Consider the following 72089-nt stretch of genomic DNA (forward strand, 5'->3'; position numbering starts at 1 on the left):
TTCGGCCCAAAGACCATATCCCCATGAGTTTATGGCCGTAAACTCATGGGTGGTGTGTTCTTGGATGTTTAAAGGTCTTACAACACTTGTGGAATTAGGCAAGGTTCAATTCTAGGGCATAGGAAGGAGTTAAGGCTCCAAATGAACCATTTAAGGGAGTTCACGGCTGTAAACATAGAGTTTACAGCCGTAAACTCTCACTTGGTCCTTCATTTCATGATTTAAGGTCTTAAATGAAAGAATACAAGGTTCTATGCATTATTCCAAGCCATAGGGGGAAGTTAGGGCATCATTTGGCCTCCTTAAGGGAGTTTACGGCCCATGGACCAATCCTTGGGGGGTTTACAGCCGTAAACTCATAATTTCATAGTTTCTTTGATGTTAATGCCCCTACTTAAACGGTGGTTGATTCTAGACATTTACCCAAGCCATAGGAGGTGTTTAAGGGCAAATTTAACACCTTAAATGGTGTTCACGGCCCATGAAGAGGGGTTTACAGTCCAAGAGTTTTCTTGGGCCGTAAACTCATGTTTACTCCTCAAAAGACAAGGTTTTGGTGTTCTAAGCTCATACATGCAAGTCCCCAAGTCATACCTAAGCCCTAGGAGTGATTTGGAAGGGTTTTGGGGCTTCAAAACCCCATTTATGAGTGTTTGCGGTCCAAGAGTGTTCTTGGGCCGTAAACACATGATTTTGAGGGTTTTGGGTGATTTAAACATGAATTTGCATGTATATTAAGCTAAACAACAAGCTAGGATAGATTACTTACGATTATTGAGCTCGAAATGGGCGTTTTTGGATCGAAAGCAACTTGTAGAGAGAGAGAGAGAGAGTAGAGAGAGAGTGAAAAAGGTGCAAATGAGGTTCACTCACCCTTATATAGGGTTTGAGTTTGTGGCTCGGTGGAAATCTATCCGATACTGATGTGGAACGGGGCTTTTGGTCGTACCCGATTGGATGGTCGTAACTCGATGGGGTCGTGAATTAGAAACTTTTAAAAAAAGAATATCTAGGGCTTTTCACGTGTTTCTGATGCATTTGGACACTCATGAAGTTATAGTAAAAGTCCCAATTTAATTAACCTAATCCAAAAAGGTTAACGGAACAATTTAATAAAACGAGTTTTATTAGCGGAAAAAGGGTTTACTGTGACGGGATAAATTTCGGGTTGTCACAATCAGCTACCACATTCGCTTTTCCTGGGTGATAACAAATTTCACATTCGTAGTCATTCAACAGTTCAACCCATCGTCTTTGCCTCATGTTGAGTTCCTTTTGATTAAGAATGTGTTGAAGGCTCTTGTGATCGGTAAAGATTGTGCATTTAGTGCCGTAGAGATAGTGTCTCCAGATCTTTAGTGCGAAAAAACCTGCTCCTAGTTCAAGATCGTGTGTAGTGTAGTTAACCTCGTGCGTCTTGAGTTGTCTTGAGGCGTAGGCGATGACCTTTCCTCGTTGCATTAGAATACATCCAAGACCTTGACTAGATGCATCATAGTAGACCACGAAGTCTTCCGTTCCTTCTGGTAAGGACAATATAGGTGCGCTGCATAGAGCTTGCTTCAGTGTTTGGAATGCAGCGTCTTGTCTTTCTTCCCAAATGAAAGTAACACCCTTTTGGGTCAGGGTGATAAGTAGTTTTTTCAATCTTCGAGAAGTTTTGTATAAACCTTCAATAGTAGCCAGCAAGGCCCAAGAATTTCGGATTTCCGTTGGGGTTTTGGGAGCTGATCAGTTCTCGATTGCCTTGATTTTGGAGGGGTCCACGTGTATCCCGTCTTTGCTAACCACGTGCCTAGGAAATCTACATTCCGAATCCAAATTCGCACTTTGAGAATTTTGCATATAGCTTCTCTTTTCTTAGAGTTTCCAAGATTTGTCGGAGGTGTTGACCATGTTCTTCTTTATTCTTTGAATAAATGAGTATATCGTCTATGAACATGATCACAAATTTGTCCAAGAATGAACGACACACTCGGTTCATTAAGTTCATGAACACCTCCGATGCATTTGTTAATCCAAAGGGCATCACTACAAACTCGTAGTGACCATAACGAGTTCGAAAGGCTGTTTTGGGGACATCTCCTTCCAAGACTCATAGCTGATGATACCCGAATCTCAAATCGATCTTCGAGAAATAACTCGCTCGTTGGAGTTGGTCGAACAAATCGTCGATGTGCGGTAAGGGATATCGGTTCTTGATAGTGAGCTTGTTAAGTTCTCGGTAGTCGATGCACATACGGAAAGATCCATCCTTCTTCTTTACGAACAGGACTGGCGCTCCCCAAGGTGAGAAGCTCAATCTGATGAACCCTTTGTTGAGTAGTTCGTTTAACTGACTGGATAACTCGTAGTGACCTAAAAATAGGGTCGGGTCCAGCTCGAGCCGGTTCCAACCGATTCGGTTCCTTTGCTCATCCTTCTTTTTAACCGGCCCGAGCCGATTCCAACCGGATCGAATCCTTTGCTCGTCCCTATTTTTAATATTTTGGTTGCTCAGAGCTTTTACATGATATATGGGTGACATATATATGGGCCACATGTCACCCATGATGCACATAAAATATTATCACAAATTTTAGGTCAAACTTCAAACATAACCATCATTATTTATTTTTTTATTTTTTCTTTGAGACATCAAATTTTAATATCGACAGCATAAATATAATATTCACTATACACCTTTTGCAACCAATTAAGTATCACTTAAAATAAACAAATATGACCTAACACGAAATACGTAAATGAAACTCAAAATTTTCCGAATAAGAAAACAATATTCTCTATCGATTTAAAACTCAAAAGTCAAAGCTAACACCCACCCATGAACCCCCGAGGGTATAACTACCGACTACCGTATCAAACATTATTTAAAATTTTAATATCGATTTTATATTATTTAAAACTATACATACCAGAGGCATTTTACTTATATTTAAATACACAAAACTTCCTTTATTGTTTTGTTAAAATGAATAATTCATAATCATAAAAAAATATCATTGTTGCAATCATCTTTGATACATTAATAATTTTTTATTTTAATAAAAATCTTTATAGATAAAGTCCATCAATCTTTTGACTTGTACTAAAATTAGTAAACTTGATCACGTCCCTACATAATAGCAAGCACCCAAACACTCGTTAGGCTATGCAGAGTGGGGATCGACAAAGCTAAGTCAACTCTGCAAACACCGCATCATCAACACGGAGTCATGAGCGTGCACTAACTTGACAATTGCGTGAAGATGAGAAAGACACCCGCTCTTCTCCCACCAGCTACTATCACTTTCTTTTTCCTCTCTTTTTTCCCACTTCCTAACCATGACAAAAGTTTTCTCCGTTATAGGTAGGTTGAGATGGAGCTTAGTGAGCTTAACACTACTCTGGTCCCCAGTCTTAAATAACATTGTAGTCTTCGATTCTATAGTCTCTAAAATTTTGTGTTTTTAATGTAAAATGAGTAATAGTATGACTTCAAATTTAAATTGGAAGGGTACTACGCAAAATTAGTAAGTATTTTGCAACATTTGGACTCCATTTGGCCGGCAGGCGGCAACCCACTAGTTGCCGAGCTCTAAAAGCACATCCAAGTGAAAAAAAATAAAAAATAAATAAATAAAATAAAAATAGAAAAAAAGAGCACATCCAAGTGAAACAAACAATTTGATTGTTTTTTGTATGTGAGTTGTTTATGTATACAAGAAAGCAGATCCAAGTAAATTAAAATTCTTTGAAAAATTCTTTGATTATATAAATATAAAATGAGTTTGATTATAATTCATATAATATATAATTTACATTTATATCAACTTCCACTCTCATGAGTCATGCTGCTAATATTTAAGAAACACAACATAGTAAAACGAAAAATGGTATAATTCTTTTCTCATTGATATCATCGGATGTCTTACATATCAATACTTAATTTTCGGATATTCCCACATTTCACAAAATCCTATAAGTACTACTATATATTTATGAGAGTATTCAAAATACACCATCTGGTGTGTGCTCTTTTCTTGAGAGAAATGATATCTTATAGGTGTTATTCGATTGCAATTTTATGGTTTTTAGCATTGAATAATGGAGGTTTGTTGCTCTCTAATGGAGGAACTACAAGTTCTTTTGTTAGAAATGAAGAAAAAAGCATAGACATGCCTTTTGATAGTGATGTCTTTCAAGCTCCTTCCGGCTATAATGCACCTCAGCAGGTATTTTTGTCAACACCAAATATCGTTGAACTATAATTCTTATGCCATTTTTTTTCAGAACTAGTCCCTTACTTTTAAAATTTTTACATATTAGACCTAAAACTAAAAAAATTGAGTGTGGCCCCCCTCTTCTCCACTTTTTATACATATTTTACTTTTGACCTCCGAACTAAAATGTTCAAGCTCCGTTACTGCAGCTTAATATGCTACTTTTCACACATGATATTTATGCAAAACACATAACTTTATAGAGTTTCTTTTTTTAATATAGCTTATGTTAAAATTACAAAAAATCTGTTTATTTTTGTGTTTTGAAAGGTTCATATAACACAAGGTGATCATGTGGGAAAAGCTATGATAGTGTCATGGGTAACCATGGATGAACCGGGTTCAAGTACGGTTTTTTATTGGTCCCAAGATAGCACCCAAAAAAAACAAACCAAAGGTCAAATGTACACTTACAAGTACTATAACTACACTTCTGGTTACATCCATCATTGCACCCTCAAAAACTTAGAGGTACGGTTTAAAGTTTAAACCCTTCCATTAAGATCATACTGTTTTTTAAAGTTCTAATTGAATAAATATATAATAATCAAAGGATTTCTAGCCTAACAGAATTCAGTATTATCTTCACCCCTTAAGGTTGAGGGTTCTGTAATCAATAAAAAAAAAATCGTAAAAAAAAAAAAGATTTTTGATCACTAAATAAAGTAAAAATGCAAAAACAAATAAAATAGGTCAGACTTTTGATTTAGATGGTAATAAAAATACATCCAAGTCTTAAATGGAAAATTGCAACAAATACATCTAAGTTTTATGACATCGCACACACTACGTTTTTTTTTTTCCATTGGTTGTTTTAAGTAACTATCTTGCAAAATGGTAGTCAATATTCAATAGAATGGTCAGAAAGCGATTTTAGTTATTATTAAAGTTATTTCCTAAAAGTCTATATTATAAAATAAGTTATTGTTTGTAATTTTTCTTAAGAAAAGGTAATTATTTTGTGATATGACATCTAACATTTTGGTCATTTTAACCTTGTATTTTATTTTATTCGTATTCTATTTATATTATTCATCCCTCGTCTTATATTAATAAAAATCTTGCATGACAGTTTAACACCAAATACTATTATGAGGTCGGCGTCGGGCACACGACAAGAACATTTTGGTTTGTGACACCTCCGGAAGTCGGTCTCGATGTGCCCTACACTTTTGGAATCATTGGTATGTTTTAGAGTTATTTTTCATTCTTTGTGATGTTATAACTTAAGACATTGCGTGTTTAAATAAGTTGAATGACTGTTTGTAGGGGATCTTGGTCAAACATACGATTCAAATCGCACACTTACACATTATGAAATGAACCCTGTGAAAGGGGAGACGGTGTTGTATGTTGGCGATTTGTCTTATGCTGATCATTATGAGTTCCATGATAATCGAAGATGGGATAGTTGGGGAAGGTTTGTTGAAAGAAGCGTAGCATATCAGCCTTGGATTTGGACAGCTGGAAACCATGAGCTTGATTATAGTCCCCCCATAGTAAGTAATACATGAAAATAATATAAATTGTCACAATTTTAAAAACAATTGATATTTTGATCATTTTTTTTAGTATTTGTTGCTAAACTTCATGTTTATGACTTCAAAAAAAAAAAAAAAAAAAAAAAAAAAAAAGTAAAACTACAATGAAGCAATTAAGGTGCTAAATGTTTACATAACGAGGATAACATTTGTATATCTATGTTTCCCTTTTGACTTAATTAATACACCAAGCAGAGAATACGTTGCCTTATCCAACAAATTATAAGTTTTTACAAATTTTCCTTCCTTTTTTTCTTTTTTTCCCAAGTTGTGTCATCATTTTCTCAAATAGGTTTTTGAAATTATATATCCAAATAACATTTTGTCCCTAAAAGAAACAAGGCAATCATTTCTTATATATTAAATTACCACACAAGAGGTATATGACGATACACTTTGGACTTTTGAGTAATTAGATGAACCGACATAATTTGGTACTATACAACTTAAAGTTTCATTGTTTCTATACAGGGTGAAAAGAAGCCATTTAAGCCTTTTCTCCATCGATATCATGTCCCCTTTGAAGCATCTGGGAGCACAGAACCCCTTTGGTACTCAATCAAGAGAGCTTCAGCATATATCATTGTATTATCTTCATATTCAGCATATGGTAAAACTTCTAACTTCATTATTTTGGTAAAAAAATCCGACACAAGAACAAACATAATAGTAAAAAAAATAATAAAGTGCACCATCTGAGTGACTTACATACATAACAATATATAACATAATTAGACCTGATTCATGTGGTGTATATAGGTACATACACTCCACAGTACATGTGGCTCATGGACGAACTACCGAAGGTTAATAGAAGTGAAACTCCATGGTTGATTGTTCTTATGCATTCTCCATGGTACAATAGCAACACCTACCATTACATGGAAGGCGAAACCATGCGAGTTATGTTTGAATCATGGTTTGTTAAATACAAGGTTGATGTTGTATTTGCTGGTCATGTTCATGCATACGAACGTTCGGTAAGTTGGATACCATTTAAACATAAATTACATAGATCACATGATGTTCTTCGTGTTTGCCCTAGTTGTAAGGATTTAAGAATGTGTAAGTGAGGTTTTAGTTTCAGGTTTAAGCATTACTTTCCTTAATGTAGGGACTTTGTGACTTTCTTATTTTTTTTTTTATGTGACACCTTAGTGGAGTCGGACTAAGGGTGATATTTACTCTTTAATGTAGTTCCAATGTTATTAGAGCATCCACAATATATGATTTAATGGAAGTTGAATTAGATGGACTTCATAATTCATATTCAAGGAATTAAACTCAATTAAAATGGGATGTCACATTGGTATTTAATGAATATGAAGTTCAATGGGAAAAACCAAACTTTTTTAATGAACAAATAGATGATTTAAAAAAAATTAAATTTTATTAAAATTTATAGACTTTAATGTATTGTAGAAAAAAAAATTAAAATTATATGAAAATAAAATGATGATGTTAATCAATTAAATTGTGTAGAGCTCATACATTATAGATATTTTGTGTATGAACTATCTATTTAATATAATTAGTTGAACTTAGTCCGAAATCCATTAGTAAGGCGAGGTTTGCAAATCCATTATTATATTTGGTTTTTTAGGAAGATTTTTTTTTTTCAAAATTTAAGTTTATTTTATTAAAACTATTAGAAAGCTCTATTAACAATAAGATACAAGATGTGTTTTTGCATTCCTTTAGTAAAACAACATTTTTGGATTGACTAGAATTTTATTCTTTATTGCTTGTATTAACCTTAGGACACTAGGATTAGGGATAACATTGGAATTTCTCACATTTCCTTGTCAAATTATTTCACACAGGAACGCATATCCAACGTTGCTTATAACATTGTGAATGGGGAATGCACTCCTGTCCACGACCAAAATGCCCCTGTGTACATCACAATCGGGGATGGAGGAAACATCGAAGGACTAGCAACCTAGTAAGAATAATTCTTTTTTATTTTTGATCCCTTCTCTTATTTTAAAAAAAAGGATCCAAAAAAAAAAAAGATAACTGACATCAAACATTGATTCTAATGTATTTTTTTGCACCCACAGTATGATGGAGCCACAACCAAAATATTCAGCATTTAGAGAAGCTAGTTTTGGTCATGCAACATTCGAGATTAAAAATCGAACACATGCTTATTACAGTTGGCATCGCAATGTTGACGGGTATGCTGTTAAATCGGATTCCATGGTGTTTTTCAATAGACATTGGTATCCAAAGAATGAATCTATATTTCAAACGTAAAGCGAAGTGATGGTTCCTTTTTGATTTATCGGTACATAAACAATAAGTTTGGGTGTTTGAATTATGAATTGATATACATATGTGACTTTGTTATAATGCTTTGATGAAATAGTTTTTTTTTTTTTCTTTCTCGTTTTATCTTTAATTAAAGACTTGTTTTAAATTCAAATTCGACAAAATTAATCTTGTTTTACGAAATTGAAAAAATAAAAATATTGATCTTGTAAGTATTGTAACTGAAATCGGCGGTTTACTCCTAAATTGTAACATCCAAACTTTTATCACCATTTTAAAAACAATATTTGTTTATGATTGGGTTTCAAAACATTTCAATTTGGTCCCAATTAGGCTACCCAGAGCGGGAAGGTGGAAGACACGTGGAGGCTAATGCCTCCAAGACGCACAAACACCACCCCCAACTCCGGTGGGTTGGGTTTTGCATCTCACGGTGATGAGAGAGGACGAGCGATGTGATTGGTTATTCCATATTTGATCGTTGCATTGTTTGTAATAATAATAATAATAATAATAATAATAATAAATTAATTAATTACCACACCTTCTATATATATATATATATATATATATATATATATATATATATATATATATATATATATATATATATATATATATATATATATATATATATATATATATATATAAAAGTCCATTTCAAACACACAGTACATTTTCAACACAATTATTATTTGGATGTAGGGATTAATATAAGTCAAGTAGTAGGGATGGCAAAAGAAACCGAACCCGATGGTGAAAACCGAAAACCGACATATTAGGGTCGGGTTTGGGGTCGGTTAATTGGGGTTGGGATCGGGTTTGGTATGCTTTTAGAAAATTTTCACGGGTTTGGTTACGGGGACGGTAAACAAAATATCCGTCCCGATTACCCGAAACCAAAACCAAAACCGAAACCCGTTACCTGAAACCATTAATATGATTATATATATATATATATATATATATATATATATATATATATATATATATATATATATTATGTTCTTTGAGTTATCTTCTTTGTTGTGAACGATTTAAAGATAATTTCTTGAGATAGCTTCGTGTTTATTTGTAATGTTAGTGTTTTGACATTTTTTTATTCATATTACTTAGAGTAATAGTGATATTATGGTTTATGAATGTTAGTGTCTTTATTGTTTTTGTTGCCACTAGTAACCACTTATGTATCAGAACAAATATGTATGCTCTTAGTAGTTTTGTAAATTATCAAAATTATTTTGGATATGAATTTATGTTTGCATCACTAAGTCTAATGGTTTGTATTCTCATTTCATCAAAATTATTTTTAATTTGAATGTTAAACAGGGATCCCCGTTACCCCGTTGGGACACCCGCAGACCCGATAGTGTTTGGTAAACAGATACCCGTTGGGAATCGAACCGGTGATGGGATCAATTTTCATATTCGGGGACGGGGGCGGGATTACCAAAACCCGTCCCAAACCCGCCCCGTTGCCATCCCTATCAAGTAGTATTTAATTTTATTAAATAATTATTTAAATCATCTATTAATTATTTATGGTAAATTGTTAATTCAATTAATAACCATTTAAATAGAAAAATCATTTTTAATTTACACCTAATTTATCTTCTTAACCACTAGAATAGACATAAAACATGAAAACCATTCTTTAAGAACACAAAAAACATTCTTTAAGAACACCATTTGCATAGAATTTAACATTTTTAAGAACAAAAAAAAAATGAATATTCTTTAAGAATCTCTTGTTCTTCGTTCAACACCGTTCGTAAAATCATGATTGTTCTTGGTACATTATCTTTGATTGTTTAAAATCATAAACATATTTAAATGTCGATTTTGAAGGTTTGGTGGTGTGCGATAATTAAGTGATACTTATTAAAAATGAAATATATACTTTTAAACTTAATGACGTGAATAATAGTTTTTCTTTTTTTTTTAATAACATTTAATGATTTAAACCACAACCTTATACGGGGCTGTGGGGTGTTATTTTATTTGTAACCCATACAAATGGGTTTCATTTAATCACAATCATATATATTTTAATTTTAATTAAAAATATAAATGACATTTTTAAATAAATTAAGATATTGGTTCATTCTAATCACTATGTCCACATAATATTTATCATCCATATTATAACCTAACCCTATATATATATATATATATATATATATATATATATATATATATATATATATATATATATATATATTCACAAAACAAACATTTTTTTCTTATGGATCCAAACCAAAATACTACACCCGCCCCCAACACCCCAAACACTCCAAATGATCCGTTAGCGAATATTGACTATATGCAATTGTTATCATCTCTCATTCAACAACAACCACTATTTATCAATCTTTCATACCACCCATACCACCACCAACAACAACCACCACAACTCATTCAATCCCAATTTTAAGCCTTTCAACAACAACCTTCTCTACAATTTCAACCCCAAACTTTCCAACGTCAACAACTTCACAAACATCTCAAGTTCCATTATCTCAATCTTAACCCGTAAACCTCGACAATGACGACAACGACGAACGGGTTGAAGAAACACAACCAAGTTGTAGAAGGCAAAAAAATAAAAGATCCAAGGAAAAAGAAAAATACACAATGGACCGAGGAGGAGGAGGAAACATTAGCTAAAGCTTGAATTTTTATATCACAAGACGGGGATGTCGGCAACGTGCAATCGGGTCAAAGCTTTTGGAATCGTGTTTTAGACCATTTCCACGCGTTATTAAGAAGGCAAACGAGTTGGACATATGACGCGGCCAATGTTAAATTGCGTGACCTTCGAACAGCTTGCACCAAATTTAACGGCGTATTTGATAATCTTAAAAATATGCATCGATGTGGTAGCAACGATTTCAACATTTTATCAACCGTATTGTACCAATACAAAATTACCAACAATGGTAAACCGTTTGCCAACCAAAAAGCATGGGAAGTTTGTTGATACCAACCATAACCTGGTTCCCTCTTCCGGGAGCTACCCTCTCTCTCCTCATCCTTACTCCCTAACAGGGAAATAAGAGATAAGAGTGAAAATTGGCTCACTAGCGAATAAACCACATTCTTCCTTTCTTTGTTCACTCTTTTAGATTAGGGTATTCGTGAACAATACATAAAACAAGTAATACATACATAATAAGAGGGTTAGTGTAACTTACCTCTCTTGAACTTGAAAACTTATCTAGAGGGAGCTAGATGGATCTTTTCATTTCGAAGAACCTACACAATAATTAAAACATTACTTAGCATGTACTTTATTGCATTTCTCTTAAAATACTTATGTTTATATTTCTTTCTCTTCTTTTTAATTGAAGTGTTTTGTTTGGCATTGGATTACTTAACTTTCAACCCATTATTAAATTCTCATAAAATTATATTCATATAGTTCCCTCTCTTTACTTTTTAGAAATATAAATACTTCATTCTAACAATTTTTGGTTGATTTATATTAATTTTACAAATTTGCAACTCAGAGCTGTCACTTTCTGGACACACTTGTAAAGCTGGTAGCTTTTACTCTAGTAAGATTAATATTTAAGCATTAGGAAAAATTTATGGTATAATAGACATTATTCCCTAACCATAGCCTCTTACTTTTCATGAATTGGGTTTTTGTAGAATTAGTTTTACATGTCACGGGTTGACGTATAATTTTAGGTGCACTCATCACTATTTGAATAAATTGTACAAATCTACTAATAATTACATCAAACCCTTTATATGGGAGGAACTAGACATCCATATCAAACTATAGGCCCTAGAATTTTGGAATTTTGAGCCTTGATTAATTTATTATGATTTTTAGAAGACAATGCATGAAATATGTGACAACATAGACCAGCCTATGAAGATTGCCAATTATAGCCCTCAAAGAGTTGGAGTTACGAAAGGTGATTCAAATTTTCGAGAAACGAGAGACGATATAATTTCTAGAAAACTAAATTTCATGATTTTTAGGTTTTCTGATTGCGTTGCACGAATTATAGAAGTTGAAGAACAGATTCTGAGATTTAGGTCATATTAACTTTTAAGTCACTTTTGGTGCTCTATTAAGGACTTATTAATTAAGCTTTAATTTAACACTTTTAACATAATTAATGGTTACTTATTAGGCTACTAAGATGTGTAATTCAATTTAACCCAAAGGTCTTAACGCTTGGCTTAATAAGAGTACAAATTTGTGATTTCACATAAAATATCATTTTTACGAATACTAGGGTTAAGTTACAAACCTAACCCATTAAGCTCCTTTAGGCATCATATGGCTGGAAAATCAAGTCCTTAATAACACCACCACCTTATGGTGGTTTAAAGGTGGTGTTGTGTGATGGGTTTTATAGCTTACAAAAACTATGTGCTTACGTAATCTTACTTAATACTAAAAGACACATGCAACCTAAAGGATCTTTGTCATAGCAATTTGAATGTAACATACTATGAACAAAAAAAATCTAGATGATCCCTAACTGAAACCCTAGTATAATCAAAACACAAGAATTAGGGTTACACACCTTTCATTTGTTGTAGTAAACAAATTACTTCAATCCTTCCTTGGGGGTGGGGGGGTATTTGCGATTTGCTAATTTCCATCTACTATTTGTTCCATTCTATAAAAACATTTTTTAGAAAATTTAACCAATTCACAGATGGGTGTGCCTCACCTACGATTTGCTCTACACTCATCTGCAACTTGGCGATGAATTTTTTGTTTCCCAAAAAAAAAAATACTTATGTTTGATTATAAATTTCTTAAGATTGACTACGAAATCTGACTGTGTTGACTATGAATTCGTACAAATTACTAAATTATAAATAAAAGTTTGCTAAAAAAAACTAAGATTATCAGTTATTTCTTTTGAATTATCGTTTTTTATGTTTGCACTAAAATGAGTTTTAGTGAATATTCGTTTTGCCTTATAACTGACAGGAGGTGGGAGATAGTAGAAAAAAACCTAGAGTATGTTTGCCCACAGGAAGGGATTTTTGAATCCGCTTACATGTTTTCAAAGTATATTACTTTTAATGAGTTTTTATATTTGGTGAAAATGAAAACTTGGTTATTAGATAAATATAAAACTAGTCTTCATTTCCATTATCCTGAATTGCATCGTTACATAGTCATAGTTGATGATATTGATGTTAAAATGTTGATCAACGTAATTAAATCGATTGGAGGAAAAACTGAGAAATTTTTGTAACTGGTTCTTTCCATAGACATATCGCCCTCGCATGGAATACCAGAGATGAATTCGCTTTGATACGTGTTTACATTATCATTGTAGAGAAGGATTTTCCACTCGGTACCCCATAAATTCATGTTGAAGCTTTTTGGAATCACGTCTTTTATTTGTGTCACTATGAAATGGTTTGCAATCAATATCACACAAAAGGAGATGTAAAAGTCAAGTTTTTGGATTTAGTGCCCGATCCTTTTGCATTAACAACCGCGATTCTAATGGCTATCTTACGAAAATTGCTATTTTTTAAAAAGTTATTAATGTTTTTATCTATTTTTAAAAATTTCTCCAATTATTATATGATGCTTAATAAGAAATTGAAAATTGAACTTTACTCAAAGGCTATTCACCAACCCTTCAAAACACCTAACTATCCAAACTCTGCCACAATTCAAAAAAAATAATACTACTCACATCAGCGATTAGATAAGTTTGTGTATTGGGTTAAAATCACATTTCGAGAATTGAATAGGTAGTTGATTCTTTGAATACAATAAACAACCCAATTGATTTAGCCAATTTCTAATCCAATTTGATTTATTATTCTTTAATTTTAGATTTACTTTCAGAACAATGTTTTATATATTTAAACCATTTGTAAATAAAATTTGGATAGAAAAAATGATATGTAGAAAATGATAAAGAGGGCAATCTCAATAATTGTAATTATTATTTGATAGATTTAATTGGGGTGTTAAATTTATATATTTATCATCATCATAAAAGTAAAAATTAAAAATTAAAAAAAAAAAATTAATTTCCCTATTTGTTATAAGAGAATTAGTATTTGTAAAAAGATAAGAAGAAAAACACATTTCATGTTTTCTTGCACTTTGAACGGCGATTTTTTTTACTGGTTACAAAATGTACACTTTATTTTATTAACATTTCATCCATGCATGAAAGCTTAAAAAACCTTTGTGGTTTTTTGCGATCATTACAAATACAATAGTGGAAAATCGAGTTTAGCCGTAACAAAAACAAAAGATAATTGTTGAAACTATTTATTATCTTTTTTGTTGTAGACAAATCAACAACTTCTTGAAAATAATAAAAACATTGTCCCATGCATATTTTTCATATTTAGTCGGCTTATAGTACGATACACTCTATCAATGTCCCCGATGTTGTTGGGCCAGACGTTTTGGTAAATAAAATCATGGAGAAATTACTTGTCTCGTGATGTGTTGGTATGTGGCACTAAATGTACCAACGATGTCAAGTACAAATACTTTCAATTTCAAAATGGACGAATTATAAAAGTTTCAATTTTTAATATTAGGCTGGAAGGAGTGGTATCACACTCGCTCATTTTGTTACACTCCAATACCACACACAAAGAATGATATACATTTAAAAGAGGAAAGAGAAAGAAGAGAGAGAGAGAGAGAGAGAGAGAGAGAGAGAGAGAGGGAGGAAGAGTGAGAGAGGTAGGAGAACTCCATTTAGTGGTAGCATAACCCAAACCACACTCCCCAAAAAGCGTAGGAGGGGAGATATTCACTGCCGTTTCACATGCCACATAGTCTCAAACCACACTCCATTCCGTCGTGTTACAACTACTACCTACTAAATCCGGATTCAAAATTATGTTTGTAATTACAAGCATTATTTTGAATCTTATTTGGAAAGTACCTACTTTCATAGTTTCATGACAAGTATAATATTTTGAGTGGATGTAACCTTCGTCATTCTATTCTGAAAGTTATAAAATAATGTTTGTAATATCAATTTTCAATTGATATGACACCCACTCGGCATATTAGTTGAAATAGTTCTTAATTTGAGAATACATTGATAACATGCTCCCGTTGACTTACAACACTATCAATAATTTTTTGCAAAATGCGGAGGGTGGTGGTATAATATCGTTGGTTTTATTTGTTGTCATATGATCTCCTTTAATATCATATTAGGGATTAGAAACATGGAAGGTGTTTAGCATTGATTTAGTTTTGCGTTCTGGGTAGAGTGATCATTCTTGATGATAACAACACATAAATAAGAATGATGAATTGGCAATATAAAGAAAGGAGTTTCGGGTACGAGTAAGGAGTGAATAGATGTGGATGGAAAAAGTAAAATTTACAGAAACCCTATGGGTATTGTTCAAACATTGTCACTGATTCTTTTGTGTGACAACTAAAGTGTCACTCATCTAGCTCGTAATGATGTCTTTCATGAACGCACAAAATACATTGAAATTGAGTTTGTCAACATGTTCTTGGTAATATTGTCTTTCTATTTTCGATTTCCACTACTAATCAAACAACTAATATCTTCACCAAAGCTCTCATACCCGGTCATATTAATCTACTTTTGTCCAAACTAAATTTGGATTCTCATCAGCCTCCTTGAGTTTAAGAGGAGAGTGGGGGTGTTTGCCTTTATATAAAAACTATAGCAACCTTCTAGGCAATTAAGCTCCTTCCTGGTTTAGTTCATAGCTTAGTCTATATATTTCTTGTGTCGTTCGCTTTGTAATATCGTCTCTCTAATAAACCTTGCTATCTATTACATACAAAAGCTATCAAAATCAGGAGAGTTGGATCATCAAAATCATGGAGAGTTGGATCTATTTGGTATCTGAATTGACTATTTAACTTGATTGTTGGTAACTACTTAAAATGTTGTTTTAAATCAAACTACATCTTTGCATAAGTTTGTTGCTATTCTTGAGCTTTTAGCTAACTAGATTATTATGTGGTGTTATAACCAATGAATTTCCTAGCATAATCTCATTTGATGGAAGTTGGTGTCATATTGGGTCTAATATTGGTTTTGATTTGGATTACCAAGATAAATTTGTTGGAGAGTTGTTGAAATTATGGAGGGATTAGACTCGGTAGATTCATTACTGAATTTGGAGCAGATTGTTGGATCCGGTTGTCATAGGAATGGAAACAACTTGTAATCTTGCATTATAACTTAAGGGTAGGACATTTTTCATTTCATCAACATACAAGTTAGACTATAACCCTTTTTGTCTAAGTTTAAGACTTTTATTATCTCAAAAATGTTATACAAATCAAACACATGGTGACATGGGTCGATGTGGAATACATTTTTATGAGCTCCAAATTGACCGATAGTACTCATAATTTATGTATAACTTACGCTTGTGTGTCTATATGTTCTCGAAGATTAAAGTAATGTCTTGTCTTTCCAGTGTTTCTCCCTTCCTTCCTACTCCAAATAATTTATCTCACTCTTCCACCACGTCTCACCCACTTCTCCATCTCTTTATTTTTTCTATAATATATAAATAATAAATAATATGTATATGTGTATATGTGTGTGTAACTGTGTATATATCTATTTGTTTCTCTCTCTCTGTCTCTCTCTAAACTCTAAAGAAAAATGAGAAACAAAGGAAGCAAGTACCCCATTGCCTTCAAGCCGATCCTACTCGTCGTCTTCTTCCTCCTGGTTTTTGTTTTGGTAATATTACTCAGGTCATCATCTTTACCAACATCCTTTCAAGCTTCATCTGTTACCTCTGATTCAAACCTACCCACCACCACCAACCCAACATCTTGCCCTCCTCTGCAACACCAATTATCGGCCTCTCAAACATGCAACAAGCTTTCTCCGGCCACTGCCGAGACACTCGTTCACTACGTCACTTCAAACATAACCCCACAACAAACCTACAAAGAAATCTCCGTCAGCCTCAGGGTTCTATTGAAGAAATCCCCTTGTAATTTCTTGGTTTTCGGACTCGGTTTCGACAGTCCAATGTGGGCCACGCTCAACCACGGCGGCCGGACGGTGTTCCTAGAAGAAGACAAGTCATGGATCCAGCAAATCCAGTCAAAATTCCCGAATTTGGAGTCGTACCACGTCGTGTACGACACGAAGGTGGCGCGTGCGTCGGAGCTGATGGAGATAGGGAAGAGGGAGGAGTGTAACGTGGTCGGAGATCCGAGGGTCTCTGGGTGCGAGCTGGCAATGAAAGGGAACTTGCCGGAGGAGGTGTATGAAGTGGAATGGGATTTGATAATGGTGGATGCTCCGACTGGGTACCACGATGAAGCTCCGGGGAGGATGAAGGCGATATACACGGCGGGGTTAATGGCGCGGAACAGGGAGGAGGGGGAGACGGATGTTTTTGTGCACGACGTTAATAGGGTGGTGGAAGATGAGTTTTCGAAGGTGTTTCTGTGCGAAGGGTATTTGAGCGAGGAAGAAGGAAGGCTGAGGCGTTTCACAATACCAAGTCACAGGACTCGGTCTGGTAGACCGTTTTGCCCTCTTTAGATCTATTTGTTATCTTATTTCTACTAGTGGGTATCATTGTGATTTCATACTTATTTGTTTACTTTTCATACTTTATCACGAAATTATTTTTCAAAATCTCATGTCAATTTCTTTATAAAAGGAGCTTAAGTATAAGCTTAATATGAGAGTAAATTTGGTCATAGTTTGTGACATGAATAATTTTATTTAGTTTTTTCTTATTTTCTTATTATATTTTATAAAATCTACTTAATTGTATTACTGTTATTCGATTACAAACACCTTTGTAAAATTCAATGTTATAATTAAATTGATTTTTTAATATTTCTAATTTTACAATAACTTTTTAATGTATAATGAAATATAATGTTTGAATAAAAATTGAAAATATATATTATAATAGGAAAAATAAAAATAAATTATTATAATACAAAAATAACGAGAATATATTGTTATTTCTTTCATTAAAGTGGAAGCTTAATCATAAGAAATAAAAAAACAAATATGAAATAGTTAAACCTTAGAAAATACATGAAGATGGGTTTGACTTTAGCATATATCTAGGTGTTTTTTAATTTTATGGGAATGTTTTTTCTTCTAATATTATTTAAATACATTATAAATATTCCACAGAAAAAGTAGAAAGAGCAAACCATCCAATTTTAATGTATTAAAATGAGTAGGGTCTTTTAAGTTATATTTTGTATGATCAATGAAATGAACAAATATAACCGTAAAGAGTGGATCTAATCATCAAAAAGTCATCTAAAAACTAAAAGGCTTTTGGTCTAATGGTATTGTAGTTGTCTTTCCTCCTCCTTGAGATCAAGGGTTCAAAGTTCTATTAAAAACATAATGGATTTAAGAATACGTTAACACACCAAATTAAATATTTTGTTCTTTTTCCTAAAATTCTTCCAATAAAAAAAAAAGCATCTAAAGTGTTCAAGGACGTTTTAAACTATTCAACTCCTTATTATATCTTTTAACTTTATTAAAATGTATAATAACTGTTAGCATATCAATCATTTAGTGTATCAAACGAACCAATTGTTCATGCATTCAATTTGTCCGTCCTATTGCACATGTACTTCAATTTGACAATCAGTGCGTCGAGCTTGTTGTCTCTGTTACTAAAAAAGATACCACTTTAAAAGTTACATTTGCCTTTTATTTAAGTTATTTATATTAATGTTAGTTTATTGAAGAATCATTGTTAGTATGGTTGTATCTTATCACTCAACAAACACTCAACTAACAGCTTAAACGAATCTTAAGCAAAGTCGCATCTGTTAAAATTGAAGTCTTTTTTTGAAATACAATATTGTATGATTAACCTTTATTCAGTCACCATCGATGACGTTCTGATGAAAATTGAGGTGTTTTTTGAAAGAACATCTTAACGAACTTTTTACGAGAATATGGCTTTCAATAAATATTGTAAAATGAAGGTGCAACTACAAAAAAAGAAACCAATGAACAATCCAGATTCTGCAACACAAGGACGATTTGCGTGGCCCCTATACTCAAATCAACTCACTTCAAACATAATTACAGTAATTGTTTTTTTATTGATCTAAAACTTTTTATTAATATATTTATTGCATATCATAAACTGAGTTTTTATTCATTGTTGTTTCAAACGATTATTTGTTATCACTCCAAACATTAGCTGTAATGACAAATTACCCCATAGCAAGCATTCCGGCATCATAACAAGAGCAAATCAAACAAACAAACGAAGTCAAGTCAGTTCATCGCATTCAAGTTTAATACTCATTATCAATTAAAAAAAAAGAACACAATCTTGATGTTCAAAAGGCCAAAACCTAGAAAGCGTATAAAAAGCATAACATAATGAAAATTCAAAAACAAATTGGAACCAGAGGCTACATTCATCCAACTTAAGTACGAACAGGTGGAGGACCACCTGCACCACCACCGGGGCGTGGTGCCTGACCTGTCTTAGGAAGATCATCCTGAAACAAAACAAAAAGGGAAAAAACTAATAAGTCATTTTGGAGGTGATTATATGATATTGAATAATCATAAAACCTTGAGATGATAAAACAAGATTATTATTGATATGACATATATACCCTTGGGCGACTGAATCGCTTTGGAGGCTCACGGTTCCTCCTATCAACACGGGATCGGACCCTAACGACTTTCGAGTGAATTGCACATGAAACACAGTACTGCATCTTCACGTATAACTTGGGAAGTGTATACTCTATAACAACAAAATAACAAAATTGTAGTCACATCCTTTGATGATATCTAATTATCTATAACATTTTAACAAGTCAATGTCAAAAGTTCTTACGTTCAAATGCACAAGCTTCTTGAACATCTCTAACAGCAGCTTGCTCCACAATGTTCCTCACAAGGAATCTCTTGATAGCCTTGTCCTGTTAATCACAATTACAATTCTTAATTATGGATTTGGATAAACCTTAAACAAACTTCTATTGCAGGTATTTTATCACTCATTCCTTCAAAAAATATGGAAACCTAATCGACTATGTAAACATTTCAGCAGATCGCTGAAACCAGTTGCAAGTCATTTCTCATTCATTCCATCAAAGGATACACACGTTTTTAAGTACAAAGAGTTCTTAACCGGTCTGATAGAAATCTATGATCTAATGTGCTTCAGATGCTTTAGCTAAGCAAGAGATAATAAGGGGATCCTACAAATTATTGGGATCCAATCGTAACATTATATTCGAAAAACTGTAGAAACTATATCATATGATCACTAGACTATAAATTGTATACATAGAGATCAATGTCGTTGCAATTAGAACAATCGTCATGTGCACAAATTAATTGAATATTATAAGCAAGGCAAAGAGCGAGAAGAGACCTTAGGGCAACACTTGCCGCAGTTAGAGCAGCGAATGAACTTGACATGGCCACGACCATGCTTGTTGCGTCCGCCATTCCTTCGTTTGAAAGTCTACACAGATAAATCCAAATTTTAACAAAATCAATTCACTTGAATTATAAGATTATTACGATTCGTTAATCGTGAAAACTAAATTCAGGCAGATAACAAACCATATTGCCAAGATCCTTTAGCGGTTTCCCCCGTCGACAAGGATGCCGGCGTCTGCTGCTCTCTTGCTTCTTTCTGCAACGTAGAAAGGTTTTATATGGTTGTTCTTTTGGAACCCTAGTCGGCCCATGAGTGCATCTTATAAAATCCGCTAATTTATTTGGATCCAGTTGGTGGTCATTTCTTTTGGGTTTATTTTTTCTTTTGAAAAAAATTAAAGCCCAATAGAAGTCCACATCGGCGCTCATAGGGTTTGTCTCGGAATCAGATTAGAAACAATCGGGTTTTCTTTGTTTGGCTGTTCTAGAACCGGTCTTGACCTTTCACGGTCTTTTGTACGTATTTTTCGAGTTTTTGGTTTCAAATTCGAGTTTTTCCTTTAACAATGATACACTTAAGTTTAATAAAAGAAAAAAGCAAAAAAAAGTTAGATAATTTGTGATTAAAAATTATATAATTAACACAAACTTTGTATATTTATAAACTTTAACTACCGGTCTTTTTTTAGATCGGAGTTGTGCCAGTCTTAGCATGGCCGGTATTTTTTGTGTTCGGCCTCGATAGGGTCCAATTTTCTCGGACCGGTCCTAAACAGTCCTAAACTGTCTTTTTTGAATTCGGTCTCCATCCGTTCCAAAAAGTCTTTTGGAGCACCTCTACTTTTGAAACCCAACTCCCCATGGCCCAAGGGCTACCGAAGAGAAGCCTAGATTATCTACTATAAAGAGACATTTTACATAATTTTTATTTTAAACATTTTATTTATCTCTAAATTTCTATTTAATGTTATTGTAGTGTTATTAAATTTTAAATATGTTATTTTAATCAAATACTTTATCACATTAACTAATTTTTTTTAAATTCAAATAAAATTTATTTTGCTACCCGAATAGCCCAATTAAAGGCTATGCTCTATATATATTTATTATCTTGTTATTAAAATTTAGGGAAAATGATTTAGAAGCCCAACGAAGTTTTTAAACTGTTCAAAAAACCTCAATCATATTTTGTCTGTCCAAAAAAGTCCAACGAATTTAACATTTTATCTAAAAAACCCAACTAAGTTACACTTTTCTGAAAATCAAATAAGAAAAATAAATGACGTGACTCATTACCGTATCTGGAAAATGACTTGTTAGATCAACAAAGTTTTCAAAACGTTTAAAAAACTATAATCATGTTTTTGTTGTTCAAAAAAAACTCAATGAACTTAAACAAAACAAAAATGAGATTTTTTGAACAGTTTGAAACTTTGTTAAATTTTTTACACAAAAAGTTAAGTTCGTTGGGTTTTTTGAATAGACAAAACATGATTGAGATTTTTTGAGTGTTTGAAAACTTTATTGGAATTTTAAGTCATTTTCCCTAAAATTTAAAGATGTTATATTAGTTGGATTATGTTATATTAGTTGGATTATGTTATTTTCATTACAAGTAAATTTCTATATTATATTTATTATATTGTTATTAAAATTTAAAGATGTGAAATTAGTTGGATTATGTTATTGTCATTACAAGTTAACTGGATAGAATAGAAATTAAAAACATTAAAAACATAGTAAATTTCATACAATTAAATGAACAAAATGGTTAAAAATTTTAAAAATTATACCTGAGGACTTACAACCTCGAAATCATGTGTAAATATTAAATAGTTATTAAATAGTTATTTTATATGAAACACCTATAACATTTTAAATATATTTTAGAAATAATTGTAAATTGGCTCATTGAAAAAATAAATAAATAAATAAATAAATAACTATCTACCTAGACTTTAGAATCTAAAACTTTGTAATAATAATAAGTTTATATATATATATATATATATATATATATATATATATATATATATATATATATATATATATATATATATATAGCCTATGAGGAGACCTTAAAAAATTGAGAAAAATATATTTAAAAAAAAATCATAAAATCGAACACAGATCTATGTTTGGGAGAAAAAAAAAATTGAAAAAAAATTTGCATCATTAAAATTAATCCATGATTCAATTTTAATGATCTAATTTTTTTTTTCCAATTTTTTTCTCCGAGACATAGATCTATGCTCGGTTTTATGATTTGTACTTTTTTAGATTTTTTTTCAGTTTTTTAAGGTGTTCTCACGATCCTCACTTTAAAACGAGTCCTCACCCGATCATGTTTATATATATATATATATATATATATATATATATATATATATATATATATATATAGAGAGAGAGAGAGAGAGAGATGCCAATCATCTGTGGTAAATTAAGAAAGTGGTTTTCTTTTAAAATTAAATAGAAAAAAACAAATCAGTAGGATTTCATTAAATGAGTGGGCACGGAAGGGTAGTATGGTACATTGCCTCGACAATTTAATAGGAAATCGTTTATAATTATGGAAGTGATCCACCGATAATCTCAGATATCTCGCATAATATCAAAATCAAACACCCAATGCTTCCGGAAATTGAAAAATATTATAATTTTGTGTATCCTGTCTTTAGAATCGGAAGATTTGTCAAAGGTTTTTGATATAAATACCGACAGTAAACCCTAGAAGACGGAGTCGAAATTTGGGCGCTTCTGTAAGCTTTGTTCTTGAAGAATGAGGTGTACACGATCGACTTCATTCAATTCGAAGTTCAAGAACACAATAGAGACGTCATTGAATCTTGAAGATGAAGTCGATGATTTCGTTGTCGTCCCTGAATGTAAGAATTTTTGTTTTATCTGATTTTTTTGATCTCTAAGATGTATTATATTGTTAGAAGTATATTTAGAATAGTTTATGTGAGTTTATGTATGTATGATTTGTGTTTTGCAAAAATAATGTGTGATTGTTATGTAATTTCTGAAGAATATTTAATGATTAGCATATTGTGCTTTGATGTGCTAAAAAAATCCGATGGAATGAAATAGTTCTTGGTGTTGTCTGATAGAATGATCTATTTTTTACAAACATGAATATGTTAGTTATTCTATTAGAATAACTCATGTTCTTGTACGAGAAAATATTATAAACAAAATTTATGTATATAGAGAGTTGAGTAGAAGGGTATAAAGATGTTAGATTCTATTGAAATTGAAAATTGTTTATGAGTAATGACTTAAACTAAAATATTTTAAATTCTTATAGATAGGATATAGTTTACATGTGTATAATTCTAGTAGAATGGAACGAAATATATGAGTGTAAGTATACCCAAGGATAGTTGATTATATATCTTTAGTTGAAATGTCTAAGATTGTGGTAGAATTCGAATTTGTGATTTTGTTTTTTGTACTGTTATAATTGCAATAATGTTTATAGTATGTGTACACTTTGTTATCAAGTGTTTATTAATGGAAAAATTACAATTTTTTGTTTATTGATAGACTGTTTATGTAATATATTCTAATGGAATACCAATATGTTTTGAGTTGAAATGTGTAAGATTCTTTATGGAATTTGACTTTGTGAATTTGTTTTTTGCACTGTTATTATTGCAACAATGTGTATATTATGTTTAGCCTCTGTAGTTTGATGTACTTTATATGTAATATATTCTATTAGAATACAAATATGTGTTTTAATATAAGAATGTCAATGTTCAGAGGATTATATAGCGAAATGACATGTATGATGATCTGGTAGTTTGTTTTATATTTAGTTAGAATTGTAGTTCAGTGAGTTATTTACTATTCTGTTTTTTTGTGTATTTTGTTAGAATGGCAGTTTTGTGTGTGTTATTTTTTTGTTATTAAAATAAATTTTTATTATGTTGGAATAATATTAATATCTTATATTTTTAAACATTAAATAACGTAATGTGTTTTGCTTACTATACATTCTAATATTTATTATGTGTTATAGCAAAACAAGTACAAGAAGAAGAACAACACGTGAAACGAGAAAGAAGGTCAAAGGAAAATTTTGATAAACCCGTTCCAGAAAATAAAAGTTCTAAACCTTTAAATGTACTACTTTTGGAAAGAGAGATAAGATCAAAGAGAACACGTGAGAGAGTTCCAATTGTAAAGAAATTAAAGAATAAAGGAATTTATGAATCTATCAACAAGGAACAAGAAGATAATGTTAGAAAAATAAGTACCTTCCCACCAGAATGAAATGTGATAACATTACTTCAGCTGTTAGGGACATGTCACCATAACCAAAACAAGCAATCTTAAGAATGGGTTTTAGGTCAATTATGCAAGTGAATATAACAAGTTATTCGGGGCAACTAAGCTACTACCTTTTAGATGTGTATGATGTTGATAGTAGAAGACTTGTGCTACAAAACTCTGTTATTGAGATCACAAAATAGACAGTCCATGATATGATTGTTGGATTAGGTGTCTAAGCCTATATCTATAATTGGTATGTACTTGAATTGATAGCATCACAGTCCTTTTGGATTGCCCTCAAACCTAGCAACCGGACAAGGAAATTATGAAAGGAGAGATATTGATTTATTATAAGATTAATAAATAAATATAAATGATTTATTGATATGTTAAAAGATTAATATATTAATTAGGAATCATTATGTTTAATTAATAGTTAGCCAGAAATTAATCATAATTAATTTTGGGGTTAAAAGTATTAATTATAAAGTGCACGGACTAGTTTGCAATTATCAGATAGTTGAGTGGAAGGCTCCAGAACCTCCTTAGAAGGAGGTGGACGAAATCTACGGGGGAAACTCTAACGATTTCGTCCAAGGGGTTTTAGATAAGGCCCTTGGTTTTGCTTAGACCCCAAGCAAAGGAGTATTATGGTTTTCCCTAAACCCTAGATCCCTCAACTATATAAGGAGCCCCCAGCTCCTAAATTTGGACACTCCTTTGAAGAAACCCTAGGGCCGAAATTGCATACTCCCTCTACCCTCTCTCCTTCAAGTTTCCTTCTTGCTAGTTCTTGGGTGTGATTCCATTAGAGGCGTTACATTTGTGGTGCTAGACTTCCAAGAAGATCAAGATCAAAATCAAGAGGATTGTCAATTGTTTGCTATAACAATTAAAAGGTATGTAACTCCTAAACCCTAGTTTTTTATTTTCGAAAATAGCCTCTCTCCTCTAGGGTTCTTATTTTGTAATTTAAATTTATATGTTCAATAGTCAAAACATAGATCCAAAGTAGGTTGCATGTGAACTTAGGAATTGTTTTCTAGTTTATTTGTTTTACCTAAAACCCATCAGTGGTATCAGAGCCATTGTTGTTTTTAAATTGAATTGCTATAATGGTTGAATTGCAAATTAGGGTTTATAGCCATTAAACCCTAAAGGCCAAAATTTTCGATTTTAGGATTTTGGATCAAAGGGTTTTTGAAAAAACCCTAGCCTCCATGAACCCTAATCAAAATTAGGGTTAGGGTTTTGGAAACCCTAGGCTCCTCCCTTGATTTTCGAAATATGCTAGAAGAATTAGGGTTTCTTTGTTTTAGATAATAGTTGCCTTATTGGATAATTGAGAAAAATAAGGAAATTATCATATCCCCATATTTTCGAAATCTAGACGGGATATGGATTAGGATTAAATCAATTGTTTGATTTAATTAGATAATCCTTACAAGATTTAATTAATTAATTAAAACTTAATTAATAGATAAATATTAAATCTAGTTATTTGGTTGAGAAAAAATAAAGAAATTATCCTATTCCCATATTTTCGAAATCTATAAGGAATATGGATTAGGATTAAATTAATTGTTTAATTTAATTAGATAATCCTTACAATATTTAATTAATTAATTAAAAGTGAATTAATAGATAAAGATTAAATCTAGTTATTTGGTTTATTGTAAATTTAAAATTAATGTCTTAATTTTCAAAATTTATATATAAACCCTAAAGTTTTAAAAGTTTAAAACACACCTTATATATATATATATATATATATATATATATATATATATATATATATATATATATATATATATATAATTAAATGTTAAATATTATATATGTATAAGACTATGGTCAGTCAAATCGCTAGTATGCCTCGTTCATGAAGCTAGTCTATAAGGAGGGTATAAGGAAACTGCCTATAAAATGGTAGTTGAATGGGTGTCCACTCTCACCCACCGCTTCCTTGATTAGTGGATGGTCGTTAGCAGAACGGGTTTGATAGGACAACTACATCTCATTAAAAGTATAATGTTATTATAGAAAATACTAGAACATTATTTTACAAAATCCTAACTCTAGTTACTTTAGGAAAAATGTGAAAAGTATGCTAATCCATGAAATTGTACATTATGCTTTATTGGTCGTTAGTGGAGCGTGTGTGGTTAACCAGCACACTAAAATGCACTAATAAAGAGTAGTAATGGGTATCTTATAATTATCATTTTGATGGAGCGTGGTGGTTTACCGACATATCAATAGTTAATGATAAAGACAATAAGGTTACCAAGTACATTTGCATGGTTATTCACATCTTGTTTGTGATCCTTGGCATCCCAGTCACAAATAAAAGAGCATAATCCGATATTTAAACATGCCATTGAAAAGTTCAACGAATCTCAAATGAACTAGGAGTTTCCAATACGTTTAAAACTTAACCTTCTTTTTCGTTTTTCATGGTGGAAATTGGTAAATCGTGTGTTGGATCCTAGCCTTAATATCTCTTTTTGGTGTTTCATTAAGGATTCAATCAACTAACTTGATTTCTCCCATTTTGTAGATGTTTGAATCTAACCATGGTCTTCCCGAATCTAAAGGAAAAGGTATTCCTGCTCAAAGTGAAAGTCTGTTCCACTATGAACGTGAAAGATCAATCCCTGTCATGTGGACTAACTTGATTCCACTTCCTCCACCTCCTCCTGTTGTTCTCCCAAACCCACAAGACCAAAGGATTGAAAAGTTCAATATCACTAAAGCCCTATTAGCAATGAAACATGAAGATGGTAAACCCGTGTGTGCTCATGTCCTAGGGATGAAATCACACATCGATAGGTTGATAATGTTGGGTGCGACCTTTCCCAAGAATTTGGCTGCGGATTGGGTTCTTCACTCACTCCCTGAATCATATAATAAGTTCAAAAGAGAGTATTATATGATGGATCTTGACGCCACCCTCGTTGACCTAACTTACATGCTTATTGTTGTTAAATCAGAAATGATTTGGCAAAGCAATGGAGCATATTTGTTTAGTGAGTCAACCAACCATGCTTTCAAGGACATTCCAAAAGAACCCACCTGTTTCTGCTATCAAGAGAAGGGGCGTTGGATATAAATCTTCCCTGAGAACCTGAAGAGTCTAAGAGATGGGAGAGTCAAGGAGTATGGCTCTGCTTCAGGTAAAACCCACTATCTAACTCCATTAAGTTCCTATTCATTGATTCTTAATACATAATGTGATAAGATTACATTGGAATGTTTTGCAAGATCAGAGAAAAGAGAGGAAGCTTAATGGAAAAGCAAGATGAGTCTGATCACGAAGAAATGGATCACGGTCGCATGGATTCGAAGATCAGATTTTGAGCTTAGAAAGTTATGATATATTTGTTAGGAATATTTGATTACATAGTTTTTCAGATGATTTTGCATTGTAAGGACATGTTTTCCGCTGCTTTTATGAATAAAATAAATTTTGGTTTGAATAATTTTATATATATCCTTGCAATGAAATCGTTGTGAAAAATTGATGTGTGTGTTACTACAATGAATGGATTTGATTCTTAACTATGTTATTTGTGGAAATGTTGAGAATTTGCCAAATAAGGAAAGATTCTCATTGTCCAAGTTTCAATTAGACAAAAACTTGAAATCATACAACTAGGTTGCATGATGAATGAGAAACTTCATATTTGGAAATTAGACTAATTCTTTGGCAACGTGTCAAAGAGAAGGACTATGAGATCAGGTACACTAGGTTGTGCGTTGATCAAGTCCACCACAAGAGTGATAAAGATATTCATCACGATTTACTAAAGTTTAGTAAATATGGTTATACTTATAAGATTAAGTATAATTCTGAGTTGGTCGAAAGAGTTTCAATCAAAAGTAGAACGAATAAGAAGAATCAAGTAGGCAGAAAGATAAGTCTTAATGATTAGGAACCATATCTCAATTTATCCTCTAAGTGAGTCTTAATGCATTTGCATGTCTAAGAAGAGGAATCGAGAATTGTGAAAATGGTTAAAATCAAGAAGTTAATCATACTTTGTTCCAACATCAAGTCTTAGAGTTATACTCCAAGATGGTGAATTGAGTGACAAGTCTCAAGAAGGTTTATAACACTCATCAAATGTGGAATTTAGAAAAGTTTTCTTGTTCTTGCACATTTAAAATTGGTAACTTGTGATGTCTTGAATAAGACAAAGACCAACTACGACAACTTTTTGTGAAGTGTTTTGTCTTGATAAGAACTACACTAACCCTTGAATATTTGTTTTGTTTAGGAAAGTTTCCTAACAAGATAATCATATATGTCAAGAAGTCAGTGGGGGTTTTAATGATCTTGAAAAAGGTTTCAAGAACAAATCAAGAATAAACCTTATCAGTCATCACTAGCACACGACTTGAGGTTTACAACCTATCGTGGATGACATACTTATTTTTTGTGTCATTCCAATTGAGTTAATTATGCATGTGAGTTATATGAGTTCTCATGTGAATGCATAAAGACAAATCACCTTGATCAATGGAAAGTACATTGATAAGTAAGGATGAGTTGCTAAACCACTTGGAAGACATGGTGGACACTCGTATTACCGTGAGGCAAGAAATCGAGATTGAGCACGTTCGGTCCATATGAGTTTGGATTTGTCGTAAACTTTGGTTTTGGCAAATTCACATGGATAGGAACACATACACCATAAAATCTAAGTGGCATAAGGTTTCCCTCCTTCGTGTAAATGATTGTGAGAAAATGTTTTCTCTAAGAGAGATTTTAAGAAGATTGTGAAAATTGTATTCTCAAATTCGATTATGATTACGGCATCCCTCTTCATAGTTCGAATTGTGAGATTTGGCAATCAGTCTGAACATTTGGGACTTAGTAACATAAGTTTTGAATTTGTCTAGACACACATATGAGCCTTCTAAGGCAAATGTGTATGAGTTTAAGAAGCTTTGATAAAAACTTATCAAAGCTTCAGGTATAGGAAATATGAACTTAAGGAATTCAATAAGCATTGTTCTCTGGAAGTTAAATTGTCTTCTGAATACATGTCAAAGTTAGTGGGAGCATAAATGTTATGTTGGTAAGAAAATAATCATCAAGTTAGTGGTAGCATGATTATTATGGTAAGTATTGCAAGTTAGCAATATTAGTTATAGAAAACAAAGATTCACTTTGCAAAGTTGCAATGGTTGAAAAGTTGTTTTGCTATAATTAAGGGAGAGAATATTATATTTCGTTTCAAAATTCTAAAGCTTAGATCGAGAAACATTAATTAAGGGAGAGAATATTATACTTCGTTTCAAAATTCTAAAGCTTAGATCGAGAAACATTAATAAATTTAGTCAATGATACATAATGCATTCTCAAAATTCGATTATGATCACGTCATCCCTATTCATAAATCGAATTGTGGGAACAGGGCACATAAAATATTATGGCAGAAGGATGATAAAGTATCACGTCTTTATGTGAGACATTATGCTTCGTGTCCAATACGCTTCGGGAATAGGATCGATTGCATATGCTGTAATATTTAACCATTCTAAAATTTTCCAAATGCTTAGGGCATTAAGAGGAAAAAAGGGACTATAATCGGTTTTGACCAAAATAATTAAACAACTATCAAAGGATAATCTGAGGTTCACTGAGGATTTGTCGCTTGTGAGTAGTTGGAAGGATAGTACTGAATGGACTATAATGCCATTATTATGAATAGATAAGATTCTATTAAGAATGAGTTGTCATATGGCAAATATGTAAATGTTTCCATTAATGGGAGTTGGATATTAAGAAATATGTATAGATTTGAAACTTTTATGAGAGAAGGATGTTCAAAGGAATGTACTTTGAATGTGAGACTTCACGTCTATGGAATTGTCTTGTAACAATTTCCGATCGAATACCTTTAGTTTCATTAGTCGAGTCTTGGTAACTTTTGTGCTATGACTTTACGAAAGAATCATTGCATAAAATGTTAGAATCTGACATATTCTATAAGTGGTAAGAATTTGGTATTATTATACGAATAATAAGGATTGGGGATTGTGAAATGAAAAGTTTTTCAATTGATCTATTTCACAAAGTATGGACCATAGGAAACCAAAGAGTGCATGCTTGGAGCATGGGACAATTGTGGTTATAATTCGAGTAATAAGTTGATTTTCTGAAACAGTAAGCAATGAATAATGAGTAATCAATATGATGTTTAAATAAAAGTGTTTTATCCATATAGGATTAATATTATTATTGCGTTTCACTTTGTATGTTTTGACTTCCTGAATAATAAGATTATTCAAACTCCACAGTTGCTCGTACTTTTGGAAGTAAGTAATGAATCAAGACTTTCATGAATAGGATTACAGATTGTCTAGGGATAGATATAGAAATAGAATTATTGTAATGTTCATGAGTACTTAAAGAGTGAGATTTGAGTATTGGATAAACTCACGCTCAGAGTATTACTTCATGGAATTCATCACGAGTAATACTGAGACGATAATATCTATGATATTGAAAAAGAGATATATGAGTTGTAATTTGCAAGTCGGCTATACATTGGTGATACGAAAACGCATCAGTAACTTGGTGTTATAAAACATATTGTTATGTATTGTTTGATGAGTAAAAGATACAAGCATATGAGTCAATGTTTATTCGTTCCTTTTGCCCTAACCGGAAAATCGATATATGTGGGCCCCTCGATGATTTGGTGTTGACTTATGTGTTGGGCCCAGCCAGAACTAAATTGTTGTGTTCGATTAGAAGTCCTATATCATCACAAACCATAAATCGGGAAACATAGATTCTGGACAAAGAGATTGATTACGTTCCATGTCTTATGCATGGGGATATCTTGCAGAATAAAGGATTATATGATCACTTATCTAAGGACACGTAACTAACTGGGTCAGAGTTCGGCAGCAGCTTTTGGAAGCTACAATTTGTTGGTCAAATTTAGAAGGCATACTAGCAATTATAGTTACAGACTTATCCAAGTGGGAGACTGTTGGATTAGGTGTCTAAGGCCATAACTATAATTGGTATGTACTTGAATTGATAGCAACACAGTCCTTTTGGATTGCCCTCAAACCTAGCAACCGAATAAGGAAATTATGAAAAGAGAGATATTGATTTATTATAAGATCAATAAATCAATATAAATGATTTATTGATATGTTAAAAGATTAATATATTAATTACGAATCATTATGTTTAATTAATAGTTAGCCAAAAATTAATCATAAATAATTTTGGGGTTAAAAGTATTAATTATAAAGTGCAGGGAGTAGTTTGCAATTATCATATAGTTGAGTGGAAGGCTCCAGAACCTCCTTAGATGGAGGTGGACGAATTCTATGGGGGAAACCCTAAGGATTTCGTCCAAGGGGTTTTAGATAAGGCCCTTGGGTTTGCTTAGACCCCAAGCAAAGGAGTATTAGGGTTTTCCCTAAACCCTAGACCCCTCAGCTATATAAGGAGCCCCCAGCTCCTAAACTTGGACACTCCTTTGAAGAAACCCTAGGGCCGAAATTGCATACTCCCTCTACCCTCTCTCCTTCAAGTTTCCTTCTTGCTAGTTCTTGGGTGTGATTCCATTAGAGGCATTACATTTGTGGTGCTAAGCTTCCAAATTACATTTGTGGTGCTATGCTTCCAAGAAGATCAAGATCAAAATCAAGAGGATTGTCAATTGTTTGCTATAACAATTAAAAGGTATGTAACTCCTAAACCCTGGTTTGTTATTTTCGAAAATAGTCTCTCTCCTCTAGGGTTATTATTTTGCAATTTAAAGTTATATGTTCAATAGTTAAAACATAGATCCAGAGTAGGTTGCATGTGAACTTAGGAATTGTTTTCTAGTTTATTTGTTTTACCTAAAACCCATCAGTGGTATCAGAGCCATTGTTGTTTTTAAATTGAATTGCTATAATAGTTGAATTGCAAATTAGGGTTTATAGTCATTAAACCCTAAAGGCCAAAATTTTCGATTTTAAGATTTTGGATCAAAGGGTTTTCGAAAAACCCTAACCTCCATGAACCCTAATCGAAATTAGGGTTAGGGTTTTGGAAACCCTAGCCTCCTTCCTTGATTTTCGAAATATGCTAGAAGAATTAGGGTTTCTTTGTTTTGGATAATAGTTGCCTTATTGGATAATTGAGAAAAATAAGGAAATTATCCTATCCCCGTATTTTCAAAATCTAGAAGGGATATCGATTAGGATTAAATTAATTGTTTGATTTAATTAGATAATTCTTACAAGATTTAATTAATTAATTAAAAGTTAATCAATAGATAAATATTAAATCTAGTTATTTGGTTGAGAAAAATAAAGAAATTATCTTATCCCCATATTTTCGAAATCTAGAAGGGATATGGATTAGGATTAAATTAATTGTTTGATTTAATTAGATAATCCTTACAAGATTTAATTAATTAATTAAAAGTTAATTAATAGATAAAGATTAAATCTAGTTATTTGGTTTATTTTAAATTAAATTAATTGTTTGACTATTTTCGTTAACAACTTCATAGAGTCAATGTTGATGGGAACAAATCAAGTAAAAGTGGTAAGGAAGTTGGTGTTGGTACAAGACTTTTCAAAGTTAAATTGGTGTAAATATATGCTCGACTGTTTGTGATCAAGGAAAAAACTATGGAAAAGAGATGACAAATCATGCTACTACAGTGTTCCTATTACACTCATGTTAGTAAGTGTGAAATAGTATTATATGATAATATAGATTCAGACAGTTCCGGAGCAACAGTCAGCCGGCGTTAGAGTTAGCATCTCAGCAGCCAGCGTTACGAGGTGAGTTTTCCTTCCAGTAGGAACGGGTCTACGGCCACAATGCCGACCTGTTTAGTTAGCAGTAGTTCTAGACTTCGGTCCGATGCAGTAGTTCAGTGTGCTTTATGTCTTTGTGGCTCAAGCATGTCTTTGTGTTATGTGTTCCAGACTTCGGTCCGATGCAATATGTAGTATATGTGCTTATGCCAGTTGATATGTCTATGCTATTCTATGTTATGCTCAGTCAGTTCCGGCCTTCGGTACGATACAGTCAGTTCCAGACTTCGGTCTGATGCAGTTAGTTCCGGACTTCGGTCCAATATGCCATGCAGTCATCCCGAGATCCTCCCTCCGCTACTTGAAGTACTTGAAACCAGAACCGAAAATTATAAGCATGAAGCTTAGTGAGTTCCCCAATATACCACATACCATACACATAATCAGATATTGCAAACATTGGGTCAAGCCCGCTACATCGGGCCCCGACCGACATCGGACGAATCCGGTATCAGGCCTCGCTTGGCATCAGGACTTGCTTGACATCGAGCCCCGCTCTGTATACATATCTTTTTCTATTAGGCCCCGCCTGTCTTCAGGCCCCACCCGCTATACACATACAAACAATAACATATAATCATGCTAATACATAACAAACACTCGTTATACTATAATTGCTAGTCTCTAGGCCCCACCTATCTTGGTCCCCGCCCCTACTCTGCTACTAATGAGATATGGAACCCCGTCCACACTCAGCTAGTGACGAGATACGAGCCCCCGCCCACACTCATCCTCCTACCAGGCACATACAAGTATCACAAAGACAACATGTATAACTAAACATACACTACTGCCTCGGGTACCACCCGACATCGAACCGTAGTTCGAAAACATACCTATAATCCTTCTTCGAGCCTCACCCTTTATTAGATATAAATCTGGTATACAATATCATACATTAAGGGGACGACATTGGTGCCTTAGACCCGTTCCTACTGGAGAGAACTCACCTTACAAGCTGATTGTAGAATCCTGCGAATAACCCCTGGCTGCTAGCTGGCAGATCCTCGAATTGCTGATCACTCGACTCCCCGAGCTATCAATTACAGAGAAGACACTTAGACCAAAATACCCTCCAAAAGTCAAACTAAGTCAGTCTTGGCCAAAGTCAAAGTCAACAGCCAACAGTCAAAGTCAACGCTCCGAGTTGACTCAACTCGACAAGTTGCTCTCTCAACTTGTCGAGTTTAAAACTCCAAACACTGAAATCATGAACCAACTCATTGAGTCATCCTTTGACTTGGTGAGTTACATGGCTACTCTTGGTCGCAATTTATCAAATCTACTCGTCGAGTCAGTCCTCAGACTGGCCGAGTTCTCGTATAAATAGAAATGGGACAACTTACTTTCACTCGTCGAGTCTCTCCCTGGACTCGTCGAGTCCCTCATTCTGTTGGGCTATCTTAATGGATTAAGCCCCTACAATCTAGATCTAAGTCCCAAACTTTGCCTACAAGCTGGAAATGACCTATTAATGGTAAAGTTTCCAACTTTACCCACCCCAAGTCCTTATTAATGGGTGTAGACAAAACCCTAGCTCCTTAAGACATAACTCTATGTCCAAAAACCCTTATTACCCCAATGCAAAACAGGGAAACCAAGATCTAGGAACTAATCATCCAATAACCACGTAAAGCCCTGAACTTTACTTCCATACATGCCCTTTGGGACACAAAAGGCCATAATAGCCTCCTTAGGGTTTGTATGGGACTCTAATGGCATAAAGTTTGCACCTTTATGCCTTCACAAACCTTAATGACCTTAGATATGATGGTATCATGAAATTGGGACACCCATAACCCATGAATCATACTTCTTGGACAAAAGCTCCATAAAGGGAACCATAAAGAGATCTAAGAATCTACAAGGCAAGTTAAGAGCTTAATTATCAGAAAGTGATGAGATTAGAATGAAATCCCTATATCTACAACGTTCTCCTTCATCCTTCAAGCTCCTTATTCTTCCTCTATTCTTCAAGAACACATAAAGCACTCTAGGATGGCTCACACACTCTCACAAGCCCTTAGGGTTTCATGGGGAAAGATCTGGATAATGGGGGTATGGGAATGGAACCAAGAGGAAGAGAATAAGATGCTTAAATAGGGTACCAAGTCCCGAATTTAGGGTTTCCCAAACTCTGACCAACTCGCCGAGTCGGTCACTTGACTCGCGACTTATAACACCGCTCCTACTTGATGAGTTCTTTCATGGACTCGACAAGTTGACTTCATCATTTAGGGATTTACCTTCCTTTACTTCTCTTCTAGATTTCGAGTGTTACAGTGATGGATATGTGGGTTGCCACCGAGAGGTCGGATTTTGTTTCTGATGTTCCAGTAGTATGTGAGTCCCCGAATATTTTCCCCGCAGAGTTGTCGGGCGTGCCTCTTGAGAGGCAATCGGAGTTCCGGATCGATATGATTCATGGGGCGGTGCCTATTACCAAGGTACCTTATCGCCTTGCGCCGCCTGAGATGCAGGAGTTACCCTCGCAGCTTCAGGAGCTGTTGTGGAAGGGTTTCATTAGCACAAGTAGCTCGACGTGGGGATAGCTGAACCTTTTTGTCAAGATAAGGGATGGTTCACACCGGATGCGTATCGATTACCAAGAGTTGAACAAGTTGACGGTCAAGAACCGTTATCCACTACCTAGGATCGACGATTTGTTTGATCAGTTGCAGGGGTGTCTTGGTTTTCTAATATTGATTTGAGATCTGGGTATCATCAGAAGAGAGTTTGCGATGGGGATATCCAGAAGACGACCTTTTAGACTCGTTATGGGCATTATGAGTTTATGGTGATGCCTTTCGGGCTCCCCAATGCACCTACAACATTCATAAACCTCATGAACCAGGTGTGCAGGCCCACATTGGATCGGTCGATGATCGTCTTCATCGATGACATTTTGTTGTAGTCGAGGTTTAGGGAACAACATGTGGAGCATCTTCGAGAGATTCTTGGGGTATTAAGGATGGAGAGGCTTTATGCCAAATTCTATAAGTGCGATTTCTGGTTACGAGAGGTCCAGTTCTTGGGGCACCTCGTTAACCAGAATGGGATTTTGGTCGACCCGGGCAAGATTGCCGAGATCCCCATCTGAGATTATGTGTTTTCTGGGTTTGGCGGGTTGCTAGTACAGGTTTATCGGAGATTTCTCCAAGATTGATGTTCCTCTCACCAGATTGACCATGAAGGGTGTTACTTTTGCCCGGGGGCCTAAGCAGTAGGCATCATTTGAGACTCTTCGCCAAAGATTGTGCGAAGCTCTAGTGTTAGTCATTCCAAAGGAAGTGGAGGACTTTATAGTCTACTGTGATGCATAAATATCGGAGATGGGTGCCGTGTTGATGCAGATGGGACACGTTATAACATATGCGTCGAAGTAGCTGAAGCCTCATGAGATAAGATATCCCACCCATGATTTAGAGTTGGGGGAGGGGGTATTCGCCCTTAAGATTTGGCGCCACTATCTTTATGGTGTCCGATGTACCATATACATGAACCATAAGAGCCTGGAGTACCTTATGGATCAGACCAACCTAAATATGAGATAGAGGAGGTGGTTGGATGTAGTGAAAGACTATGACTGTGAGATTTTGTATCACCCTAGCAAGGCTAATGTGGTAGCTGATGCCATGAGTCGCAGAGCAGCGAGTGCTCCGATCCGAGATGTGTGCATGAGGATGGCGGTGATGACTCCAGTCTTAGATACCATCCGAGAAGCCTATGTGGTATCCATGAGACCAAAGAACCGTAAGAGAGAGCGGGTGATTGGGCATATTTCTGAGTTTGAGACTGATAGTCGGGGGCTTATGACCTTTCGTGGGCAGATATGAGTGCCATATACAGGTGGAGCTCGACATATTTTGATGGAGGAGGCCCATAGGTCGAGATTCTCAATCCATCGGAGGGCCACCAAGATGTATTTGGACTTGAAAAGGGATTATGGGTTGCCCTATATAAAGAGAGATGTGGCATGGGTAGTCGAGAGATGCTTGACCTGTCGTCAAGTCAAGACAGAGCACCAACGTCCCCATGGCCAATTGTAGCCTTTGGAGATTCCCCTGTGGAAGTGGGAACAAATATCCATGGACTTTATTACCAAGTTACCAAGGATTGAACGAGGCGTCGATGCGATATGGGTGATTGTAGATCTGTTGACGAAGAGTGCTCACTTTCTGGCTATAAGTGAGAGCTCTTATGCAGAGAAACTGGATGAGATCTACGTTCGAGGGGTAGTTGCATGGCATGGGGTGCCAACATCGATAGTGTCAGATCGAGATGTGCATTTTACTTCCAGGTTCCGAAAAGAAATTCATAAAGAGTTGGGTACCCGGCTGCATTTTAGCACCGCTTACCACCCACAAACAGATGGGCAAAGTGAACGGACGATTCATATGCTCGAGGACATGCTACGCGCGTGTTTTATGGACTTCGGTGAAAGTTGGGACACTTACTTGCCCCTGGCTTAGTTTTCATACAATAACAACCATCACTCCAGTATTAGTATGCCTCCCTTTGAGCTTTTATATGAGAAGAGATGCCGTACTCTCATCTGTTGGGGAGAGGCAGGGCAAAGAGTAATGGGGAGCATTGAGATAGTGCTCAAGATGACAGAGCAAATCTAATATGTCAGATAGAGGTTACTAATGGCCCTGATTCGTCAGAAGAGTTGCGCAAACCGGCGACATTCAGATCTAGAGTTCCAAGTCAGAGATTTTGTCCTCCTGAAGGTATTCCTATGGAAAAAGGTCATCCGAATCAGGAAGCAAGGCATGTTGGGCCCTAGATACATCGTTCCTTTCAGAGTGATCGCTAGAGTGGGTAAGGTAGCTTATCGACTAGAGCTCCCTGCAGAGTTGAGCCAGATTCATAACACCTTCCATATGTCCCAACTGAGGAAGTGTGTAGTCGACGAGACGACAATGGTCCCTTTAGAGGGCATTCAGGTTGATGATCGCCTGAACTACATTGAGAAGCTGGTGGTGATTTTGGATAAGAAGGTGAATGTATTGAGGAATAAAGAGTTGCCTTTGTTTCAGGTTGAGTGGCAACATCAGAAGGGATCCGAGTGGACTTAGGAGCTGGAGTCCGAGATGCGTGAGCAGTGCCCATAGTTATTTCTGGAGGATGACTTCGAGGGCGAAGTCTGATTCTAGTAGGGGGAGAATTGTAACATCTAGACTATCAGGTATAATTATTTAATTAAATTATATTCATTTTGTCAAGGCAAATCGACGAGTTGGAAGCCCCAACTCGCTGAGTAGGAGACTGAGATGGCCGCATGATTTTTAGAGTTTACTCGACGAGTTGGGGGACCCGACTCGACAAGTAGGAGTTGACTGTGAAAACCCTAATTTCTAGGGTTTACACCATATTTAAAGGACCTTAAGTCCTAATCGAGTTATATCATTTGTGTGTGTGTGTGTGAGAGAGAGAGAGAGGCTAAAATTGTATTTTTAATGCATTCTTGGAAGGAGTTTGAGGAGCAAAAGGCTTGTAACGAGAATGACCCCTTAGATCCAGTGTTCTTTCAGTGTTAGCTACCATTTGGAGGTAAAAAGCTATTACCTTGACCATTTGTTTGATAGATCTCTTTACTAGGAAGTTTAGGGTCATTTTCGTCTTCTTCTTGAGTCCTTTAGTTGTTTGAGCATGCCATGAAGTTGAAATTTCATATCTGGATATTATGAGGTCCCTTGGGCCTAAAGATTCAAGCTTTATCAAGCTATTGGACAACTTTCATGCATTAAACCCTCTATTGAGCTTTGGGGCGGAAAACTTAGCCCTATATGCCATGTATGGACATAAAGCTTGCAGCTTTACGTGGTATTTCAGCCTTAGAAGGCTCGATTTAGAGTATGGGGTCTTAGTTCTGCTTAAAAACGGCTGAATGAGAGAATGGACTCAACGGACTCGACGAGTTGGTGAGCCAACTCGATGAGATGTTAGGGTTTTCCCCGATGCCCTCGACGCGTTACAGACCCGACGAGTTGGAGAGACAAATCGACGAGTTGAGTTAGATTTTCCTGATTTTTCAGAAGAAATAAAGGAACTCGACGAGTCGCATAGATGCACTCAACGAGTTGGGTCAACATGGATTGTTGACTCGAGTGTTGACTTCCGTTGACTTTTAGGGTTTGGTCAAGTGTGGACTTCGGAAACCATTTGGGGGGGGGGGGGGTAAAATGGTCTTTCACCCTTTCTGAGAGTTAGTAGAAGGGTAGTTTAACATTATTATAGATGTTATTATTAATTGTTAATTAGAGATTATTATGATGTGTGTAGACGGAGTCTATACCTACCATTGAGTACGAGACATACTTGCTAACTTACGAGGTAAGTCTTCTCACTATACTTACCTAAGTGGAAACATTGTATAACCAGAGGGTCTTATTTGAGTTATCGACCGGAGGGTCTTATGTGCTTATACTGAGTTATGTGATATTACGTATTTTGTCTTTGCGATTTACGTGGTATATTATTTTGTGCCTTACTGAGTCAGGACCGGAGGGTCCAAACCGAACTGTGAGATTGGAGGGTCTTCACTGAGATACAAGACTGGGAGGGTCCAACACGAGCTGTGAGACCAGAGGCTTTTCGTCGAGACATATGACTAGAGGGTCCATACCGAGCCGTGAGACCGGGAAGTCTTTACTGAGAGGCATGACCGGAGGGTCCATGCCGATCCATAGCCATGAGAGACTTATTATTTGTATATGTGGTATTTTGGAAAACTCACTAAGCTTCGTGCTTACAATGTTGTATGAAATGTGTTTCAGGTACCTCTCAAGACCGTGGGAAGGCGCTGGCTTGATTGTACACACCAGGTAGAGTTATATTGTTTCGAGGATTCTGGGATATTATTAAACATTTCGTTATCTTAAGTTTTGAACAACTTATACATTTGGGTTTTTGAGAAATGTGAGATTGTGTTTTATGTGGTTTTAAAAATGAAAAAAAAAATATATTTAAAAATTTAGAGTGTTATAGTATTACACCAAATATGGTGTTATAGTATTTATTTCTCCCGAAAATGGGGATGAACTTTATGTTGTCGGTTTTAGTCCCTATGTTTATATATTGAGTAAATTACTGAAATCGTCAATGTGGTTTAGTCAAAATTGCACGTTTGGTCGCTAATTTTTTTTTTTTTTTTTTTTGTACTTGGATCGTCTATGTGATTTGATTTTGTTGCGTTTTTCGTCCCTATGATTTGGTAAAAACTGCATGTTTGGTCCCTAACTTTATGTATGTAAGGGACGAAAAATGCAACAAAATCAAACCATAGGGACGAAAAACACAACAAAATCAAACCATAGGGACGATCCGAGTGCAAAAAAAAAATTAGGAACCAAACGTGTAATTTTGACCAAACCACATGGACGATTTCAGTAATTTACTCTTATATATTTATACATTTTAGTTTATTTTTACCTACTAATTATAATTTAAATGTACTATTTAATACTTATAATATTTTTGTTATATATTAAATTACATTTATTAATTATAAATATAAAGTTTGTTTTTTTTTTTCATCAAATTCATATAAAAAATTAAATAAATATTGAATTTTAAAAAATGATAATGTATTTTACAAAAGTTTATAAGTGTGTTATAAATATAATCTTATTTATTTAATATTATTGTAATGAAAAAAATATAGATTATATATTTGTTAAAATCAAATTAGTAGAAGGTGTATGTTTGACAATCTATGTAAGTTAGAATAATGAAATATATTAGGAATATACTTTTTGAGGTAAAAAAAAAAAATAGGATCGGAGATGAAATACTATTTACTCCATCTTTTATCCTATTTTGAAGGAAAAAATGAAAGTGAGTTGGAAATAGTCTAAATCATCTCAAAATTTAAAGATAAAAGTGAATTAGTTATAGAATATTTAAAAACATAGAACACACAACTAAAATTATTATATCTCATTTTTGACAATAATGTTTTATAAAATTTCATTATTTTAATTCATGTAACAAAAAAATTTATAATAAATATTTTTAGTGCTAGAAAAACACAAACTATTTACCAATTTTATTGAGAAAAATATATTTACATTAAGAGAAATTAAATATTCTACTATATTTTCTTTTATTAACTTTCTACACATATCATATGGAAGATGACAAGTTGATTAAATTATTATTAATTTCATTAAATATTATCAGCATTTCTATGGAAGATGACGAGTAGAATAAAACATAAAAAAATATGTAATTTCTCTTACCTTAAATAATAAGTGTTTCAATAATTATAATGTTGATTTATATATTCAATACAATGAATACTTATATATATATATATATATATATATATATATATATATATATATATATATATATATATATATATATATATATATATATATATATATATATATATATATATATATGAGATTAATTAGTGGAATTAATCAATTTTCTATTAATAAAAATTAAAAACATATATAATGAAATATAGAATTTAGGTAATTCAAAATCTCATATTAATAAATATGACAAAAGTCTTGAAAAAACGACAAATGTCAAAATGATTTTGATTTGTTACGGTAAAATTTGTTAGTATAGGAAAGTTAAAACTTACAACCAAGTTTCGGCTAATTTTGGTAAAGATTGTATTCTAATTTTGAACGATTAATTTTGGTAAAGATCTATATTCTAATTTTGAGAACTTCACTTCCTCTGATCTTTGATTTTGTAAGTTGTAAGTTGTAAATTGTAATGAAGTAAAGTCGCGATGAGATTTTCCTTTTCGGCGGAACACGTTTTCACAGGTTCAAAACAAAAGAGCGTGCCCCACAAGAACTAAAATCCAGAGAAGACGGTGGAAATCAACAATTAATTGGGTCGCAAATTCAGCTCCTTGCGTGGGCCTTTTTTTTCGATTGATAATCCCATTAAAGTCTCACTGTACTTTCACCTAATCTCTCTCTGCTTCTGTGCACCCTAGATAAAAACACTCAACTATACAGGTAATACATGAGCTCCAGCTCTCATAATTTGGTTTTATACGCAACCGACATCCCCAAATTCCTCTAATCTCAAAATCTGTATTCTGTAATCCCCCTATTTTCCACTGGCAAGAAATGGGTAATCGATTTAGTTGCAAGACGAAGAACAATAGTAACGGGTCAAAGAGTAGTAGGAGATTCGGTGGGGGGAATCGATCACAGAGGAAATTGCAATCAGATGAGGAGTTATTACACATGCAAGCTTTGTCTCTTGCAATTCAACACCATCAATCGTCTCAGCGATTCGATGGTTCTTTGTCTAGACGAATTGGATCCACCAGTTCTCGCCGCCGCAATAACCCCATCTCGGATCCGACCTTGACTAACCCCAAACAGCAAAAACAGGTCGCTTCATTTATATCCTTTTGCTTTTTCGTTAGTGGGTTTACTTTGCTTATTTAATATGTTTAATTTTTGTGAAAAGGCGTGAGGGAAAAAGTTAATTTGATTTGTTTGAAGAATTCAATAGCCTAAAAAGGAGCTTTTTCTTTTTCTTTAGTAGTATCTTGATAATCATATAGCCTTTCTGCAGCGTTGACTATTTCTATTAGGTTGCTCCTTTGTTCTTTTAGCTATGCATTCATACCGGTTTACCTTTGAAGCAACTTTTAAGCTTTTTGTGTTTTTTCTCAAAGGGAAGCTTCTATATACCTAACAATTTTGTTTCAAGATAATTGGTAAATTTATGATGTGTTGAGAAGGGAGGAGTAGAATCTGAGATAAATGATTAGAACAGGACTTATTAGTACCATAAGTTCATAACTTCATTGAATTTACCATTCAATTTCCATCTATTGTATATGTTCTCTGTTGTTGTTGTGTGTGATTTGGAAGTATGGGACACTGCTTGATGTTTATGAGCATTGATAGTCAGTAGAAGTTTTTAGTTTTTGGTGCAAAATCATAAATGAAATAATTTATATCTCCAAAAGGAAAACTGTAAACCAGTTCGTAAATCTGCACTAATGGTGTAGTCAGTCTGTAAATTATCCATAACATTGTACTTGAAAAACTCTACCCAATTACAACATTGTACTTTCATTTATTGTCTTATCAGGACATTTGTATTTTAAATATTCTCCAAACTACATTTCTATAATTAGGTAGATCTTTCAAACTACAATGGTGTAATAAGTGAAAGTATGTAGCTGTTTCTTGCAATTAACACTTTTTTATGTTCAGTCACCAGAATTCTTGGAGAATCTTGAAACGAAGAAAATTGTTTTGATACATGGAGAAGGATTTGGAGCATGGTGTTGGTATAAAACCATTGCTCTTCTAGAAGAATCCGGAATGCTTCCTACTGCATTAGATCTTACTGGATCCGGTATTGATTTGAAGGACACAAACAATGTCACTACACTTGAAGACTATTCAAAACCACTAACTGATTATTTGCAAAATTTACCCGAAGATGAAAAGGTAAAAACATATTTCTATTCTACCTCTTTGACTTTTAACATCATTAATTGTTTTTTTATATACGTTTGTTTATTTGTTAACTTTGTAGGTAATTTTAGTGGGACATAGTAGTGGAGGTGCTTGTGTTTCATATGCATTAGAGCATTTTCAAGATAAGATTTCTAAAGCAATCTTTTTATGTGGGACAATGGTAGCCGATGGACAAAAACCCTTTGATGTTTTTGCTGAAGAGGTATGCATTCACTTAAAAAACAGCTTATTGGATTAAGACATGTAGTATATAAATTCTCTTTTCACAGCTTGGATCTGCAGAGCTGTTTATGAAGGAATCCAAGTTCTTGATACATGGAAATGGGAAAGACAATCCAGCAACTGGATTCATGTTTGAGAAGCAACAAATGCGTGGATTGTATTTCAATCAGTCACCTGCAAAAGTAATCTTCCACTCGAATTATGCATTCTTGATGATTCATGAAACCTGATATATAAGAATTTATTTCATGGAAAGTTTATTATTATAAATTTTGATGGATGATGAGTGATTGCAGGATATAGCTCTGGCTATGGTTTCAGTGAGACCGATCCCACTGGGACCCATAATGCAGAACCTGTCACTATCAAAAGAGAAATATGGAAAGGGGCGTAGGTTTTATGTTCAAACACTTGATGATCATGCCCTTTCACCAGATATTCAAGAAAAGCTTGTAAGAGAAAATCCACCAGAAGGTGTTTTCAAGATCAAGGGTAGTGATCATTGCCCTTTCTTCTCTAAACCACAGTCACTGCACAAAATTTTGCTGGAGATAGCTCAAATTGCATAGCCAGATGGGTAAGGGTCGGGGATATGATATAAAGAACCTGAGATGTTTTGTTTTTATGTATTTATTATATTCATATTGTTATCAAAATGTTTTAGAGTTTGTGTTGTTAATTTGTTCATAGGTGCCCGGTTATAAAGAACATCAATATAGCATCCCTTTTTAATTCCCAAAGTGTATTGAGGTTGATTTTAACAAATAAATATTACTACAAAGAGAATCCCTTAAATGTCCCATAAAATCCATATGAGGGATAATTGTGATTCTATCGTGGCTGGCTTTTGGGGGTCGTAAATTGGGGATAACAAATTTGGGAGAAAGTTTGTTTAGGGTGAGTAAAAACAAAATTGAAGATTCGGAACTGAAAACCTTTATTTTGGTTTTTGGTTGTTAGAAAAATCAAGAGGTTTGGTGTCATTGTTCCTTACATAAAAACTGAAACCCAAATCGAACAACCAAGAGCATAATGTTTTTATGTATAAGTTTTATTAATTACTAGGTGTGAAACCTATGTAATACATGAGTTTAATTAAAAAAAATAAATATAAAATTTTAATAATTTGAAAAGTTTGAATTTATAAGAAAAATAAAAAAAAATTTGAATTATTAAAATTAATGAGACTTTAATGTATTGAATACATTACATATATAATTTTTTTTTAATAAATACTTTACATATATATTACCTTACACAGTAAATGTGAAATTTTAATTTAATAAAATTAAAATACAATAAAATGATAAGTGGAAAATAGAAAAAATTAAAAATTCTAGAAAAATGACATGTGTCCAAATGAATGAGAAGAGGACATATGGCAAAAAAATCTTCATTTATTATAATAGATGTTAAAATTTAAAGTTATTAATATACAGTTTTATTATTTTATTACCCACCTTTGTCCATCAAACAAGGGTAAATCATGAATCATTAATAATATTTTAGGCATATGGGAGACTAATCATAGAGACTAAAAATTAAAGAGAAATTAAATTGACTCCTATCTTTTGTCTATAAATATTTTTATCCATTAAATTTTTGACGCGTGTCACCATTCTATATTTACTTAACTATTTTGATTAAGAGTATATTATGATTATATCAAATAAAATTAAATTGAATTGTAGAATAGTGACACATGTCATAATGTTAGTGGGTAGTAATATTTTTAAGCATAAAATGTATAAGACAATTTAATTTCTTAAAATTAAATTATGAACATACATTTATGTCTTGTATCAATAAATTACTTTTCTTTTGTTAAACTTTAATGAAAAACACAAAAGTAAAAAAGAATACATGAAAAAAAACCATTAACTCAAACATAATCCGTATTTTAAAGTCCAATCATGATCTTAAGATTGAAACCAAGAGAATCGACAGAAAACTAGTTATAGGTGGCATATTATGCTTACTTCGACACCATTTATGTAAATCTTTTTTACTGACAAGATTGTGTTTATTAATATGTCACCTTTAACCAGTTTTCTGTTTTTTTTTTCACTAGTTTTCTTCTCAATATTAGGTTATATTTGGCAGATTAACTGAAAAGCTAGGTAGTAGCTGATAACTGAAAAATCAGTTACTAGCTTATAAGCTAGCTAACAAAAAATGACTTTTAGTAAAAACTAGATGATAAACTAGTTGAAAGATATAAAAAAACATTTAGAAAATATATTTTTTATAATTAGTTAAGAATATATTTGGAAAATTTTTAAAAAGAATTATAATCTAATTAGCTTTTTAAAAAGCTACATTATCAACTATTTTTTGGTTTGCCAAACATAACGCGCTAAATACAACCTTAGGATACAAAGTTAAAGTTTAAGGATCGTACTATATGATTTCCATGACCATTACATGCGATATTTTTGTCATTTGGGTTTCAATTAATGTTTATTCATCCCTCGTAGACGTATTATGTGTGTATGTATGTCTATTCTCTGATGCATGCAGTAATTGATGAGTTTGGATAGCAATTAGTAGAGTTGTGAGGTTAACTTGGGGTGGAAGAATATCACATGCATATTCATTGACGTAAGGTTCATATTATGATGTGATTTTTGACAATGATTTGATATTCAACAAATGTTTATGGAATGTTGATGGCATAAATCTATTGTGTATAAAAAGTTTCTTCATGACTTCAATTTTAAAGATCATATTAGATGGTTAATAACCCATGCATTTTTTTTCCAAATATATTTGGTGAATTTAAATGTCAAAAAAGAATCCTTGAAGGGGTCAAATTGAATATAAGAAATAGTGTAAGGACCAAACTGATTAGGGATATGATAATTTTAGCCTCCGCATACAACTATATAAAGGAACGCAATTAGGGTTTTCATATCCTTTAAGCCAGACGCCTCTTCGCTCAGCAGCTTACAGCCGAACTAAACCATCTTCATCGTAGGTTTGTGTTGTATTCCTCCATCGTCCTCTACTGTATATCATAAAACTATACTATTGTTATTCTCCATTTTAAATTGTTCAATTGAATTCCGTTCGAAACTGTTATTTTCGTTGTAAAACCTATGTTTCCGAAATGCGCTCTAGCACTGGCTTCTTTCTGATTAGACTCTCACTCTCAATAATATATGTAAATTGATTTTGTATTTTTCAGTTCATAATTGATATGATTGTTTTAGCTAGCGAAGAAAATTTGCTAATAATACCGACTAGAAATGTATAAGTTTCATCGATTTTCTAATTTGTAAGGAATAGATTTGGAATGTTAAACATGTTCTTGTTTAATAGATCGTATTCCTTAGCAATGCCGGAGTCTCCTTATGGAGTTCATACGGTGTACATGCTATCCTGTTAGATTATTTGTGCAATGTTACTAGGTTTTTGCCTCACACATTACATATAATTGCAAGCTTTTTTATATCAAATTTGATCTGTTTTTCGTTCAACTAGCTTGGATCATTAACGTATTTTGCTTGCTATTCTTTGTAAAAGCTTGATTTTTTGTTTGTTTGTTGTGTGAACTTACTTCATAAACTTTGAACTTAAAGTTAATAACAAGAATTTGGTCATTATACTGAATTATATAGCGATAATCCTTAACTTTTTAGCTAATTGTGGCATCTTATTTTTGTTTCTTGATTTTACAGTTGTTAAAAGAACTTGCAAACATGCAGAACGAAGAGGGACAGAACATGGATCTTTATATCCCAAGGAAATGGTATGTTTTTTAACATTTATATTTGCATTATAAAAGTAAAAGATTGTGAAAAATTAGCTCAATTTTTTTTTTCTTTTCCAGCTCTGCTACAAACAGGCTAATTACCTCAAAAGATCATGCTTCAGTCCAAATTAACGTAGGGCATTTGGATGAAAGTGGCCGATATACTGGTCAGTTTTCCACATTTGCCCTCTGTGGTTTTGTCCGTGCCCAGGTTAGTTTCGTCTTTTAACATAATAAGCTTTATGACAATGACTTAATCTCTGCGATAATGTTTTATTGACATTTGTAATTAAAATTTTTCTTTTTGTAGGGAGATGCTGATAGTGCCCTTGATAGGCTGTGGCAGAAGAAGAAGGTTGAAACCCATCAATAGATTGTTGCCCCCTTAAATTTGCTTTAGCCCCCATGGGAATGTTGAGTTTTTCTTGGTGGAGTTTTGTTGGACTTTTATTTAGATTCTGTTTCACTTCTATCCGGGAATGAAAGATTGCATTTGGTTTGAACATCAAGTTTGGAGATTTATCTCAAAGTTGTGTTTTGGGCTACATATTTATATTTTGCTATTATAAAATAAACCAAACAAATTAAGTTTAGCCGAACAAACAAAAATATATATACAAACAAACGGATTTTTTGTGCACATGAGAGATGACTGAACTGCAAAACATTTTATCCGTCTATTCAAAGCATTTTAAATCTGAAACTTATTATAAAATTTCTGAATTCCAAACAAAATCCTTGAGATGATGAACAAATTCGTTATCAAATGTTGCTTTGTTTAAAAACAAAGAATTTTTTGTAAAGTCTTGAAACTTTTGGTCTTATTTATTAAAAAAATCATAAATTTATTATTTTGAATAGAAAAAAGAGAGCGGAAAATTGTCTACACCTAATGAAAAAACAAATCTAAAAGATTTTTCTACGTACTCAAGGCATATTAAAGAATAATTTATTTTCTTTCCATTGTTTCACTAAATTCATTCAAAATTTAGTAATAGGTAACCGTTATCGCACCTGATTCTCATCGGTTTAATGCATGTTCTAAAACTTAAATTAAAAAAAAAGAAACACATTGTTGTTGGTCCAACGAGTTCCATCCAATATTCTAAAAACTAACTGGTTTGATTTTGGTACCAGTATTATGAAATTTGGTTGGATACCTGTTCGATGCGCAATCTAGTATTATAAAACAAAATTTAAATTAATATTATAAATTAACTAATTAGCTTGAAATATATTGATTTAATGACCTTCATTGCAAATATATATTGATATGCCACAAGTAATTGCACCTACGTGTATTATAATTTTAATATAATCAAGAGTAAATAAAGGGGTTGGCTAAAAAGTATGTGATAATGGAGGGGGAGCGTCGAGAAGTCAACCCTTGATTTCAAATTATTAGACTTTCTCGATTTCATTGACTTCAAGAGTCGATCGATCTTCTTTTTCAATCCACGTTGATATCTTTGACCTGCCATGCAAATCCGATACATCCAATACAACCTACGCCACATGATACTTCGAATCGAGTCGTTTGAGGGTAAAACCTTGGACATGATAACATATTTTTATATATCTGTCTTCATTTTTTATGATTAATATTTTCTGTTATAACATGTAACTTGTTGATGTAATCTTTTTTTGTTATTTAGTAATAAACAACCAATCTTGCTAATGTAATATTCTGCAAAAAGAAAATTATAATCCATCGATATTTTCAGAGCCTTTAATATTTTATCCCAAACACTCAAAATGCCAACACTAAGAATTTCACATTCAAACACAAGAAGAATGGTCATCGTCCTTGCTTGAAGTTACAATAATAAATTTTAGTTTGTAATATTTCTCAAATTCATTGTGACCCTAATTTATAATGTAAAAATAATCAGTTTTTAATAAAGAAAACAGGAAGTTGAATAATCAAAATAATCAATTTTTAATAAAGAAAATAGGAAGTTGAATAATCAACCAATACAACCCATATAAATAATTCAATCAATAATTGAACCTTTAAAAACTTAAGAAGATGCTACAAAAAGAAATTGAAAAATATTATCAACAATTTATGAAAACAACTTCAAATTATCACATTCCCATTTCCTCTTTAAATTGTAAATATTATAAGATTCGAATCCACAACCTTCCAAGTAATTATGTCATTAAACGGATTGTTATTCACGCAGAAGAGCTATTCGAGCTCCGGGAAAAAGACGGGACCGTCAAACAAGCCATCAACGCCCTCTCCAAACACGAAACAACTTCACTCATACACGGTCGATCTCTACCCTCCAAAGTCACACAATCAACTGCTAAATATCCAACATATTTCACCGCCTCAATTTCAAAAGGCGTAGGCGGGGGAACTTTATGATCCAAAATTCGATGCATCTCCTCATGCACAATATACGGTACCACCACATCCACTACATTCCTCCTCTCTCCCGCCTCATTCTTGTGAATTGCACGAAGCCCAGATAACAGTTCCAACAAAACAACACCAAAACTATAAACATCACTCTTAGCATTCAACTGCTCAAACTTATAATACTCTGGATCCATGTAACCAACCGTACCCGCTGCCCGTAACGAGAGGTGCGACCCATCATCCGGTGGGCCCATCAGTGATAGCCCGAAATCAGATACTTTTCCAGTCCAATCACCGTCTAGCAAAATGTTGGAGGACTTAATGTCACGATGTATGATCGGTGGTTCCGCGTAAACATGAAGATACTCTACTCCGCGGGCCGCATCTAATGCCAATTTGATCCGGGCGGGCCATGACATTATATTTGAGCTAAAAAATTCGTGTAAATGTTCGTGAAGGCTACCTTTTTCCATGAACTCGTATACTAACACGAGTTCGTTGTTTTCTTCACAAAACCCTAGTAATTGGACTAGGTTTTTGTGGTTAACACGAGAGAGAAACTCGAGCTCGTTTACAAACGCATTGTCTGTGTCTTCTTTGCGCTTTTTTGTCCCCCCAGGAAGGGAGGAGGAGGACGTTGATTCGGCCCGTTTGACCGCAACTTTTTGACCGTTGGGTAATATGGCGCGGTAGACCGAACCGAAACTTCCGATCCCGATTCGGTTTTCGTCGGAGAAATTGTCAGTTGCATTGATGATTGTTTGTAAAGTGAATTCTTCCAAGTGATTTGCGTTTCCTGTACTTACTAAATGTGACAACTTCTTTACGAGAATTCGGTTTGAAGTTTGAAGTTGTGATGCGATTTGGATGTCTTCCATTGGTCCGGAATCGTGGACTCGGCTACCTTCGTTTGATTTGCAGAATCTGAAGATGAGAAAGATAAGAACAGCGAGGATTGATGAGCAACCGACGATTCCAACCACCAAGAAAGCAACCATTTTGGTACTCCAACCACTGTTGCGCGGTGGTGGAAGTGGTGGCGGGACAGGTGATGGGACTGATTCCGGCGGGTCTTGATTGTAAACACACGGCTTGCAAATCATCAATGTTCTGCTGCAAAATGATCCGTAGTTTGGAATTGTACCACAATTGCATGTGGTTGTGCATAAACCAGGAATCACGTCTGTGAAAATAATAGAATTTGAGTTCAAAGATTCATTCCCCCAACAGTAGAGCGAATAATTCGAAGTCAAAATCCCACAAAAAATACCGCGATTTGCCTGCAATGCTTCGAAAGAAACCTGTCGTAGATTTTCCGGCAAACTGAAATCATTTCCGCCCCAACAAATCACTGTTCCATTATCCCTGATTGCACAAAATCGATTATCTCCCATGGAAACTGATTTGAACACACCATTTGGTTTCGAAGTTATAGCGTCTCCCCAACAATCTAAACCACCAGTGGAATTAACGGCACAAACACGATTATATCCGGCGGAAATCACACTGTAATTCCCCACCGGAGAACTGTTAGTGATGTTGAAAGTATTACTGTTATTTCCTACGCACCTTATTTCTCCAAATTCAGAGAACCCACAAACGTAATTCTCTCCAACTGTAACACTGGATCGGAATTGAGATCGATTGACGTTGGAATCATCATTGAATTGATCCCATTGCCAGCACAGGAGCTGATTGGTGGCACTAACAATCCCGCAAACATGAGAGTCACCGGAATCAATGTCTTGGAGAGATGGGCCAAGGTAAACCCTCTTATACACCGTAGTTCCATTGTTGAGAAACCTCCAGCAAACTAGAAACGAAGTGGGTGTTGTGGATGGATTCGAGAACGGCGAGCTTAATGCACAGAGGAAACCAGCTCCACCCACGATTCCAACGAAGGGATACCTGCTTCCTTCGTTGATCGGAAGTTGAAATCCGTTGGGGGAGCTAGTAGTGGTGCAATTGAGGCGGGTTTGTTGTTGGGCAGGGGATTTAGTTAACGCACAAATGAGGGTTTGATTGGAATTGATGTGGGAAATTGATACAGTTGGAAGTGAGGAGATGGAAGGGAAATTGAGAAAAAGGAAGAAGGCTAGAGAGAAGAGAGCGAGGAGGGAATCCGCCATGGAAGTGCTGGTTTCATGGTGTTTGTGCGTGTATGTGTGGAGGTATGTGACTGTGCAAACGCGGTTTGTTCGGGATTGTAGAAAGGGAAGGGAGGAGCGAGAACGAGTGAATGACAATTTAAGCACGGAACAATGTCTATTTTCTACGACACTCCAAATACTGGTTCAATTATATTCTAAAAGATTTATAAAATATTTTTTTAAACAAAAAAAATTTACTAATATAATTTTCAGATTCATATTCGGTATAATAATCAATATAATTGTTGTTAATCATGCTCCGGCCCATGCGCAAATCATATGCCTTTTTATTATAAGTTTATTGTAGCTGTAAAATAGGGATGCGATTTATCACGTTATTAAATTATTGTAAACCGTATTTTCATTTAGCTTAATATGTTCATTATGTTTTCTATAAAACATAAAATCGTGTTTTACTTTTTTTTTTTTATCAATTTATACATCAAGTTCGTTTTTGACATGATTATCTACAAATGTTTGAAGGTGTTACAATTTAATGTTACCAATTTATGCATATAGAAATTAGTAATATAATTAAATATGGTTGCACAAAACAGTAAAAAATCTATTTTGCTACATAAAAACAAATACGCATTTAAAATAAATAAGCATTTTCCACTTAATTCATATATTCACCCTTTTTACCTACAACTTATGACAATGTTTGCACTTTGCACACTCCAAGTCCCACTCCCAAACCACAGAAGTTTTACACACTTGGACTATATTTTTACCAAATTGATTACTTCATCAATTGGATTTTGCTATGATAGAGCCAAATCAATTATTATTATTATTATTATTATTATTATTATTGTTATTATTATTATTATTATTTTAAATTTAGATGTTACATCTTGCATCCAAAGCCCAATGTAATTTAATTTCTTATAGTATATTAAAATATACGTAGATGAGAATATATCAAACTAATATATAACTTTCCTGGTAAACAAAAGGAAGAAACTATACCAGAGTCTAAGGTCATTTTACTAATGTCTAGGAAGCATCCACATAAAGTGACATAGATAATTTATGGGAACAAGGAGTCTACATATATATATATCTACTTTGAGGAGTTTCTGCTTATGGAATGAACAAGTGATTACGCATCACATGTCTAAGATAAAAAAATGTAACCAGTAATCGTTCCAAGAACCATGACAATGTTTTTAATGTACAAGTTTTCTAAATTTTATCAGCTTGCTAAACAAATTTTAGATTTTTATTAATAATAATTAATATTAGGGGAATATAATGGTGATGGTAGAAAACTGATTCCTTATGAATCGTGTAAGTTAACCTTCCGAACTGATATTTCGTTACAGGAAATACACTCTAGGAAAATCCAAAATGACACATGTGCATCTAGGCACAGACATTGGTTGTTCTTGTAGGGTACCCAGTGTTGCACCGATAATACCTATTTTTCATATATGTAGTAGATTTTTTTTTAAATCTTTTTTTCCTGGCAACATTTATTTCAAACTCGACAACACCTAGTATGTATTCATACGTCCAACTCGGGGCACAGAAACACAAGCCAATCGTTAGAGAGTTTTGTGTTCGTTTAGAAAATGAAGAGCTGAGAAGAAGGTTCTGTATACGGCTCAAAAAAGAAACATATATATATATATATATATATATATATATATATATATATATATATATATATATATAAATATGACAAATTTCGTTTAATCTTCTAAATTAGTTAAAAGAATCTCGAATTTAATGCATAATCAATGGTTTCCAAATTTGACAAGATTTGTGAATTTTACCAAATCGCTCATCAGAATTCAGTTTTTCCATAAAAAAAACTAATTCAAATTTTCGAATATCTTTTTGGGTGTTGCCCCAAACCCCACCAGAGGATCTTCCCCTAGGACCCTGCAAGTGGGCACGACCCCTTAACCCCTGTCATTCTGTCGTATCAACTTATAATTCGATCTTATACATTCATGTACTCCACATTTACCAAACATGTAATATAGAATATAAATAGTAAGCTCATTAGCTCACGTGTCAGTTCTAATAACACAAAATGTGAGGTGATATTAAAATCACCAACAATTAATAATCGAACAAATAATTGAAAAATGAGAATACCCAGAAACATTCTAATTTAGTTAGTCAATTTTAAATGTACGAACCAACTTTAACCCATCTGCAATTATGTACTAACTCGAGGTGACAATTCCGAACCACAAAATAGGTAAAATCATAGTAACTGAAGCCCAAAAGTAGTTTTGATACTAAGGGTATAAATTTTTATTTTAAGAAAAAAAGGGGTTTCCCTAATGAGTGTGTCCGGGCTAGCTTACGCACACCACGACTAATACCACATGCGAACATGAAGCTATACATCATGTCATGGAGTCGCACCAAATGAACCTCCATGGCCACGGAAGCAAATAGCAACAACCAAATTAAAACTCATGTAGATGAAATATCACCCACATCCACTAAAATGTTTCACCGATTGACCACTACGCAAGTGGTTTACAAAAGGGTATAAGTTTAGAAATAAGGAGTACAACTCATCGATGAGGATTAGAGAGTTGATAACTCATTTGTGCCATGCTCCAAGACTTTGATGCAAGTTAACTTGCTTGTTTATATTTTTAGAGGTTGTTAAGTTGCCAAAGACGCTTATTTCTAATTGCGATGTTTAGTTTGTTAGCCATTTTTGGTGTATATTATGAACAATTTGGGGTCGAAGTTGCAGTTGAACATTTTTTACCATCTACAAAATAATGATCAATCCAGCCGATCTAAACTATTGATCCATTTTCAAATATTATATTATCATATCATTTCTATTATTAAGAACATATCTAATAGTAGTTTTTTCTAAATCTATTGAAAATCATTTTACCATTGGAGAACAATGTTTTTAGTAGAGGTCACTCCAAAAACTTGTTTTTCTTTAACTTTTTAATTTCTTTCATGTTTTGTCACATTTGATCCTTATATTTAATAAAACTTTATTTTATACTATAATATATTTAGGTATTAAATTTTTATAAGTTAGTCAACTGATTTACTAAAAAATGAATATATATTTTATAAAAAAATTATATAATTTAAAAGAATTTATCAAAACTTTAAAATTAAAAAATATCAAATATTATAAAACATTATTGTTACATAATATTTTTATCGTTTTTGTGTTTCTATAACTATATACATGATTTTTTTTTTTACATTTTATAGTTTTGGAAAAAATACCTATCAAAATTATTTTATTAGATTTTTTTTTTTTTTTTTTTTTTTTTTGCATTTAGTGCCTATAAAAATGATAAAGATACATGAAGTGTGTTCATAAAATAATAAATATCCAATAAATTTTTTCAGAAAAACTACCTGAAAAATACGGAAAATATAACATGTGTTAGTAATAATGATAAACTATATGAGGGGATTTAGTAAAACATTTAAGATATATAAGAGGTAAAATTACTTAAATTAAAAAAAAACATTTAAAAAAGGTGGATATAGATATGGTAAAAGTAAATTTTTGATAGGAAGATAAAAAGATTTTTTTGAATTTCCTTTTGATGAATTTGAAAAAGAATCATTAGATAAATAAAAATATTATTAACAAAAAAAATTCTGAAAAAACATCTTGATGATTCATCTTTGCGATTGTTTTGTTATTACTCTCTAAAATTGGTATTTTTTGCTTAATTTACTGAAAAATGAATTATGAAGATTTTATTTTGAATTTTTTTATGAATAATCTTACTTTTAATTCATCCAATTATTCATTTTGTTGGTTTGATAAAAGAAAATATGAATATGTATATTTTTTACCTTCCTACTATAAATTCTTTTTTATTTGATTCGGATTCTTAAAAAGTTAACCATAATTTTTTTTTGTTTTTTTTAAATGGCAAATGAAAATATATTAAAAATAAACACCTAAGAGTCTAACACCCAACTTAGCATAGCAAAAAGCTAAGAAGGAATTAGCCAAAAGAAACCAGAGTACATTACCAATTTCTACATAGAAAAATGGGGAGCCCATCCACTCAACCCAATTACACCTATCTCCTTTACTTCTATATTTATACAAAAGAAATGATAGTGGGATAACATCATTATTTGCAATTTTTAAGTGAGACAAGTATATCTTATTGAACACTTTCTCGTTGATTGTACACCATAGAAAACTAAATAAGAACAGTAAGTTTTGAGGTTACGGTTGGAGTATTTGTAAATACTAATAGTCTAATTGATCAAATTAAGAAATCCTCCTTAATAAGTGAAGGTTTTTTTTGACACATATCAATCTCTCATGAGTTTTGATACTTATCATTTTGTTGTATTTCTGAAATAAATATTATCCATTTATCAATTTTTGGTTTGTTTCAATTTTTAAAATTAAAGTCATATAGTTATATATGTAAAGTATTAAATATCATATATATGATGTTAAATTGCAATAAATATTTTTCTTCCTTTTTCTTATTTTGAAGTTCATTAAAAAATATTTACTGTTTACACTTTAATTTTTAATATATTTCTTTTAAATCAATCCGTATAATATACGGATCTCACACCTAGTTTGAAATATTGTAAAATAAATTATATAAATCCACTACTTGAAAATGGTCCATGGGGGGATACAAGAAGTCCAAAATTAGGAAGATTAACGTGTGAGTTTGAACCACGACCCTTTCATATGACCCAGCAATATTGTTGATTTTGACTTTGTCAATTGAGAAAAACTAAGAAAAACAAAAGGCAAAGAAGAAAAAGAACATATGGGTTGAAGTTTCGAATATTCTATACTTTTGATTACTGTAACTTTATATTATAATACTTATTTTTACCCTGCATATTACGTATAAAAAGTTGGATTTGTATGACACTATAATGAATAGTTGATTATTTGATTACAGTTAATATTTCATGATTTCATATTGAAACTTTATTTTCTTACAACGTCTTACAGACGAATTGTACAATATTATTTAGAGTCACTTTAGTTGAATACTAGAAAACTGATTATTATCTCTTTAAGTTATAAGATTAGTCTTGATATACATTTAAACTATAATGTTTCTTATTTTGATTTTTAAATTTTCTTTCAAAATAATCAGATCGGAGAAGCAGGTACTGAGTTGTTGCAACAAACTATATTTTAAGTGTATAATAAAAAATTATTTAACGGTTATTAGTTTAAGTCATATTCTAGTGCAATTGTTTAATTGATTTTGGTTTTAATTCTTAATTTTGCAATAATCATGATTCATGATGAAAACAAACACCTAAACAAACATCACGTGCCTTGCGAGTTTTTGGACCGGTCAAGGGCATGGTCCACAATTGGGCTGAGCTTTTATGGGTAGATAGGGACCGGTTTGTCATCGGGTTTTATTGTTGTTTTTTTTCCTGAACTAGACCGGCTGCCCATCCTCTGTCCCCGTCGAAAGGCTAGAGCCTAGAGGTGTATAAACCATAGAGCTGACAAAAATCGATCCATTATGTTAATCCACCAATCTAAAATTAGCGAATTGAGTTGAGATTTTCAACCCATTTAAATTAAGATACTTCTATAAACGGAATGTTGAAGTGCTAATATACAACCAAACAATACAAAGTGGAGAAGATCTTGACTTATTCATTTATGATTATATAATAATAGTTAAATATTTTTATTCAAATTTTTTATGGTGTATTCATATGTGATTATAGAACAATAGATATGTATTACATTGTAACTTTTTGTGTTATTTTTTATGAATAGATATACAATCTAGATATATATCCAATATGTTCTATTTATTTTTTTATTATAGTTGTATTGTAATTTTTCTCAATAAATTGTGTTAGATTCGTTTTTTATTATAAGTTAATTCATCTATTCATTCATGATTACAACGGATTCATATATGATTACAAATATGTTTTATTTTTGCATGATTACAAATATTTGGTTGAAACGATTAGTTAATCAATCTTTTTTATATACTAGTATTAATAAAAAACGTTTTTTATTCATGGTAAATTTTTTTTAATATTCTATTTGATTAAAAATAGATTAAATTCATTTCTAATATTTTGGTAAAAAAATCAATCAATTAGACAACATCCCATGACTTAGAGATTAATTAATTATTCATATTTAATTTCACTGTAAAATTCCTTTTGAGTGGTCTCATTTGATCATTTGATCATCTCCCTATATATATATATATATATATATATATATATATATATATATATATCATCTGATAATTATTTGGATATTATCTAGTCACTCTCCAAAATCACTTCGAAATTAAACATTTTAAATGTTATTTAAAAAAATTATATGTATTTTTGAATTAGGATTGTACTTTTATCATACTTTAAAACTTTATTTATATTTGGAATTAATTTAAGTGGTGTAATCTTTTTTTTGGAAAGGGAACTTCCTTAACGTGGTTTTCTGGACCAGCTTTCGCGCACCGACTAATCCCCCGCTGCAAACATGAAGCATTATCTCATGCCCTGGAGTCACTGCAGGTGAACCTCCATGGCCACAAGGGCTGAGTGGTGTCAGGATTTGAACATGGGTCAATAGGTTATCGATCATATCTTCCACATGTCTTACCAAGTCACCACAACCCAAGTGGTTAAGTGGTGTAATCTTTAGTTAATTAATTTATTATTTTTATTTTAAATGGGTCAACCAAGTTTAATCAATTTATGTAGTAGAATGAGTCGGAAACTACATAAACAGGTCAACCCGATAACAATCCGTTTATCTAAAAGGTTGGGTTGAGTTCGAAATATCAACACATTTAAAAAAATAGGTTGTTTGGGTTGAAAACTTCAACTCAATTAATAAATTGGTTAAACCCGAACCCAATCCAGGTCGACCCATTGTCAGCTCTAATAAATCATATTTGATTGAACAAGTTATTGAAAGGTCTCTATGGTTTGCAAAAAAAATTACGTTTGGTCCTTATGTTTTTTTGCATTTAAACCGTCCTTAAGTTTTGATTTTATTTTGTTTTTCATCCTTCGTAGAGGTAAAAAGACTAAAATGTCCTTCGATTTTCTTCTCAGTTTTTAATATTATATGTTTATCATTAATGAATATAAATAATTAAACAAACTAAAATGGACCCACCCAAAACCTATACCCCACACTCTCATGTATAAATGTACTTTTCTGAGTCATTTCAATTCATCTGAAGAACATCATAACCGCCTCAGAACCCCTCCATCACACCGGAAGCTTCATCAGAAAAACTATAAACAATCGCCATCACCACCGTTCATCTTTTATCTCACTGGAAACATCACCTCACCGGAAACACCATCATTCGTCCCCCGACCCTTTAATAGAACCGATGGAGGCATCGGCCGCCTGCACCACCATCATAAGGATGATTTAAAAAAATCGATTAAGGCAGATGACAAAAAGGGAGGAGCGAGGAAGGAGCAGATGCAGTCGATGGCTGACCTCTTGGTGGATCAGATGGCGACGACGAGAAGAAGAGATGTGACTGATGATGTAACGTCCCAAAATTTGTAACCAAAAATTTCATTTTTTTTTGTTTTAATAAAACCATCAACCAACATGTTTATAAAAATCATAAAGGAAATCAAAGTATTTTATCAATCATCCAAAAATACATTAGAGTCAAATAAGGCGGAAAATCAAAGTGTGGGCGATGTGATCATCCCAAGCTCTTCCCATTCGAATCGGAAATACCTAAAACATAAACTGAAAACCGTAAGCACAAAACTTAGCTAGTTTCCACCAAATTACCATACATACAATAGGCCTCACCCGACCTCCATCGGGTCCTGGCCGGTACAGATCTTAGTAACATGCGATTGTCCCCACCCAACACACTCATCAGGCCTCGCCCGAAATATATACAAACACATATAATACATGCAAGAGTCACACATACAACTAGCATTTTAGTATCAATAATATATGGGCCGACATTAGTTCCTTTGACCCACAAAAACACTATGAGAAGACTTACATCGATCCGCTGATAAATAAATAACACACGAGCTACTGAACCGCAAAATCCTCGTACTAAATCACAAATAGCAAAACCCTAATTAACAATTACGCCATAAATCATAACCGAGAGTCTAAATCCTTAATCTCGAATCCTAGGGTAAATGACCATTTTACCCTTCATTTAATGGGCCCCTCAACCCATAGCCCAAGCCCAAAATACATGACGCCCAACAAGGCCCAAGAAACCTAGAGCCCACCATGGCCTAAAAAGGCATATGGTCCAATAATGGCTGAAACAACCTAAAACCCAAAAAAGGATTCATGGTGAGTACGCTCAGCGTACCACAATTACGCCCCACATACTAGATTGCGCCAAAAGAATCGGGAACCCAAACGCGTACGCTCATCGTAGACCTGACATACATTCCAGTTAGCCGAAACGCTATTCAGCACTTAATGAGTTAAGACTAGACGTCTATTTTACAGATCTAGCTCTTAGGGAATGTATTAAACGATAAAGTTACCAACTTGAAGCCTTTGCATGGCTCAAAGAGACTCAAACCCAAGATTTTGCATTCTACTTCCATCAAATGATCATTAACTCATGCATGGTTGATCTACAACGACCAAAATGCAAACTTTATGAACTAGGAACCTCAGAAACATCAATAGGGACAACTTGCATCTTTTAGAGTAACATTTACTCACAATAACTCACTCATGGGACCAAAATGTGCTCAACTAGTCCTAAATCTAAGCATAGAATAACCAAGTTCAAGACTTTATACCTCTATGAAGCTAAAAAGAATGGATGAACCCTAGATCTACAAGCTCTTACTTGATCAATTCTCCTTCACCAAGCTTCTTCTACTTCAAGATACACTAAACACACACCAAAACACATACAAGGATCAACTCTCTCTAGAAATGGTTTAAGGTTTCAAGATAGTGCATAAAGGGGCAATGGAGGCTGGTAATGAGAGAACATTGGGGCATAAGGTTACTTAAATAGGGTCCAGACCCTAAAAATTAGGGTTTGACCCTTGACCACGAATGCCCAACATACTACACATATGCCCATCGTACTCACACCTCCCCCACTTTTCATTTAAATGCCCTTTGTGACCAATTTGCAAACAATTCTCATATCAAGGGTTAGAATGTAAAATACCTGGAAATCGAGTGTTACAATTCTACCTTACTTGAATTAGATTTCATCCCCGAAGTCCGGTACCGCAAATAACTCCGGATAATGCTCCCTCATCTCTTCCTCAGTCTACGTGTAACACCCACATTCCAGGTATTTCTTATTTTGACCATTTATATTAATTTTGTTTGCAAATTTGGTCCCAATTGGTGAAAAGTGAAACTTTTAAGGAGGGGCGCGTATGATGGACGTACTTCTAGTATGCTGTCATAAGTTATTTGGGGACAAACCCTAATTTTGAGGGTTTGGACCCTATGTAAGCAACATTATGGACTCAAAACCTTTCCCCTCAACAACTTCCTTATTCTAGAAGACATCCCTCGAAACCATAGCCCTCTTTTGAGTGTTCTTGAGCCTTATAGTGATCTTGTGGTGTTTTTGGGTGGTTCTTGGTGGTAAAGGAAGTTCCTTAAAGAAGGAGTGGTGCATTCAAGCCCTTGGATCCAGATTCTACACCTTCTTTTGCATCTTTAGAAGGTATCAAGTTCACAACATGGTGTTCTTTGTTCTAGATCTCATTATATCCATGTTTATGCACTTTATTATCCCAAAACCTTGGTCTTATGGAGTATGGACTACTCCAGACCATTTAAGTTGTCTTTTTGAGCATTTAGGAGTGCATGGAGTCATAAAATCAGATCTTGAGAGTTAAAGTTCTCCCATGGTTGAGTTGTTGTGCTTTTTATGAAGTTTTGGACCTAGGGTTTAGTGTTAGGTCCCATTAAGACATACAAGTGAGTAAAGTTGCCAACTTTATGGATTAAGACCTTGTTTAGATGAAGATATGAGGTTTGAACATTAAGATCTTAATGGGTTAAGACCTTTGGATAAGGTTTGAGACTCAGACCAGTACGACGGGTGTATTTCTGGGTACGTTGCGAATACTGGGTCTAAGGCCCATTCACGGTCACTCGAGTACGTGGGACGTACTGTCTAGGTACGTGGGCATACTACTTGTTGTGGGCCTAGGTTGCTTTTTGGTCCATTTTAAGGGTTTAGGCCTTGATTGAATGGGTTTAGCTTTGAGGGGTAAAATAGTCTTTAACCCTAAGATTTGGGATTATGGATTTTGGGATCGCAATTATGGTTTATGACCTAATTATTAATTAGGGTATTATTAGATCATATTTAGTGTGGAGATTTCCCAGATAAGCAGTCCGAGCATTTATCTGATTCTTTTTCAGCAGATTGAGGTGAGTCTCCTCCCAGTGTTTGGCAGGTCGAAGGCACCAATGCCGGCCCATGGATTATTTTTTTTGTATGCTAGTTGTCTGTTTGACTCTTATATGTGTTTTATGTATGTCGGGCAGGGGCCAATGCTAGGTGGGGCCTGATGAGTGTGTTGGACGGGGCCCATCGCATTTTACTAACAGATCCGTCCGAGCAAGGCTCAATGTCGGGAGGGGTATGAAGGTTGGCGGGAAAGGTGTAACATTCGGATTTCCAGGTATTATATTTTATCATTTATTTTTGGAGTTAAGAGAGGGACTCGACGAGATGATGCCTAGACTCGTTGAGTAGGATCGTTATTGTTGACTGATAAATGAGGGGACTCGACGAATCCGTGCTGACGAATGAAACCCTAAATCCCCGGGCATGTGCCCTATTTAAAGGACATTATAGCCCTCTTGTGCGGCTACTTGTCCAGAGAGAGTGCCCCTTGAGAGCTTGAGCGAGTTGAGAGAGAGATAAGGCTATATTGATCAATTTTGGTGTGATTTAGCAAAGGTGAATTTGTTTCTAGCAAGAGGATGTTAAAGGAGCTGTGGATCCAGGGTTTTCAAGTTCAGATCTACACTTTTGAGGTATCAAATCGAACTTCCTTTATGTTTTGGGTTAAGATCCATGATCTAGGGTTTTCTATAGCCTTTTTAGAGTTTGATAAGTAGAGTTTATGGTCCTTTACTATATTAGACCTCAGATCTAGACCCATAGAGGTCTAGAGAGCCTTCCCCATGATGGCTGAACAAAAGGAGGAAATGAGACAATTGTTGCATAACAACAGGAGTGAACCCTCAATACCATTTGAACAACCTGAGCTGAATGAGGGGCAGTCAGAAGAAGGGAACTATAGTGGGACCATTGGTCAAGCCAACCCACCAATAGTTCACCGAAACAACCAGGATAGAGGAAATGACGGACGTGGATGCAAGTATAAGGATTTCATGGCATCCAAACCCCCATGTATTTCTGGGAGCCCGACACCGGTGCAAGTCATGGACTGGATCTCCGAGATGGAGACAATGTTTGAAAGTTGCGAGTGTAGCAACAGACAGAAGACCGCTCTTGCAATCGCTCTGTTAAAATCTAGAGTACTGAGCTGGTGGAAGTTAGTGGTCGGTTCAATGCCCAAGGGGGAAGCTAGCAAGATGTCTTGGGAAGAGTTCGTGGAGAAAATGAAAATGCAATACTACTCTGAGCAGGATCTTCTGGAAATCAACAATGAGTTCCAGAATTTAAAGAAGGAAAAATTGAGCATCACTGAATACGCTACAATCTTTACGGAGAAGATGAAGCTTATTCAATACCTAATTGTAACTGAACTTTCCAAGGTCAACAAGTTTGCCAATAGATTACCAGCGGACTTTGGTCTGATAGTCAAACAAGCAACCACTCTGAAAGCCGTCATCTGGGCAGCCAAGAATGTTGAGACCCAAATAAGGGAAAAGGGTCTAGAGAGAGTTGAAGTTGGAGGGAAAAGGAAACACGAGGGATCTTCAATGATCGACAAAGAAATCAGACTCTCGAAATCCGGAGGAAAAGATGAAACCAAGTGGTGTGAAAAGTGCAAGAAGAAGCACTTCGGAAGATGCGATGGAGAAGTGACCTGCTATGGAGAAGATGAAGCTTATTCCATACCTAATTCCAACTGAAATTTCCAAGGTCAAAAAGTTTGCCAATGGATTACCAGCGGACTTTGGTCCGATAGTCAAACAAGCAACCACTCTGAAAGCCGCCATCTGGGCAACCAAGAATGTTGAGACCCAAATAAGGGAAAAGGGTCTAGAGAGAGTTGAAGTTGGAGGGAAAAGGAAACACGAGGGATATTCAATGATCGACAAAGAAACCAAACTCTCGAAATCTGGAGGAAAAGATGAAACAAAGTGGTGTGAAAAGTGCAAGAAGAAGCACTTCGGAAGATGCGATGGAGAAGTGACTTACTATAAGTGTGGTAGGACCGGTCACTATTCCAGAGATTGTACATTCGACAATAGGAAGTGTTACGAATGTGGAGATGGTGGTCATATTTCGAAGAACTGCCCAAAGAAGGACAAAGCTGCAAAGAAAAACGTACCGCCACAGCCAAGGGCATTCCACATGATCCTCGACGAAGCGAATCAAGGATGAGGATTTTGTATCCAACGATCAAGTTATGAAGTAACAGTGTGAATAGTAACTTATGATGTAGCATATTAGAGGCATAGTATAGGGTGAACTTGAACTTTTGTGTAATAGTTTCAAGAATTAATATAAACCTTGGTTTTGTTATTTGATGTGTTGAATGATTATATGATTTATGTATGGTGACTTGGGTAACTGCGAGACAATACTTGGGATGAGTATGAGTAGGTGTGAATGGTAGTAGAGATCTATACTACCGGAAGCACAGGACTCGCACTTGTATCAGGGAAAGTCGTAAGGTTACCAAGAAGCTAGTGATTGATTCCATTTTATTCTGGTATATCAGTACCATTGTTTCGGTAATGACTAGTAAGATGGCTCTTGTTCCGACCCAAGTGGTCATGTTTAAATTTGAGTTCGACTATGAGGAGTATGTTACGTGGTCTAGAGGACCAAGTTAGATGTAACATTTGACTTAAGTCAGAAGGTTGAAGTTAATGCGATTGATAGTGTCGCGCTCGTTGTTAAAAGAAGTTTGTAGGTAGAAATGCTACATGCTGAAATGTGATTATATCACATTAGAATATGAAGGAAGGTATATTCCATTTTGGAATTTAACTCTAAGAGACCTGAGTCTAAGCATTGCATCATTCGATGAGAGGTTAGTAGAGCACGACCCATCGGTTTGTTACAATAGATAAAGGAAAGTATTTATCCTGAGAAGAAGAAGGAGTCCATAATAAAGACTTATTTGGTAACTTGAGGGTTGCGCTTGAAAGTACAACATAGTACGATAAGCAGATGCAAGATTGGGCATCGTCTGCGGTCAAGAAAGCCATAGAGTTAAATACTCTTTCAAGTAAACATAGAATTTACGGTTATTACCTAGGATGAATAGATAGCGTATGGAATCATTATACAAGTTCTATTTTCGTTGATGATTATGGGACATAATCATCCTAAGGGGGAGATAATTGTAACGCCCGTAGATCAGTGATAGTCAATTTAGTGACGATAGGCATCAAAAATGAATTTTTGATGAAAGATTATTTAGAATTAATAATCTTAAGTAAGTTGTAGTATATGTTACAAGGACTCCGTACATATAAAGAACGCCGAAATCCGAGTTATAACGAAGAAGTTATGACCTGTCGAAGTTTCGCGACAGAATCGGCACGACACAGCGCGACGTAAAAAGTGAATTTACGTTATAGAGATATTTAGACTTAAAAATCTAAATGAAAGTCTTAGAATACATTAAACCATGAGTGTGCATAAAAAGAACACCCAAATCTGACTTCGTATGAAGAAGTTATGATTTTTCGAAGTTTCGACTTAGCGGTATGCAACCCGAATACTCGATTTGATACCGAGCGGTTTTTAGTCGAAACAATCTAAATGATAATCGAAGATCTCATTAATTGTAGTAAAACAATAAAAAGATAGGCGAAAACGGACGTCGGATGAAGAAGTTATGATTTTATAACGGAGTTTTCCTATCCCAGCCTACTAAAAATAAATAATAAATATAAAGTCAAAATTAGCCGATGGAGTCTAAACGAAAGTTGTAGATCATAGTCTCGCATACGCGGGGATATAAAGAACATCGAAAACGGAGTTCGTATGAGGAAGATATGAATTTTTGAAGTTTATTAAATATTTTCGATATTTAATTTAATTATAAATTAACCGATATTATCCATGGGGGGAGTTAGCGATCTGATCCACGTTACGCCCAGCGTAATTTAGAATTACGCCCAGCGTAATTTGGGTTTCCAGCCCCCTATAAAAGGGTGTCGAGGGCAGCCGAGTTCTTTGCTCATTTCTTCCCTTTCTCTCGCGTTTTTGCATCGTTTTTCGTGCAAGAATCATCCCGAATCCCCGGTATCATTCCCGAGCCCCGAAGCAAGTCCCGAGGCCCCAAAGATCCCGAGAAGTGCAATTCCCGAGCCGAATCTCTATTCGCGAAAAGTCCGGTTTTTGTGAAGATCTTCCAGATCTACCGAAGAATACTACTTCTACAAGCCGTAGTGCTGTCCGATCATCTTCTGATCAAGTGAGTGTGTAGTTACTTTCTTCTAACGCATAATTATGAAGTATTTTATACGAAATACGTGTTATGTGTATAATATAAAGTTGTTTATATGTGTGAGTGTATAGTCACTTTCATCTTACACATAGATATGAAGTATTTTCTATGAAATACATGCTATGTGTTTATACATTGTTTGTTTACTTGAGATGGATGCTGAATGAATGTTTTATACGAGTTTTTAAATAAGTTGTATATGTAATTTATATCTACAAATATATTGGGTAGAACATGGGTAGATTACATAGTTGATGTGTGTTGAAAGAATGTGATAAGAGAAAGGTGAGGATATAATAGTGATGATAATTAGGTGATGATAGATAAGTGATTAATTACGAGTCTAGGTGATGTTGTGCTACATATTCATGCGATGATAGTCTATCCCTTATTATGAATTTCGAGTCCATGCGATGTTGTGGCTGCGTATTCATGCAATGATAGTCTAACCCTTATTATGATTTACGATTCCAGGCGATGTTGTGGCTGTGTAATCATGCGATGATACCCTAACCCTTATTAGACATATATTGAGGGAGTGATCCCCGAATTAGTATTGTCTATATGATACAGGCGATGATCCTTAGGAAAAGTTCTTAGGAACAAGCATATAAGGATATAAGATGTAAGGAGATGAGCGGTAAATATGATATATGAGATGACCCTTAGGATAATATCTTTAGGGAAGATTAAAAGAAGATAATTGGGATGGGTATTTGTATTGATTGTTTGATGATTGAATATAATAATTATATTATTGTGGGTTGAAAACCCTATATGGTCACCAGGTTCCCAAGCCTGACCCACTCAGTTTAATTGTATCACAAGTATCGATACGAAGCTGTTTTGCACTGAGAGATTAAAGGAGATGTAAATCATTAGTGTAATTGAATGTAAGTTCTGTTTATGCTTATATGTCTGTATCGGAACATGACATCCCGAGGTTTTATTATTAAATGAAAATACATTCTCTTTGAGAAATGTTTTGATAAGTTATTATCATATCTTGTTTTGGGAACAAATTCCGCAACCGTTTTCTTTAAAAGATTACTCTGATTTTATAAAACAAAGCATAAACAAATCGGTCTTTTCTGGCCGTGAAAATGGGGATGTCACATACAGTGTTTTGTGTTATGTGTTACAGGTAGCAGTGAGGATTGTGGGAAGGCGCCGACATGATCAGTAAGCACTCTTGGGGTTTTTATACATTTTTATCTTGGGATGTGTTTTTATGGATTTGATATGAGATACATTGGGATATGAGATGTTTATGAATTAAAATTATAAATTTTAAGAGTGAAAAATTGTTTTGAAATTTACTTTGTTACAAAAGGACCATTATACGTATGGGATGGGGTATTTTGGGGGAATCACTAAGCTTTGTGTTTACGGTATTCAATTTATGTTTCAGGTACCTCTAGTTCGAAGGGGAAAGGCTCGAGATGATCGCATTGCACATACACCATGATTTTCTGCTTTATCGACTCTGATGTATTTTGGATGATTGTTGATACACTATGATTACCTTATGGTTTTGATAAACATGATTGGTTGATGTTTTATTTAATATAAAAACAAAAACTTTGGGTCCTAGGTTTTGGGACGTTACACTCCTACGTCCACTCCGAACCCTTTCGGTGCTGCCACTGCACCTTCACGAGATCCACAACCTTATTTCACAAAGTCTTCGTCCTCCTGTCCAGGATTGTCTCTGGTCCCTCAATATAATTCAAGAAATCATCCACCTGAATTTCCTTTAATGGGACCACTACGGAATCATCGGCCAAACACTTCCACAGTTGAGAGACGTGGACAATGCTATGGATCTGACCAAGCTCCTCTTGTAGATTGAAGCGATAACCAATCCTACCCAGTCGTGCTAACACCATGAAAGGACCAATATATCTGGGGCCTAGCTTACCCTGCTTCCGGAATCGGATGACACTTTTCCAAGGTAACACCTTCAGGGGTACCATGTCCCTAACCTAGAATTTTAAGTATGATCGACACCTATCGACATAACTCTTATGTCGACTCTGTGTTGTCTAAAGTCTGTCGTGAACCGACTGAATCAATTTCATTATCTTGAGTACTACCTCCATATACCCCATAACACGCTTGCTGACCTCACCCCAACATATTAGGTCTTACACTTCCTCCTATAGAGCATCTCAAAAGGAGGTCGATCAGTGCTAGCATGATAACTATTGTTATACGAAAACTTCACTAAAGGAAGATATGTATCCCAACTCCCGCCAAAATCTATTACACATGCCCGAAGCATGTCCTCCAAAGTCTGGATTGTCCGCTCACTCTGACCATTAGTCTGCGGGTGGAAAGTCATGCTGAAATTCAGACGAGTACCCAACTACTCATGAAATCTCTTCCAAAACCTGGAAGTAAATCAAACATCCCTATTAGAAATCAATGAAACCGACACCCTATGCCATCCCACCGAATGTAGATGTCGGCCAGCTTCTCAACCGAGATACTATGTTAGATTGAAATAAATATGCATTCTTGGTCAATCTATCCACAATGACCCATATCAAATCCACTTCACGTGCCGTCCGTGGTAACTTCGTAATGAAGTCCATTGTTATCTCTATCTATTTCCAGACGGGAATACCTAACGACTCCATTTTTCCATGAGTTTGCTGGTGCTCGACCTTGACCTTATTGCAATTTAAGCACCTCTCCACGTACCAGGCTACATCCCGCTTCATGCATGGCCACCAATAATCAAGCCAAAGATTTATATACATTTTTATCGGTCTGAGATGAATAAAGAACGTCAACTTGTGCGCCTCCTCCATCAAATCCTAACACGTACCACCCTAATATGGAATCCACACCCTGATCGTAGCAGTAGCCACCTTACAGATGAAAGCATTGACCATTACATAGGCCTTCCCCGGGTGGTAAAGGATCTCACAACCATAATTCTTCACCACATCCAAACACCTACGCTGCCTCATGTTCAGATTTGGATGATTTATCAGATATCTCAGACTCTTGTGATTCGTGTAGATAGTAAAACAGACCCCATAGAGGTAATGTCACCAAATCTTAAGGGTGAATGCCACATCCCCCAACTCTAAATCATGCGTGGGGTAGTTTGCCTCATGTGGCTTTTGTCTCAAAGCGTAAGCGATCACATGACCACGTTGCATCAAAACTGCACCCAAACCCATGATTGATGCATCAAAGTATACCACAAAATCCTCGACACCCTTAGGCAAGGTCAGAATTGGTGCCTCACATAATCTTTGCCTCAAAATCTTAAAAAGGAAAATCTGAATTTCTGAAGTAGACCTCAGAACCACCAACCTCATCACTCACATAATCTCTAAAGTAGACCACGAACTCGTAATTACCATAATGAGTTCGGAAGGCCTTCTTCTGCATATCGTCCTATTTTAACCTTTTATGATGATAACCTCAAAGCAACTCAATCTTGGAGAACCAAGATGCACCCTAAATTTGGCGAAATAAATCGTCTATCCTCAGGAGTGGATAATGATTATTCACCATTTGCTTATGTAACTCTCGATAGTCGATACACATTCGATGCCGCCCATCCTTCTTCTTGACAAACAAGATTGGAGCTCCCCATGGTGAACTACTCAACCGAATGAAACCCTTGTCCAACAGCTCCCGCAACTAGGTGGAATGCTCTTGCTTCTCTGGAGGTGCTAACCGATAAGGTTCCTTGGCTATCGGAGCCGTACCTGGAACCAATTCAATCTGAAACTTCACCTTGCTCTCCAGAGGAACTCTAGGAAAATCCTCCGAAAAAATGTTCGGGTATTTCCGAACAATCGACACATCATCCACAATCACTTTATCTTTCTCTCGGGTATCCATCACATAGGCCACAAACCTAGAACAACCTTGTTGAAGATAATGCATGGCCCTCTTTGCCAAATAGAGAGTGAATCCATGCTGAGCACCCTCACCGTGTATCACCAACTCTCCCCCAGTGGGGGTTCAAACATGCACCAACTGAAGCCTATAATAAATCAGCACCTAATTGGGGATCAACGAATCCTACCGCACAATGACCTTGCTCTCCCGTAGGGGAATAGGAACCAAAACAATCAAGTATTGCTTGCTGAACAACTCCAAAGTGCATCCCCGTTGAACCCTCGATACTTACATGGGACGATCGTTGACAATCTCAACCACTAATGGATAATCCAACTCCGTCAGAACATCGTCAAAACGCTTGCTAAGCGAAAGAGACACAAAGGATTAGGTAGCCAAATTAGGTGTTGCACGATCAATTGAAATGCTCTGCTCCTAATGACTGGCACCTCTGCCTTTCCCTGGTGGCCATCAATGATCCTCAGAGTCATCGGAACAGGTGCTGCTATTGGTCCTACTGCTGCTAAACTCGGGCAATTGGCTTTCTTGTGGCCCATCTATTGCAATGAAAGCAAATTAGATCAGATACCTGGGTGGTGGTGGTGGTAGTGTCAGTGCAATCCCTGCTAAAGTAACCCGTACTGTTGCACTTGAAGGAGCTAGAACAACCCGCCCATCATGCCTCTTGTTGCACTTGCCACAGCAACCCCAACCCTGTTGCCCCCTGATCTCGAATAAAAAACTTGGGCCTTTTACCTAAACCCTCAAAACTCTGAACCTGATCCTACTTCCTCTTCTTCTCCATCTCCATATCAATCTCCCTCTCTTTGGATCTCACCACCGTATCATCCAGTGTCATGTAACTGAATATACTCATGAACTATCTGATATCGCTCCTTAGCATGTCATGATATCCCACCTTCTTCATCTCCTTGTCCGCCGCATATCGTGGAACCAAAAAATCCCTCTCGCAAAACATGGTGATGATTTTCGCTACCGTCTCGATAGTCTAGCGAAGGTCCTGA

General features: G+C 34.4%; 6 protein-coding genes across 10 annotated transcripts; 4 read left to right on the plus strand and 2 right to left on the minus strand.

Moving 5' to 3' along the window:
• Positions 1 to 3997: 3997 nt before the first annotated feature.
• Positions 3998 to 8507, plus strand: LOC145048590 (purple acid phosphatase 2-like). Of its 3 annotated transcripts, XM_078997130.1 has the most exons (9): positions 3998 to 4214; positions 4533 to 4733; positions 5335 to 5446; positions 5532 to 5761; positions 6275 to 6413; positions 6563 to 6783; positions 7627 to 7748; positions 7867 to 7983; positions 8411 to 8507. In XM_078997130.1, the coding sequence occupies exons 1-9, from the start codon at positions 4032 to 4034 to the stop codon at positions 8448 to 8450; spliced, it is 1365 nt and encodes a 454-aa protein (XP_078853256.1). In that variant the 5' UTR covers positions 3998 to 4031; the 3' UTR covers positions 8451 to 8507. The 3 variants fall into 3 exon arrangements, with proteins under 3 accessions (XP_078853256.1, XP_078853248.1, XP_078853260.1); XM_078997122.1 differs by lacking the exon at positions 8411 to 8507 and having other exon boundaries at positions 7867 to 8142; XM_078997134.1 differs by lacking the exons at positions 4533 to 4733; positions 8411 to 8507 and having other exon boundaries at positions 7867 to 8142.
• An 8120-nt stretch (positions 8508 to 16627) lies between these two features.
• Positions 16628 to 17847, plus strand: LOC145027114 (glucuronoxylan 4-O-methyltransferase 3-like). The gene has a single exon (XM_078976887.1). The coding sequence runs from the start codon at positions 16711 to 16713 to the stop codon at positions 17608 to 17610; it is 900 nt and encodes a 299-aa protein (XP_078833013.1). The 5' UTR covers positions 16628 to 16710; the 3' UTR covers positions 17611 to 17847.
• A 1495-nt stretch (positions 17848 to 19342) lies between these two features.
• Positions 19343 to 20772, minus strand: LOC145027130 (small ribosomal subunit protein eS26x-like). Its single transcript, XM_078976888.1, has 5 exons — positions 20653 to 20772; positions 20459 to 20551; positions 19916 to 20000; positions 19689 to 19822; positions 19343 to 19568 (listed from the first exon to the last, which is right to left on the minus strand). Exons 1-5 carry the CDS (start codon positions 20653 to 20655, stop codon positions 19494 to 19496), a joined length of 390 nt encoding a protein of 129 aa, XP_078833014.1. The 5' UTR covers positions 20656 to 20772; the 3' UTR covers positions 19343 to 19493.
• Positions 20773 to 42565: 21793 nt separating this feature from the next.
• LOC145027146 (putative methylesterase 12, chloroplastic) lies at positions 42566 to 45038 on the plus strand. The gene is made up of 5 exons (XM_078976889.1): positions 42566 to 42977; positions 43815 to 44054; positions 44143 to 44286; positions 44354 to 44488; positions 44603 to 45038. The coding sequence occupies exons 1-5, from the start codon at positions 42708 to 42710 to the stop codon at positions 44873 to 44875; spliced, it is 1062 nt and encodes a 353-aa protein (XP_078833015.1). The 5' UTR covers positions 42566 to 42707; the 3' UTR covers positions 44876 to 45038.
• A 2146-nt stretch (positions 45039 to 47184) lies between these two features.
• On the plus strand, positions 47185 to 48569 carry LOC145027162 (small ribosomal subunit protein eS21y-like). Of its 2 annotated transcripts, none has more exons than XM_078976890.1 (4): positions 47185 to 47283; positions 47987 to 48057; positions 48139 to 48271; positions 48371 to 48569. In XM_078976890.1, the coding sequence occupies exons 2-4, from the start codon at positions 48008 to 48010 to the stop codon at positions 48431 to 48433; spliced, it is 246 nt and encodes an 81-aa protein (XP_078833016.1). In that variant the 5' UTR covers positions 47185 to 47283; positions 47987 to 48007; the 3' UTR covers positions 48434 to 48569. The 2 variants fall into 2 exon arrangements, with proteins under 2 accessions (XP_078833016.1, XP_078833017.1); XM_078976891.1 differs by having other exon boundaries at positions 47241 to 47279.
• Positions 48570 to 49975: 1406 nt separating this feature from the next.
• On the minus strand, positions 49976 to 52690 carry CCR4 (CRINKLY4 related 4). Of its 2 annotated transcripts, XM_078976893.1 has the most exons (2): positions 51699 to 52690; positions 49976 to 51611 (listed from the first exon to the last, which is right to left on the minus strand). In XM_078976893.1, exons 1-2 carry the CDS (start codon positions 52555 to 52557, stop codon positions 50239 to 50241), a joined length of 2232 nt encoding a protein of 743 aa, XP_078833019.1. In that variant the 5' UTR covers positions 52558 to 52690; the 3' UTR covers positions 49976 to 50238. The 2 variants fall into 2 exon arrangements, with proteins under 2 accessions (XP_078833019.1, XP_078833018.1); XM_078976892.1 differs by having other exon boundaries at positions 49976 to 52689.
• Between the last annotated feature and the right edge of the window lie 19399 nt (positions 52691 to 72089).

The sequence above is a fragment of the Lactuca saligna genome, chromosome 1, assembly GCF_052625555.1.
Source record: "Lactuca saligna cultivar CGN05327 chromosome 1, ASM5262555v1, whole genome shotgun sequence".
Classification (NCBI taxonomy): Eukaryota; Viridiplantae; Streptophyta; class Magnoliopsida; order Asterales; family Asteraceae; genus Lactuca; species Lactuca saligna.

Excerpts from the sequence above, each read along its gene's own strand:
- LOC145048590 (XM_078997122.1), top strand. The coding sequence starts at position 4,032 with ATGATATCTTATAGGTGTTATTCGATTGCAATTTTATGGTTTTTAGCA. Across the intron at positions 6,414-6,562 it reads ATCTTCATATTCAGCATATG|GTACATACACTCCACAGTAC; the intron begins GTAAAACTTCTA and ends TGGTGTATATAG. Across the intron at positions 7,749-7,866 it reads ATCGAAGGACTAGCAACCTA|TATGATGGAGCCACAACCAA; the intron begins GTAAGAATAATT and ends TTGCACCCACAG.
- LOC145027162 (XM_078976890.1), top strand. The coding sequence starts at position 48,008 with ATGCAGAACGAAGAGGGACAGAACATGGATCTTTATATCCCAAGGAAA. Across the intron at positions 48,058-48,138 it reads CTTTATATCCCAAGGAAATG|CTCTGCTACAAACAGGCTAA; the intron begins GTATGTTTTTTA and ends TTTCTTTTCCAG. Across the intron at positions 48,272-48,370 it reads GTGGTTTTGTCCGTGCCCAG|GGAGATGCTGATAGTGCCCT; the intron begins GTTAGTTTCGTC and ends TTCTTTTTGTAG.
- LOC145027146 (XM_078976889.1), top strand. The coding sequence starts at position 42,708 with ATGGGTAATCGATTTAGTTGCAAGACGAAGAACAATAGTAACGGGTCA. Across the intron at positions 42,978-43,814 it reads ACCCCAAACAGCAAAAACAG|TCACCAGAATTCTTGGAGAA; the intron begins GTCGCTTCATTT and ends TTTTATGTTCAG. Across the intron at positions 44,055-44,142 it reads ATTTACCCGAAGATGAAAAG|GTAATTTTAGTGGGACATAG; the intron begins GTAAAAACATAT and ends TTAACTTTGTAG.
- LOC145027114 (XM_078976887.1), top strand. The coding sequence starts at position 16,711 with ATGAGAAACAAAGGAAGCAAGTACCCCATTGCCTTCAAGCCGATCCTA.
- LOC145027130 (XM_078976888.1), bottom strand. Across the intron at positions 19,823-19,915 it reads AGAAGCTTGTGCATTTGAAC|AGTATACACTTCCCAAGTTA; the intron begins GTAAGAACTTTT and ends TTGTTGTTATAG. Across the intron at positions 19,569-19,688 it reads AGCGATTCAGTCGCCCAAGG|GATGATCTTCCTAAGACAGG; the intron begins GTATATATGTCA and ends GTTTTGTTTCAG.
- CCR4 (XM_078976892.1), bottom strand. The coding sequence starts at position 52,557 with ATGGCGGATTCCCTCCTCGCTCTCTTCTCTCTAGCCTTCTTCCTTTTT.